This window comes from Apteryx mantelli, chromosome 12 (assembly GCF_036417845.1).
Source record: "Apteryx mantelli isolate bAptMan1 chromosome 12, bAptMan1.hap1, whole genome shotgun sequence".
NCBI classification, from domain to species: domain Eukaryota; kingdom Metazoa; phylum Chordata; class Aves; order Apterygiformes; family Apterygidae; genus Apteryx; species Apteryx mantelli.
In genome coordinates, this window is record NC_089989.1 from 9,246,848 (window position 1) to 9,318,936 (window position 72,089).

Below are 72,089 nucleotides of genomic sequence, written 5' to 3' on the forward strand. Positions count from 1 at the left end.
CAACAGTTTTGAACCTTTAAGTGAAAAAAAAAATCTTTTAGTAGAAATTAATATTCAACAGTTTCTCTTTTTCCTTTATTCAATATGAGTGCACTGAAGTTTAAGATACTATGTTATACAAACTTCTTCAAAGAACTACAAGAGAGAACAAAAGAAAAACATTCATCATACTCATTACAAAACATTCTAGTTTATAACTGCTGCTCTGCAAAGTAGTTCAGATCCTCGGAGATTCTTTAAAATAAGGGAAACAAAGCCTTACAGAATTAAATGCTCAATAAGAAAGCAAATATAACCACTACTCAGGTGAACTGCAAACATGCACTGCAAGCATTTCAGACAAATCTACTTGGGCACCTAATGGAGCACCATTTAGAAGATACAATAAAAGAAAATGAAAACATTAACCATGTAGGATACTTAACTATACTGAGTTGACATATAAAAATGCCCATTTAAATACTCTGCATTTCCACTGCAAATATCCAAAGTCCACGTGAAATGCAGATAAGCATGGTCATTTCTAAATTAGCATACAAAATATATCCAAAGATACATGTTTTCTCAGTTGTCATGAACATGATCTATTAGGAGTTTATAATGTCACGGCAATATTAATTATAGTCAATATTAAAAGCTCCAATTTTCACAGAATATGAATTAAACTGATTATATTTCCCACTGTAACAATTTGAAATAAATCAGCTTATCACATTACTTGATGGAATAAAAGTTGGGGTTTCACTGATAACAACAATATGACATAAGTGAGTATTTTCATAAATAACTATAATGACAATTTTCCCTTTCATATAGGGAATAAGCCTATTTATAGCAATCAACTGTCCCATTCTGTCTAGAGGAAGGAAAAAACAGGGAGCATAAATTAAGACTGTATGAGGGACAAAAAACATCCTCCTGACTAAGACCAACTATTTTATGAAAAATGAAACAAGTTGCCTAAAATGACATTTTGAAGATGCAGTAATCAACTGGTCATTGGTCATTTTCTAGGTCTCCACCTTCACTCATCTCTACCCCAGTTTGCACTAGTCACCTTCCTCTTCTCTCCCTTGCTTCAGGACATCAGGGGCTTTGACCAGCCTAGCCAGGTAAAGGAAAACAGCAGTACAACCTACTTGTTTAATAGCTGAGTTACAGAAAGATTGTAGGAGAAAAACTCTTTGTGCTTTCACACAGCCCACACATGCATTAGCTTGAAATATCAAACTGTAGTGTATTTTTCAGTGTCACTTGCTGTTTATTCTGCTTAATGATTCTTTTTATTCTTTTTCTTTTTTCTGTGTAAAGAATTTCAGTACTGCTTTAGTAATACACAATGATGAAAATATGCAAATTAGAGTGCCTAATATTATTAGGGTAATAAATGATCAGCGTACTGTACTGGAGCATGAGAACTGCCTTGCTTGTGAACAGATTCAAACATATTAGTATATTAATAAGGTAGTCTAATAAACTGTTCAATTGCAGGCAAAAATATGTCATGCATACTTTTGAATTCAAGCTGTTATACAACCAAATTCCACCAACACACACAGTGTACAATTACACTACAAAAATCTTGCTCTTTCATGGACCAAATTAAAGCTGCAGAGCTGCCTATCTCAGGAATATCTCTAGATACAATTATTTCTTAGTAGTTGCTTTAAATGAAAATCAATATTATGGAATGTAGTGGCTGTTCTCAATACTTAATCAGCTAAAATATGTAGAAATATCAAGAAACCATTGTAGAATGCACAGTAGGCATTCAGAACCTCAAACCATCACACCCTTAGCCTAATACACTTCGTATGGCTTGCTGCCATTAGAACAGGAGTCTATACATATCACAGGAAAAACAAGCCCTTAATAAGCATTATAGGTAATCATGCAACATGCTCTAGAAGTATCCACAAGTTAGAATAAAGAAAAGGATGATAAGGAAATACGCTATTACGGACAATGCCCCTGGAAGCACTGCTACCATTGTAATTACTTGTTAATGAAGTTGCCTTCAGGAGGTGTTTCATCAGTTACCTCAGTACTTCTGATGAATACAGCCACAGGCCAGTCAACATCTGCTGTTGTTGTAGGTTAAGGTCACTGCAAGTACAGCTAGAGTTCTGTCACCTTTCTAGAGACAGTGTTGTTAAAAATTCAAGAGTGCTAAGCTAAACTAGGACCCATGACTCCATTTGTTCTGTTTAAAAATGACATGAGGGAGTATCATAGCTTGTTGCTGTTTGATGTCTCCACAAAGGAGGAAAAAAATAGGAAAAAAAAATCAGCAGATATATTCCACTATTATTCTTATTCAAACACACACAAAATAAGGTGCAACTTCCCTAAAAGCTTTTGAGCAGGGTACCAGTATAAGGCATTCAACAAGGAAAGTGTCAAGACTACTGCTCATTTTTGCTCCCAGCTCCAACAGAATCTCAGCTGGCAATATGTTGCAGTCCGTTTCTTACAGAGGGCAGTTCCCCACAGCTCAGAAGTTCCTGGGAACAAAAAGTCTACTTGGCCTTGCGTGAAACAGCCTATAGTATGCCACCAGCGGGAACTCAGCACGATTCTTGTCTCACTTGATGTTTCACTGCATCCCACAAAATGATTAGCGTTGCTATAAAAATTGTATTTTTCACACATTGCCAGTCTGCCACTGAAAGCCCTTCCTGACTAGAACTAGCAAGCAGCCAGAACCACAGCCAGAGGGAGAGCCATAGATTTCAGAATTTAACTAATTTTTATACTTATTTTTATTATCTTGACTATTATTGTTGCCTGATAATAATCAGCCACAGCAAGAGAAGGGAAAGTCTTTTTGGTGGCAATGAATGAACTGGTTTCAGCAACAGGTTTGGAGGAGAAAACTAGAAGTATCCAGGTATTTATCTGTCTTTGTTGGAGAATAATCCCTTGGATACTGATGCGTCACAGGGTCACAAATAAACTCTTGGGAAAAAATAAAGCTTTACTAACAAAATGGAACAAATAGCACACATTTCCTAAAAACTTCCAAGTATCATCACACCTTGAACTCTTCAAAACTAAACAAAAAGGTTTATGAGTCATCGTTCCCCCTTTTGCTTGTTTTTAAACAAAACAAAACAGTATTTTCAGTTAGAATCCACAGCAGTATCTCAAGGAGGTAATCCAGACTTGATACAGCAACAAAGGACACCTAGTGGTGTTTGGTGTTAACTGTATACAGACAGCAAGCCAATTCATCAGTGTGCAGCTGCACCAGCAAGAATTTACATAATCCATGCTTTTTCTCTAAAAAACTTACTTTTTAAGCGATGGAGAATTTAAAATACTGTAAGCACAGGCACACAGGCAAATTTAAACCGAACAATATGATAGAGGTTTGGGTTCCAGACGCTGCCACTACCTTATGAAAAATTACTCTGAATATAGTTACAATGGTTACCAACATCACAGGTATTAACTGTTCTTACTAGGAGGCTACCACCCTCCAACACACACATGCTATGGAAAAGTAGGACAGGTTCTCCACTACTGAAGAATGAAAGGACACAAAGTTGGCAGTTTTGCTGGAGGCAGCACCACCACAAGCAAGGTACTTCACCACCATGCAACAAACAGTAGTTCTAACACTGTGGAGAAGATCCACTGGCCCATACAGAAGTGCACAGGAAATCTGAGCCCAATTCCAAATTGTCAGATCTACTCATGGATTTATTGGCCGTAAGTACTCCGAGTTCTGTATTAAGTTAGTGAAAACTTATTTTTAGCTGGAAATGAGGATGTTGGTATTAAGACAGCTCTGTAAACAGCTAACACTGAAACCATCTATGATATTATACTTTGTTGTTTTGAGCAGCACATACCATTTGAAACACAGACCCTGAACAAAGTCAACATCCGTTGGACTCCTTGACTCCAAAGGACTAGAGAACATGCCACCATGGTAGAAACAAAAGCTACACTAATGCTTACAGATAACCTTTCTAGTTATGTGGGAGATATTTATTGCATTTCATTGCCAGTGGCAAAAAGTGAAATAAAGACTCAAGTTTTGACTTTTGTCATGCTCTTCAAAGAGAAATATATTGCAGTAAATATTAGAATTAAACTGAAAAAGAAAAAAGGGAAGAAAAAGAGGATTGCACAACATACACAATTCTTTATCCTTCTTTACACAACTCCAATGCACGGAATCAATCACAGCCAAGATTCTAAGCGAGAAGATTTTATAAAAAGTAAGTACTTGTATCTTTTGAACCAGCACTGTCAACAGAAGAGGAAATCTTAATCTCTATCCTGCTTGTAGCAGCACAAACATATGTGGTAAAACACATTGGTGACCTGATTAAAACTAGCCTGGTTTAAAAAAAAAAAAGTTTGTTTTAACCCACATCAATTCTCCAATCTGTTCTCATATGTAGCCACGCAAACACCTACACTGGTACAAGCAGATAGAAAAAAACTGCTCCCTTCAACAGCAGTGCTGGCTGAAAGTGTAAATGAAACTAAGACCTTCTGGTGTTTGCAGATTTTCTTACCAAAGTTAGCAAAGCAGAAGTTAGACTGAAAAACAGATTAGAGTCTAAGTTAAAAACTGGTAAGAGACATAAGACAACTTTAGATAAACTTTAGATACGCTTTCAGATAAACTCTTTATAAACTCTCATAATTTTGTCCCAAGTCACAAGCTATTAGCCTCAAAATTAACTGTTCTATTAGAAACAGGACCAATTTAAGAGCCATTAACAGATGCAAGAAACACATCTTAGATTTAACTTAAAACACATAAAAGCCAGTTAAGGAAACACATTGAAGGACACAGTTGTAAGAACGGCAAAAACTATGGCCTTCAAGTTATATGAACAAAATCCACCTGCAGGCCTCAAGTAAATGGTTTGGGGCTATTAGGGTAAGGATTTGGATGGACACCTCTGCACTACTCTGATGACCTTATTCCCCAAATTTTCTCAAATACACAAATATATAAGCAAAAATGCTCCAGAGAGCTTATCTCCCCACAGATTTTGCTTTTACCTTTTTAAATATTAGTTAATGGCATAAAAACTGTCTTCTGAAAGGTTACCAATCTGTTCCTTTTCAAAACAAGTTTTCCCCTTTTCACTTATTTATTAGAGTAAGCTTGTTCTGGGTCAATAGCATCCATTCACTCCTCAAGTAAAAATCATTTTGTGATCTTTTGCTATTTCTGATTTCCTGAAATTAGGCTTAGTCTGGGAAGATGGAATTTGAATTGCTTACCTTTCAGAGCTATTTTCAGAGCTCTAACTTCCAAACAAATAGGCACGATAAATTTGGCATAGCGAATTCATAGAAGCATGATGTCCTTCTCCTTAATTCTGAATTACTTCCAATTTAGATGTTTTGCTTTGTTTTAAGTTCACAGAAATTAAGCAAACCACCAGCCTTGGACTTCAGTTTAATAACAAATTAGTTCCTTGAATCTGCTAAACAAACTTAATACTGAAGGAAAGGGAATGTTTTTCCTTTCAGCTACAATCCAGACCATGCAATATAAAACCAGGCTGCTATAGTGATCTTTCATGTTATCAAATAATTTCCATATATAATACCTTATCTCATTTAAACATTTCCATACCTTCTCTTTACTTAGGTTTTCCTCCAGACAATTGTAGCAGTGAGCCACTATTGTCCTACCCTCTTTTGTTCATTTTTAAACTGAAATTAATCATGGAGAATTATGGAATTTCTTCTTTCTTAAGTTGACAGGTAGCTATAAAGAAGAAGAAAAGAGTTTAGGAAAGAAAGCTGACCAACAAATGACTGTAGATGCTTGAAAGCTTCCTTGTAAAGCTTTGTAAGTGGTGACAAGAAGAAGCAGTTGAGCAATACCAGCTATTTATACCGCTTTTGTCAGCTAATTTAAATTAAGTCATCAGATTAGATTGTTTAGTAATCAGACAGGTGATACCACTTATAACTGCATGCAACAAACACTCCCATGATTTAAAAGTCTTCTAGTATATACTGAGAAATCACAGAATGGTTGAGGTTGGAAGGGACCTCAGGAGACTATCTAGTCCAACAAATGGAATGTTCAATCAATTTATTCATACTGGTGCTAAAGAATTTGCCACATTAGTAAAACTAGTTAAAAACCTACATAAAGCCAACCCTTAAATAGTCAAATTTTCATCTAATATATATTTTTACCCCAACATTTTAGTCAGGATGACAAGTATTAAAAATAAAAAAAAATGTTTCTTTGGATACTACACTATGTTGTGCTTTTTACAGTTAGATCCTCCTCTCAAAAACTATGCAAAATATTTTGCTCACCTATGCAGTAGGAAAGGCTTTTGAATGTGAGCTCAGCAAAAGCTACTGCTCTTTATATTATGCGTGCCGTGAAGTATATGAATCATGAATAAAGAACAAGATAAGGTCCATGATCTGACGTGGCTAGTTAAATAAGTGCAAAGACTCTAATGAGTACTGAATCAGGATCTTAGATTAAAAAAAAAAAAAAACTCCAAACCTCAATCACTGTGGGACCATGCTAATGCAAACCTTTGGGACCTTACTATTCAGAATAGTAAAAATTCACTTTGTTGAAATGTGATTATTTCTAACGTAAGAACACCTTCCCTGAGTATACTGTTTTTCTTCTCTGAAAGTAGCTATTTATAATGGAGACTTCAAAAGGTATGTTCTATTTGTCTCATTTGAAGTAGAAAATTTCAGAAGAATGAAGGTAGTTTTATGGTGGCACTTGCCTTATGTATGAAAAGTTTTATATTATTTGCCATCAGTGATAAGGATTGCTCTCTTGTTGTGATAGGTGCTAGTTTGTTACATCAAATCGGGAAGTGATTTTACGATGAAACTAGGCGCTAATTACGGGCTAAAACCACAACATCCTGTAATGAGGGCATGTACCCCACCTGAGATAATTAAGTGGAGCCAGCGAGGCGGCGATGTTAGTTTAGATAGCCTAATATGGCCATGGCGAGGTCACACAGTTGTAAAATATATGCATGACCTGAGGGTCACCACACACAACGCAGAGGAAGACTCCAGCCTTCATCCCCACGACCACCAGAGGGCTGAAGAAGACCCCCTAGCAACAGCTGGCGCAACCACAGAAGTTACAGGAAGTGCCATGTATACCCGGAACTGGAATCGCATATAAGGAGACTGTGGGGGGGGGGGGGGGGGGGGATCGTACACGCCGTTGGTGGAGCAGGAGACTCCCTGGCCACCCAGCGCTGTTTTGCTTACTTGTGACTTGCTCAATTATTTTATAAATTGGAATTTATGCAACCCGGCCCGAGTGGTTGTCAGTTTGTGGCGTTTACCTATAACATTGTCTCAGGTGTTCCCTTGCAATATTCCTGTATGGTCAAATGCTAATTTATCATAAGCTATTTTATCACCACAGACACAGTTGTATTGACACTGACTTAAATGCATCAATAGAGTATGAAACTCTATTTTCTGCAGTAAAGAGTATCAGAGCCTCTGATATTTAACGTGTTTTAAGCTCATGTATAATTCCACTGAAGTCAGAAGACCTAATCACTTGTTTGAAGTTCAGCACACATTTAACATTTTGGAACATGTCATCGTTTTCCTCAAAGCATTATACAGCGTAAAAGGGATATTCTGAAAGCCGTAAAATCAAGTAAGATAAAATGAGAACTTTGAGAAAATAAATGGAGAAAAGCAGAAAATCATGAAAAAACAAAATGTGTTTCAAACTCATAAGCAATTTTTATACATTTAATATTCTGAGTTTGAATAAGCATTTATTATATAGGACTTGAAATTAAAACTAAGGCTCAGCAGAAGACTTCATAAACACAGCGAGACAATCGAGCACACAACAGCGATGACTAAACGTTGTGGGCTTTGTTTGCGGAACACGGGAGAGGTGTGAAACAGCATAAAGCCCACAAAAATCCTGATGGAAGCCTAACATCAGGAGAAGATACACACACACACAAAAAAAAGGGGGGGAGGAAAAAAAATCACCGAAGGGGCGCACAACCGCAATTACCTAAGAAATTAAACTAAAAGGGCAGGAAACGCAGAAGCCGAACGCAGAGCCGTGAGAGGCCGAACCGTACCCTGAAGGGCACCTCCGCGCCGCAGGGAAAGGCGGCGCCGGCTGCGCCATGGCGGGGCTTCACCTGCGCGCACCGCACCGGCCGGGCCCAGCGGCGGGAAACGCAGAGCAGCCTCAGCAGAGCCGCGGGCCCCCGCCCGGGCAGGCGCCGCCGCGGGGCTCAGGGCCGCCGCGCCCGCCCTGAGGAGAGGCGACGAGCGGCGCCAAGGCGCGGCGGCGGGAGGGGCCGCGCCCTCAGACCGGTTGCGGCCGGCTACAGCCGGACACGGGGCGGCCGCGGGGAGCCGCCGCCCTCGGCGGACCGGGCGGTAGGGGGCGCTGTGCGCCCGGCGCCGCCGCCTCCTCGCGGCCGCCGCCTCTCTACCCCGCGCCGCCGACTCGCCGGGCAGGAGGGGCGGGGCGGGGCGGGGCCGCCCGGCGGGCGCCATGGCGGTGCCGGTGGTGCCGGGCTCGGGGGTGGCGTTGCGGCGGGTGCTGGCGCACTTCCCGCAGGAGCTCAGCCTGGCCTTCGCCTACGGCTCCGGCGTCTTCCGGCAGGCGGGGGCCTCGGCCGGGCACAGCGAGGTGGGCGCGGGGCGCGGCTGCCGGGGCGGCCGGGGGCTGCCGGGGGCTGCCGCCGCCGCCACGGGGGGAGGGGGGGGCGGTGTCCCCTTGGCCCGAAGGCGGGAGAACTGAACCTGCCTCTAACGCTAAGCTGCTGCTGCTTATACCCCTCCTCTTTTTTTGTATTTTTATTTTTTTTTCCCCCAAAGCTCCGTGGGGAGCTGTGGAAAGGAGGCTCCCGTGAGGCCTGCGGGGTGGTGCCTGACGGTCACCTGTGGCGCAGGTGCCGCCTTAGGCCTTATATCCGCGGGCCGCGGTTCGGAGCGCAGTTTGCCGTTGTAGTTTAAGCAACGGTTATGGCTTGCCCAAGTTATGCTCGCAGCATGCGGGTAGCTTCAGCAAAACGTGTTGTCGCCGGTAGAGCTGCACTTGGGTTCTCGGCGCTTCCTCGTCGTTTGGGGGTCACGCCACTTGAAAATGGTGATTTGTGCGCGTTTGATCATCTTAAAATTTTCAAACGACAGTATTACTCACTTAGGGCTTGCTTGTTAATTGTTCCCTTCCCCACAAAAGTCAGTTTAAATGTGTTTCACTTTCTTTTCTGCAAAGAAAAGGTTAAGAACATCACAGTTCTAACAACCTTTCATTCTCGCACAAAAAGATGGGAAGAAGAGGTAGTTAACAGACTGTCTCATTGCCTAGAATTAGTGATCTATGAAGAGAATTAGGCCTGAAAAATTTTAAGCAACATTCTCCCAAATGTTAGGTTATTGTGGGTATGGGTTATAAACTTCCAACCTGTACATGTGGATTGATTTTTTTTTTTTAATTTTTTTTTTCAGAATAACATTACATTTTACATTACAAGCCTCTAGAGTTTGTATTGCAGTTTGTATTGCTGACAAAAGCAAGCGAATACAATAGAAATGTAGTTTTTTGCTGCCAGCTCTCAGTGACTTTATGGATAATTTTTCAAATATAACTGATTTTTCCAAACAAAAAAGTGCACAGGAGACAACTGCTTTGTATGTTTATGGATTCTGATGGATTCACAAAAGATACCAGTTCTCCCAGTTGTTCACTGAACCCCAGCTCTTGGCGTATGTGCCAGCCCTCTTTTCAGGTAGAACTTGCCAAACAAAATCTGCCCACATCTCCTGCCAATTCATGGCCTTGTGTATTAGCAAAAGTCCTCTTTGTTGACAGTTTATGCTGTTGTGTGGAGCTGTGAACTAGGACAACCGAGATGTTGTCACATGTCCCCTTTTGTTTCAGAGGATGGAAGGTTGGTCATGTAACCAGGACAGGAAAATTCTGGACTAGCTTAGCTAGACAGAGCAGAAAACATCTCTGTCAGAACCTTTGAATTACATCCGACATTAATACTTGTGCTTTTCCTTTAATCATATATAAACAGTGATTGGCCTGTAGTTGGGTATTACATGAACGTTAGAATAATATGATGATCATTGGTTGCTTCCTGACTTGTAAGTAACTATCTTTCTTTGTATCCACAGAACAATATGTTGGACTTTGTATTTGCTGTTGATGATTCTGTTACATGGCATATGATGAATTTGTTAAAAAACAGGAGTCATTATTCCTTCCTAAAAGTTTTTGGGCCAAAGCAGATAAGTAATATACAGAGCTATGGAGCAGGGATTTACTACAATACTTTAGTGCCATGTAATGGTAGGGTAAGTACAAATTTGAGTAAATTAAGTTAAATGCGTGTGTGGGGTATTGAAATGATTAGTTTAAAGTGGACTTCTGTGCAAGAAGCATGTCTTGCTTATTGTAGCTTGTCCTTAACTAGTGGTATCTTCAATATTCACATCTCAAACTTCCACAAGCAGCATGCTAATTATTAAGCAAATGGAGCAGCTGCACTGGCATTTAAAAAATGATGGTGTTTGGAATTTACAACCAAAGCACCTCAGAAGCTGAATTTATTTTCCTTATCAATTGTTGTCTGCCAATTTTGATCGTTCTAAAGTGTTTCACTATTTCCGTCTGTGGAGAAACACAGATTTAAATTCAGTAGTTGACCACATTGTAATGGTAAAGTGCATTCTAAATATGTTTGACATAACATACAAATATTTAACGTAGCAAATTGTAATTGGCATCTGTGGTGTTTAATGGCTGACACCTTGGCCTGTGGAGTTTTGGGTATAAATAATAATTCCAGGCAAGTCATACTTGTCTAGTAAGTCCTACTTCTATGTCCATACCTAGACAGTATTTGGTAGGAGGAATGGAGGTAGGGGTCAGGAGAGGGAAGGCTGTATCTGTGTTTCTTGGTGCTGATTTGAGTAATTTTTGACATGTGGTAATAACTGTACATAAAAGCAAGATCCTTTAAGAAAAATAGGAAATTAAATGAAGTACAGTCAGGAAAAAGGCCATTTGAATAATATATGCCTAACTAAAGTTTCTCAGGGCACATATGATTTCAATAACATTGGATATGTATCAGAATTCTTGATATGAGATTGGAGAGCTAGATACAGGAGCCAGTTGTGTGCTTGCTGTTTTGTTTAAAAGGCAGCTGAATGAGGTGAGAATTTGGGGTTTAAACCTTGTTCTCTTTATGTAAAAAGGGATTTTGAATTTGGCTTTGAGGATCAATATAATGATCTTTGTTATGAAATCTGTTATTTTTTGGCTCTTGTTATGCCTTTATTTCATGTTATAATGATCCAGTCATATCACAGTTGGTAGTCCTGTGTTGTCCAGTTGGCCAGCTCGATCTGGTGATAATCTTTGGAAATCTGGGATCTGCAGACTGCTAACAAACTGTTAAGAATTAATCTTTTTTTTTTTTTTTCAGTTGTGTAAACTTAATTGCAGAATCACAAGTTATTTTCTAATGCCAAAGGGCAAAAGTAGAAAGCTCCCTGAACCCTCTTCCCCAAATATAATATCTGTAAATATGCAGGGATTGTTTTGTTTACTTTACATATCCCAGATAAATAATTTCTTGTGCTTTTTTGATTTCATAACAATACTGTGGATTATTCCACCTATTGCAATATTTTGCTGTTACAGATCTGGTCATAACCTTTCAAAAATCTTTTGCATGAAGAGTTGTATTTTAATGTTCAGATTTCTTCAGGGTCTAGATTTCTTTGGGATTTAAAGTCCTTTCCTTTAGTAATTGATCCTGGTGTGACTTTGTTGCAAGTTGGTTTTTTTTTTTTTTTTTTTCTCACCTAGAAAGGATCTTGGAGGATTTTGTACATCTTCTCATTCCACTTTTTTGAAAATAATTGCAAGGAAATAGTATTTTGTTACCTCCTGCATTCCATGAGATGTCCATATGCTGATTTTCTTTAGAATTCTAGTTTACTTTTGGAACGCTAATTAAGTTTCTCTGTTTTAAGCTGCTGTTGAATATAATGTTTCTCTAGTAAATAGTTGTCCCTTCTTATTTTTATGTTATATCCTTGCTTTTTCCAGTTACCTTTACTTTGTACAAGACAAAACAAAAAAACCCAAACTTGTTGTGCAGATTTTTTACTTATGTAGCTCTTCTCATTGTTTATACGATGCTCAGGCAGTTCTTTGAGTGTTATCAAAGAGACTTTTTGTGGCTGAGGTATATTGGAAGAAAAGCTTCAAACACCTAGAAGGAAAAGTTGTTAGAGAAACTAAATGTAAACATCATTAAAATGTTTCATTTTTTGCTCCAATTTTTAATTGGAGAGGTATGTTCTTTAACATTAATGACAGTTATAGTAAGTTCCAGAAGATGAAAGTAGTACAACTATATGGTTGTTCTAAACTCTTTATTTTGCCTTTTCAGATGATAAAATATGGTGTAATTAGCACTGATGCCCTGATTGATGACTTATTTCACTGGAAAACCCTCTATGTGGCTGGACGCCTACAAAAACCGGTAACTGTTAGTCTGTTCAGTTATCTGTCTTTAAAATAGAGGAAATTGCGAAGATGGAAAATTATCAGTAGTAGTTTAGCTGTTATTGATCTCTGAGTCAGCACTGAACAAATCTCCTGCCCTGATTTAGGGCTGTAGTTCTGCTAGTCGCATAATCTCTCAGAAGAGAAGTGAAATGTAGACCTTAAGTGTATTCTGTGTTATGTCAAAAACCTAAAGTTAGGTATATTAACCATAGTTTTCTGGCCGTATTACATCTTGAATATCTGGACTGTACTAACTTAAAGTCCCTTTAATGTTAAAAAAAAAAAAAAAAGATAGTCACCTTTTATAACACATTACAGGAGTTGCTAAAATTTAGTACAGTTAGAAAGTGGAAGTCTTTAATATCTTTAAAGATGAAAGTTGCTTTGCTATGCAGTTGCTATCTAGTTCATTGTCTTGTTAACGTATACATAACCGATCACATCATGTGCTAAGAATGTTGGATGTTTTTTTTCCATGTTTGTGTTGTACAAAATGTGAAGTCTGTGCTCCCTGCTAAATGTGTGATTCAGTGTGCTTTCAGCAGATGGCAGCAGCACTAAGTTAAATTTTCTTGGGAGTATTCAGTTCAAGCCTTAAAACAAAATATAAGTTAATTATGCTTTTGATTAAAAATTTGAGGTGTAAGTTTAAATAGATTGTCTCAGCATTACTGTTTTTTTCCCTATCTTCAGTGACTTATTATGGCATGAAATAGGCTAGAACAGCCATTATCTTTATGGAGAATGTAACTTAATACATTGAAGAAAAATAACTGAAAGAAGAATTTTGAATTTCACATTAACTACAAAGACTGTTTTTTTTTTTTTCAGTGTAACTATACTTGCTGCTGCTTTGATTTATTGTAGAATTTTTCATCTTTTTGGTATTTATAAATTGCTCTTCCTGCCTTCTGATTAAATTCAGGGAGTGTGTACTTGCACAACAAGGCAGAATTTGGTATTTTGTTTGGACACTAACAAGACGGCCAGAGGTATCCTCATGCATATGTGCTTACTAGATAAAAGAAGTAATCAGTCCAAGTTATTTTCATAAAGCTCACAGGAATTTGGATTGAATAAAGAGTGCAGGACTTGAGCTAGAATTTGACCAAAAGATTACTGGGTGAATCTTTTAACTGTCTCTTTCTCTAGAATAATCTGCAAAATCACTACCTGGGATTTTTAAAAGTTATACTCTTTTTGCAGTTATGACCAAATAATTTGTTTGGGTCTGTTCTATAGGTTTCAAATTGCTGCTGGTTCTGGCTTCACATCTGATTTGATGTTTTGATATATACTTTGTAAGAGGTGGTAATGGAAAGCTTTTTTTTCTCCTTCTAAAAATGTAAAAAAACCTCTCCTCCAAAAAAGGCTTATTGTGTTGATTTTTTTTTAATACACTATAATCTCTTGCATACCATTTGCCATTTGTGCTAGTTCTGGACACAGTTGACTGGAGCCAGATTAATATTGTTTAACAGTTTGTCTGGGAATTTCCTCCTTGCTCTTGTGTGGAGGAGGAAGAGCTGAGCGCCTTGCTGGTGTTCCATTACAAAGCTGTCACTCTAGGAGTGAAAGCTATCCAAGCTATTCTAGCACATGAGCTGAAACATTTGCTCTGGCTTGGAAATATTGGCATAATTTTCACAGAAGGCTTTGTTTCTGTTATAAACTGATTGCCTTGACCAAGTAACCTTTCCAGAATGCTTGGCAGAATATATGGAGTTTGGAATTGATATTTAGAAATGCTGAATTTTCTTCCCAGGCTTCTTTGTTTGTGTGTTAGAAGTTTACTGGCTTTTCATCCTAAATGAAATTTGTAATATCAATTAGCTAAATGCCCATCTAACTATACTGAAAAACTGAATAAAATTGGTTGCCAGTTCTCCAAAACTGACAAGATTCCTGAGGGGGAAGCAAGCACAAATGACAGCTATATTTTCAGAGAGGAAGATGATTTTTAAAAGCATCTGAAGTGTTACTAAATCTTTGTTAAACATTGCGTGCAAGTATTGGTTCAGTATAAGCAGTTGTATTTACTGTTGTCCTGGAGAAACTGTTAAAAGAAGGGAGTGTTTAATGATTTGAAGTGAGCTGAGAGAGAGGGAGGGGTGTGAACAGTATTTAAAAATATCTTGAACTTTTTAGAGTGATTTTGGGAGGGTTAGATTTTTTTTTTTTACATTATAAAAATTCCCATGAAAGAATGGCAGAACGCTTGATTTGTTTACAAAATTTCTCCATTGTCCAAATACATAAAAAAAAAAAAATTTTTTTTTTTTGGAAAGAGGATGGAAAAAGTCCATTTACTTGTGTGATATTTAGCAGAGTGTCGATGTGGCTTAATGGCAAGCTGGAATAGTTCTTTTGAAACCTTTTAATTCTATAATGAGATTTTCTTCTTGTATTTTGTTTGTCTGTAAGTATCTTTCTGTACACAAGTACGCTTGTAGTTTCTTGTGTACAAATTTTCTAGCAGTGAAAGTGCATGTCCTACTTTGAACTGTTGTGCTGGCTAAGTGGGAGTCATGCTTATTTATAAAATTGGATATATCCTTCATTTAAAATATTTAATTTTAAAATCTCAGATGTAGCGTTAGCTGGATGAATTCTGTGTATACTGTAAAACCAGAATAAGCTGTGCTCTTCTTTCCCCCTCATATAATGTGGTACAGTAAATAGTTCTGGTCTTAAGTTCTCTGTCCTGTGAAAAAGCCTTCATTTATTTTGGGGTTATTTCAGACTTACCACAACAGGAATCAGTACTCATTCTTGTCGTACCTGTGTGCTTAATGTTGTACTTTGTTTTCCTGGGAGCTGTCTGAATTGTTTGAAATTTCCTCATAAATGGCATCACTATTGCAGTGTTCCATGCATTTAAATTCTGAAGCCTAGGATATTGTTTCCCTTTGAAATTGTGTTGGAGTTCCTCATGTTAGGGAGTATTTTCAGCAAAGGAGATTATTCCTTTCACTTCACAAAAGCAAGTTTTTAAGTCCTCCATGAGGAGGAATAGCATCTCTGAGTTTCATATTTTAAAAAGTTTTTACTCTGGTGTTTTAGAACATATCCAGAACTTGCTCCTATTTCCAGGGCTAGCCTAAGGTATAAGCAATTTGAGCTATTGCTTGGGGTGCCGCAGACTTTTCCCATCTAGTCTTTCGTTATGGTTTCCTTGTAGCAGCAAGCTATGAAAATGCATACAGCGGAATTAGTTGATGAGATTTTAAGTATTAGTTTATCCTCATGATCCGCCTACATTTTTTTATTGGATCTTATTTAAACAAGTCTGTATGCATTCAATAAACTTTTCTGTGGTTTTCAAGGGAGTCAGATTTACTCTAGGCTCTGTGGTAGATGCATTTATTGTAGCTTAATGTGTTTTATAATTGCCTTTCATTTTAATGCTAGAAAATACAAAGCAGAATGCAGAAGAGTTAGGAGGAATTTTTGAATGTTCACTTGTGAAATGAAGTCATATTTTTAAAATGAAAACCAAAAAAGGGAAACATTTTTCAGAAATGCATTCAGGACCCATTCCAGACAATTGCATAGATTTGATGGTAGGCAAAACCATGCTTTAGGGCAGGAGTGAAAAGAGCAGCCTGTATCCTGTTGCATTTACCAGTAAATCAAATTGGGATACTGTTCTAGTTTTATCACTCTTAAATATTTAATTCTAATTAAACATTAAGCTCTGAATATATTATCAGTCAACCATGACATTGCTTTGTTGATGTTCTTTCTGCAAGAATTTTATGTAGCACCTATATCTGATTCCCTTATGTTCCTTATTAAATCTGGGTTCAGTTTTTTCTTCTTCATTAATAAGTATTTACATTCCTAATGGAAAACAGTTACTTGATGAGATGCCTTAGCTGTTTCAGTTACATATGGCACCAGAGTTGCATAGGAGTGCAATTCATCTGCACACACCTGGGTTTCTTTGGTGAGAACAAGAGTTGGATACATTAGTTGGTGACTGCCAGTGGAACTTGAACTTTGAGATAATCCAGAGTAAACAAGTATTAAGAACCTGCTTTTTATAAGTGAAACAAGACAGTATTGCCTAACTAGAACACTGAAAAAGGATAGAAACTCACAATAGGAAAGTGTTCTTTGGAGAATCGTTTCCGAAAGAGCATAGTTAGCCATCTTGTAAACCAGACTGGCTTTATCAGTCTAATGTTCTGTAATAATAGCTTTCTGCCTGAAGTTCTTAAGATCTGCGTTTTACTCCAGTCCATTTCTATGCCCTAGATTACTATATCCTATTAAAAGGAAAAAAAAGGTAGAATGAAGATAAATAGGAAAAGTTTCCTCTTTTGCTGTTTTTCCATTCCCTTGCAGTGTGGTAGTGGATTGCTTTTTTTCTTATTGCGTAAACACATATGAAATATTTCTGTTGAAGCATTCACAGTTCTTATTTTGATTAATCCTAAATTTATGAGTATGGAAAGGTGAATAACTCTTCAGAGATTAGATAATGCTGTTGCTTATAACAGTTCTGTATGTGTTTGTAAAAAAATAGCCTTTTGTAAAAGTCTGTTAATTCTTAAAAAGATGTTCCTCTCTTCCACTGTGTTTAAAAAAAAAAAAAAAGTGGATGGTCTAATCTTTATCGTAACATAATGATAGGAAATAATCTTAAATAAATTTCTTATTTTTTGTGTTGGAATGAGTAACATTTCTAGCTCCATCTGCAGTAGTACTTTCCTGAAGTCTTGCTTCCAACCACTCTGATTTTTTCAGGTGAAAATACTGACACAGAATGAGAATGGCAGGCTGCAAGCTGCTCTTGTTAGCAATCTGAAGAGTGCAGTCACAGCAGCCTTTCTCATGTTACCAGAAAGTTTCTCTGAAGAAGACCTCTATATGCAGATTGCAGGACTCTCCTATTCTGGTTAGTATATGGTATTTAAAGTCTCTGAGGAGTAAAGCTGTAGTTGGAGCTGTTGTACCACATGTACAAAACTGAAATGGTAAGAAGTTTAATGTATAGGAAAGTATAGTAACACTGCCTGTCAGTACACCCTAATGTGGTAAGGAAGGGTGCAGTAGCTCATGGTTCTGCACTTCAGTTTGAGTTTTGTTCCTGAATTTCAGCTAAGACAAGCTTCTGCTGTCTTGTTCTGGACCTACAGTGTTGCATGCTACAATGACTATATTTACTGTGGTGTTACAATACCTTGAAAAGAGTAATTGTACTTATTTATAGAAAATAAGAAAAACTTCTTATACCTGCTTGATTTGCAAACAACTAAGTGTGGATGATTAATTGAACACAAGTCATGACTTTTTGTTTATATTTTTATGGATTGTATTTTGGTTTTTATGGATTGTATTTTGTTCAGAAACTTTAAAAAATTCTTTTCATTTTTGTTGTGTAATATTAATTCATCTGAAAGTCAAACCAATGCTTCGTTACTTTTTATACGTGCTGTGCTTAAGGTTCTTATTTAGTTAATTGAAAGGTCCAGATTATGATTCTTTGACATATGTTTACCACTTACCTACTGGTTGTTGTTTGGCTCCTTTTTCTGGCAAAAGAATTTCCTCCTTTCTTTAGGTATGAAAGTGGCAAAAAACCCAAAACAAACAAACAAAAAAAAGAAGAAATTACTCCAAATGACTCTACACCTTTCTTAAAATAAAATTCGTTATTACCATGTAACTAAATATTATTCTTTTAATGCTGATATCCTTAATGAGGTCACTATAAATGAGTGTGGTCTGAGTCACACTTTACACAGGACTTTCTTTGCTTATATAGAAATGCAAGAATTAACAACTAGAAAGGACCGAACCCCCAAACTTCTGCCTTTTTGTTTTTTTTCTTATCTTGAAAATGTGTGCCTTTGTCTTAAAAGAGAAACACAAGTAGGGTTTTACAAGTTGCAGCTTGATTCCACTAATGAGTCTTACTGTTCATTACGTTGTACTCTTTCTGTGGTGAGATGTTCTTGCAGTTTGCTCTGCTTTTCTGTCATAGTTTTTTCTCTACGCAATCATCTGTCTTGATTATGGAAATGTTATCATTTTGGAAAGAAGTTTGTTTTTACATAACTTTGTACGCATAGATGTCATACACTCATGCAGAATACTAGCGAAATATGTTTGGGATGCTCCAAAGGTTGTATGAAGTGAAATGTTCCCCACCTTCAAATTTCACCACTTCTTACCTGCATCATTAGCTGTTTGAGAGTGGCAGTAGAGAGGGCACTGACAGTGTGACGGCTATGAGTTGCTTGCCAAGCGTGCCTGCTACAGGGCTATGGACTTGCCTACCTGCAACCTGCCCAGGAATGTCATGATGTTCTCAATGATCACAAGTGACCAAGATATTTTGTATGTATCCTTTGAAACAATGCTACTAACTAAAAAAGTGGGAGATCAGTTACCATGCTGTAAGAGGTTGAAATTGGCTCTGCTGCATGAGTAAAGCTTAAGCAGTAAGACTCCCCGTTGGGAATGTTCAAGAAAAGGGCTGTCAATGATGTATTTATGGATATTTTATTTTGCATCCATTTTACTAAGACTTAAACTTTTCAGGGGGAATGCCAGTAGATAAAACTGATTTTACGTATTTCTTTAATCAGGCCCCTTGGAACACATAACTGCTGAAAGGATTTTTCCATGATTTTATTTTGCAAATATTTGTTTTTTATTTTTTTTTTAATATAAATTTTTAGAGCAGTGCAACAGTGCTGCTTGTGCAGGAAATGTTTGTTAGTTTTGCTGGTTAGCTTATTTTGAAATAAACTAAATTGATACCAGTAAGTTGCCACCTTGCAACAACTTTTATCTCCTGAATGTAGGAAGTAGTGAAGTGAATCGTTTCAGGATATTGTTTGTTGATCTGTGCTGCCCTGAGCCTCTAAGTGCTGCTTGGTAATTCTGGAAGCAGGGTAGCGTTGTCTGACGCAGTTATGTGAATGCTGTGTTGCAGACTGTCATTTCCCTGACGCTTTGTGAAACTTTTCAGTCAGGTATCTCAAAAGAAAGTGTGAGGGTAACTAAAGCAATACTGGTGTTGAAAGAAGTTGGTTTTTGAAACTACTAACAAAATACTCAACTAAGAGGAAAATGTGACTTTGTGATCTCACCATGAGAGCTGTGAGCTGTGCTTCAGGTATTGTCCTTGAAATGCAGAGACAATGCAAGTTATTTTCTTTCAGCATAGGAAATTAAAGGTTATTTGCTTCTGGATAAAAATTATTGTGGCTGGTCAACCTAATACTGTTCGGTAACCTATTAAAACTGGTGTATGATCGTTTTCCTGCTTTCAAGGCTGGATGTGGCAGCTGAAATTTTTTTTGTTGTCCAAGTGAAAATGTGGATACGTTTGTGGATATATGTGAGCTGATGACGTTACAGCATAGCAGAGGCTACATCACAGTTCTGAACCTTATTTTCTGTGCTCAAAGGTATTTGAATGGTATTTTTTATTAGGTGAACCTTACTGTGGAGTACATAGGCATAGGTATGACCAGAGAATAGAGTTTTAAATGGCAGTTTTGTACCATCTAGGTTTCTGTTATATTCTCCTGTTTTGTTTTCAGTTTTTACCTAGTGAATTAACTGGTTTTCTTTCTTTGTCCAGGTGATTTCAGAATGATAATAGGAGAAGACAAATCAAAGGTGCAGAACATAGTGAAACCTAGTGTTCCCCATTTTCAGAAGCTGTACAGTAACATATTACAGGACTGCCCTCAAGTGGTATATAAGCACCATCTGGGAAGGTTAGAGGTAAGTGATCTTCTTCAATACATTTCTAAAACAAACAAGTGGAAGTGCTTTATGACGTGGACAGAAGGCAAGAATTATGCCATATGCCAATGCGAGCAGTTGTAGTTATTATTCCTGCTATTTGTTATGTTTATGTTGCTTAGTTAATTCTGCAATCAGAAAACTTGCCTTAAATATCAGTTTCTGCCTGTGTAATAACTAGCGTTCATTTTCTTTGAGAATGGCCCTAGCAAGGGAACAGGGGAAGATCATTTTAATATGTGCAACTTACTGTTGTTTCCATATGGTATTTATTATAGGAGGTGAAGCGCAAACATTCAGTTTGTGTTAAAAAGGTTAGGCTATAACTTAGAGGTGCAACTTTCTGCAGCCAAAAACTGCATCTCCAACAAACCCTAGTGTGCTGGTTATAAAGTTCAGTTGACTAAGCTCAAATGAAATTCCGACGTTATATTTAAATACGCATACTCAATAAATACGTTCCTAACATTCAGGAAATGGATGTCCAAAATGAGCAGTGCCTTGAATTCCGTCTTTGTGGCATAAGATATAAGTGAAAAATAGTAATTAGGGGTGCTGCGTCACACTCAGAGGTCCAGTAGCAATTTTTCTTTTTTTATTGTAGTATGCATGTCCTTGTGCAAATACTAAACTGTGGTATACATTTTAAGTTACAAAGAACATGCATTGTCTCATGGACATGAGTTATCTCTTTATTCTCAGGTCACCTTGGTAATTATCTCATTAAGTTGTTTTAGATGTAAGCAAGCTTGAGTATGGTAAACAATTTTACCACAGCACTTTGGAGTACAATTTGGACAAATCTACATTACAGTGCAGCTGTCTGCATATTTTCTTATCAGTGGGCTTGTGAAGTCTTTAACAGTAGAAATATTTTAAATGAATTTTGAACATAACTGATGATACTTTCTCCAAGAAGATGACTAGTTAAAATAACACTCCCTGTTACTTTACATGTACATGTAAAACCTAGTAGCATAATACAAATATGTTGTGGGATAATAAATCTGTTTGGAATTCCATGTTAATCACTGAGGTTGTTGACTAAATGCTATTGTTTTACTGTTAATTTTGAACAAAGTGATTTAATACTCTATTCCTTATACCTTGCTCCAGATATTTGCTTTTATTCTTTGTATTGAAGAGGATAACTGCTATCTAGAGTACTGTTTAACACAGAATAGCAACCCCCCACCCAAAGTGTATGTCTTCATAATTACAGAGAAAAATCTTCCTTAATAGATTCCTCAAAAACAATTGAAGGCAGACACTAATTCTTTATAGTTCTGGTTTAGGCATGGATTCCTCCCACATAATGTTAGGAGTCTGCTCGTTGTCAGCTCCCCGTGTAGTCAGTGGATGATTCGTCTGGATATCATTTTCTCCCCATTGACTAGGGGGAGTATAGGGCAACTAGACTCCTGTCTGATGTTTCCATGAAATGTCTAAAGAGTTGTGTGGGAGGAATCAGGCTCTTAATATTTTCCTCCGATTTGGAGAGATCTGCTCCATTATGCATTTTTTTTCAGTATTTGTTGCTCACATTTTGTATAAATGTATACAGACCCTCATGTTGGTATCATTGTATTCAGAAAAGGGTCATTGAATTTCTGATTTAGACTGGAAAATGTGGAATAAATGTTTCTTTCAAATTATTCAAACCAGATGTGTTTTTACAGCAGAGAAGATGTTTTTCAAACTAAACTTTAAATGCATATGTGTATGGATATATAGTTTGATTATATTCAGCAGAAGAAACACTGAGATAAGTGGTCTTTTGGGACCATTTTTTTTTCATTGTAGTGTTCTTACATTTTCAAAGGAAACTGAATAGAGCAGAAATGGTACAATTTCCATCATAACTTGCTTGCAGAGGCAGCAAGATCATATGTATACCTAAGTCTTCCCTTGGATAAAAATCAGCATCTTTCCATTGGGTTATTCTTCAGATTCAGAACTGAGATACAGCCTTTTCCAGTGCACGAGGAGCTTTCATTACTGTTGTCAGTGACTTTTGTGTTTGAAATAAGTGGGTTTTGAGATACGCAGCTCCAAAGCTTTACCATAGACCAAAGGTAGCCAAAAGACTTTTGACACTTCTTTGAGAAGAGAAATTGTTTTTGTTAACACTGTATGCTGTTACTCTCTTTTTATAAAATTCAGATTGATAAAAGTCCAGAAGGTCAATTCACACAACTAATGGCTTTGCCAAGGACTCTACAACAAAAGATAACTTCTCTGGTAGACCCTCCTGGAAAAAACAGAGATGTGGAAGAAATTTTAATGCAAGTTGCTCATGACCCTGACTGTGGATTTGTGGTACATCAAGGTAGGCCTAGATCAGTGTCTGCAATCTCCTTTAAAACGTGATAGATGTAAAGATTTATTATATATGTTCTTCCAGTTCAGGAGGATGGTTGAGAGAGAAGGAAGAAGATAGGAAGTTAATCTTATGATACATTCCAAAAGGCATGTTTTTGGGTTGGTTTGATTGCAAACAAGTTCTCTGAAATACTATCAAATAGCATGCATACTGATATAGAAAGGTATGAATTTTGTTTCTGATCCTGAAAAGAATAGTCCTTAGGATGTAACATAAACTACTTAGACCATCTAACTCTATCTTTGTTATTTGTATGTTCAGTATTTCATTGCCTGACATGACTTCACTTCAGTATTAAGCTATATATCCTACTTGTGGTACCTTGCATTACTAAGTTAATTTTCGAGCTTGTTGGCATTACCCTTTCAAGTTATCATAGTTAGTTCAGATATGTGATACTCTGGCAGAGACCTCAAGCTTTGAGGAAAAAGATTGAGGCACCGCTTATCACAAATAGCTTCTCTTAGGCAAGACTACTTTGTGCGAGCAAGTTGAAGGATGAAAGCTTATGCTGCAGATACCAATCTGCAGCTTTGATATTCTACAGATAAATGTTTAGTATTTTTACAGTCCTTTACATCTTTAAAGAACTTGACACATCTTAATTACAGGCGGCCGATTTTGCAGGCTCCATGAGCACAACCAAACCTCTTCACATGCTTGAGAACAACAAGATGCAAGCCAAGTGAGGAGGGAGCTCCTGGGCTGATTTCTGTTTGGGGAAGTGACAGCTCATGAGAGTCCCAGTTCTCCGTAGACAGCCTGGGATGAATTGCATTTGGACATCTGGGGTGTCCAGCTTCTGTCAGGTCAATCAGTGTTAGCCTCTGTGCCAGCAGGGCTGGAATATAACAGTAATGTGATAATAGCTCAGTCTCGGGAGCAGGAGTTGTAGCACTTGTGAGCTACATACTCGGATTTGCCCACCCTGCGCTAACTGTCCCAATGGTTGTGTTTTTGCAGGTTATCACACATGTGCATGACAGTGCAATTCAGTATCAAAACACTGGGTAGATCTAGTCTTCTCAAGCCAAGAAGCTTGTACACTTAGAAGAACAAATAAAAATCCCTGTTCCACTGTTGTTGTCATCAAAGGAACTTTCTTGTTCAAAAATCGGGCTAAAGAACAGCTATTTTGTAACCCTGCAAGATTGAAATGATTACTCAAGTTGAAGAATTGTGTGTGTGTGTGTGTGTGTGTGTGTGTGTGTGTGTGTTTGTGGGTTTTTTTTTTTTTCAGATGATTGATTAGCTCAACGTGATTTGTTGAATAAAAACAATTTATTTTTTCAGATGAAATATTTCTTACTTGTGCATGGATTTCCCTACGTTTTGTTCTTGATTATAGAAGTAGCGTTAAAAGAAGGTTTTGAAAATAATATTAGAAATTATATTCTACATTCTGGTTAATGCAGAAAAATAACTTGTAGTTTGGAAGATTAACTTTGGGACTACTGCTTTTCTGCATTTTTAAAGTATTTAATAATATCCCATAGGTTTGTTTTGCACAAGTCCATATGCCTTTAAATATGCATTAGAGCAGATAAAACTTACTAAAGCATTTTTTAAAAATTATTATTTTATATACTCTCCCGTTAATAGTTCCATAGAAACTGAATGTGCCACAATAGAAAGTGGTAAATGAGCATTACCCCTGAAGGCTGATGATTTAATTAAGCCAGACAAATACTGAACAGTATAGGTATCTCTACTTGACTAAAGAAGTGCAAAATCCCAATTTCATATTAAAGTAAACAATGAGTATAAGTTGTTTTGGTGTAGAAGGTTAAAATACCAATGCCTAGATGAAACAACTTCTGAACCGCTTGTGCCTAATCAGCTTAGTAGAGAAATAGTGGGAAGACTGGACAAACTAACTGGATCAATTCCTACTAGGTTTTTACCTGTTTTAATATTAATTTTTTTGCATGTTATATATAAAATAAGTTAAAATAACAAGTAAATATAAAACAGTATTTTCAATTAGTATGACAAAGCAGACTAGAAATACCATTTCTCAGCCTAAGTTTAAGTTTTACTTTCAGGCTGACTTGATTGTACACCTGGAAAAATATTTCTCTTTTTTTGTATGTTAGAGGATAAAACCGCACAAAACTACTAAGATGGATAACATCTGTGTGTGTTTCTGTCTGCAGGCATTTCAGGAATTGTGAGATCTTCCAGTCTAGTGCAGAGTGCTAAAACCATACTAACAGCTGGTAAGAATGTGTGCAATTTCTATCTGCATAGGCCTTCTGATTTTACAAAGTAAAATTACAGGGCCTCAAGACTGTCTTTTTACAGGAGTTTAGAGAATAAACTTTTTGGAGTCAAATGAAAATGTTGAAAGTAGATATCTCTGCTTTCTGTAACTACTGAAAAATTGTAAAATGTCAAAAGGAATTGGGGGTGACATGACTTTAAAAAAGTTTGTGGGCCAGATTTGGCTGATGTGCACTGGTTCCGCTCTTTTTGCGTTAATAAAGTTACTTCATAATTGCTTCTGGCTTTCTACATATGAGTGGATCCCAAAATGATCAGTATATAGTATTGATATCTTCTGTGGATCACAATGTTATATCATCATAAAATAAGAGATAAGTTTTGAGGGAGAGAAAAGGTTCTGATTGTTTCTGTCCAGGATGAGAAGACAGGTGTGTATTCAAATACATCCTGTATTCCAAACTGAGGCTATACGTGGTGAGTGCTGTATATTACTGTAACTCTCATATACAAAAATGAGCTACTTCAGAACAAGACTTAATACTACAAAGTCATGTGAGAGAACGTGTAGAAAGGGAAAAATGATTTGCTTGTGTAGAAACATGGGAAAACTAGGAATGTGTTTCAGCTACCAGAGTCTTCCTAACTGAACAAAAGTTACTGCCGGTTCCAGAGTTGGAGCTCATTCTGCCTTTCTGAGTCCTGGAATAGATTCAATTTTAAGATGCCCTGATTTTTATACTAAAACAGCTGAAAACCTGGCAGCTAAGTTTAAATGAAAGACTGAAGACCTGAGTTTCATTAACCAAAACAAAACTTTGATCAGGAGGTTATCTTAATTCCTGCAAAATCAAAAATTCATGCTGCTTACATGAAGTTGCTCAAATCATTATCTGGATTCTTTCATACCTATTCCATAAAAGCAATTATATAGAAATGATGCCATTATTGGTTTAAAAAGCAAGTGTATACATTCCTACTTCTTATCCAGATTTCTACAGCTTCTCTTTGCTTCCCATTTAGTATTAAAATTGGTGATTATTCCATGTTATACTTCCTTCCCCCTTTAAAAATAAACACAAGTTGCAGTGTTCAGTACCATTAGTGGTCTGCTGAGTAAAGTACGTGGGAACATTTGTACTTTATATGTTGACTTGCTTCTTTTTATATGTTTCTTTTAACAGTCTGGTTTTATTAACTGCAAGAAGTATAACAGAACTATTGCCTAATTTTGTTTAGTAGTTGGAGGAGATTAAGGATGTAACTTCATCTGAGAAAAGGAAATTATTTTTTTTTATGTCAGGCATATTGCTTTTGTATGACTTTCTAAAGTAAGGTCTCCAACAAAATAAGTGAAGTTTTTGTTCTTTTAGGATTTGTTTTCAAAATTGCCTGCTAATGGTCTAGACTTCTGGTACTGCTGAATATCTGTTCTAGAAATACCAGCTTGTAACCTATTTCTTTTTAAATCCACAGATGGTGGATTTTGTAGAGCAAAAGAATTTGGGAAGGGGAAGAGGAGAAAGACTGTTTTCATGTCTGAATTCAGAGCTTGTGAAAGTTAACAGCCTAACTGATCTGGGGAGTGAAGCTGTTCATGTGTAACTGCAATACTATGAATAAAAGCAGTTAAGCTTCATCATATTATGCTCTCCATCTGTCTAAATTTTGATAGACAGAAAACAACCTTTGGGAGTCATTAACTGCTCTTGTGTGTCATTCTGCAAATCACTTAAAGCCTATATTGTTACTAGGACTTTTGGGAGGTTCTGATGTGTGTTGTAATAGGACTTGTAATTTTTACAGCACTTTTCACTTTGTGCATCTGAAACTGGGTACTCTTGAAATGTCTTTTCTTCCTTTCGTCTTTAATGCTGCTTTTTAGTTTATATATAGTGGCATTGTTTTTTGCTTTAGCATAAACTTTAGTTATCTTCAGCCAGTTACGTAGAGTAACACGTTTAAACAATATATTTTCCACCAGTGCTGTTGTTGTTAGAAATGGATCTTTGGAGTTTGATTCAAGGTGAAACAAACCTATTGTGAACCTTTGCCTCAAACATGAGCTCAATTTTACAGAGCCTTGGGAAAAGTTTAGTTTTATTATTTTTTAGCATGGTTTTGTTTGTTTTTCTTTTTAAGCGTATTTATGCACTTCTACCAGAATCTGGCCAAAACCATGAGCAACAGAATTCAGGATTGATCTTTTGGGGTTACTCAAAGATTATGTGCTCAGGGCAATGAGTTCTATTTGGAAAAGGACCATTTCTGGCACTTCCTTGACTTTAAAGGTTTGTATGATCTTCAGTAATCTTCAGTGGAATTTAGGAGGGATGATGATGGGTTTCCATTGACTTAGAAGTGAGTTAATAGAAGCATTTTGCTTATATTTGTTTTATATTTCTCTCCAGATAGAGAAAAATGTATGATTGAATCTATCTGAAATCTTGCTGTACCTTCTAATAAAGGTCTCCTGATTGCTTAATTTAGAATATTTGTCGCTAGAGGGCAGTCATTAATGCTGTTCAGCTGCATTGCCATTTATTTAGGCTCTTCTCAGATAATATACATACTGTGTCCAGACAGAAAAGTTGTGACTCATCCATGGAAATTATTTGCTTAAACCATACAGTAAATGTCTATTACAAGAAAGCATTCAGCTATTAAATTTAATCTCTAAGGATGCTTTATTTCTTTTCTTTTTTTATTCTTGTCTAATATTCTGTCCCCCTAAGCAGTATTTTATACTTTCTAGTAGAGACTTTAAGAAGTATTATGGTTCTTTTTTATTCTTCTGTTCTGTGCTTCTGCAGTGCTCTTTTTAAGAAAATTAACAAAGAAAATTATGAAAATCATGAAATTAGTGACTCCACTGAATAAGCTCTGCCTGTTTTTTCTTTCTATTCCTGGTAACTGAAACAGTACTTTTTTCCTAAGTCTGTTTGTGAAAGAATTAGTTTTCATTATCTGGCCATTATTCTTTTTGAACTGCTATGGGGAACACAAAATGATTTCTTTAGCTGACTGCTAGATCTTTTTTTTTTTTTTTTTTTTTTTTAAGCCTACTGTCTGGTCTGTAACATTGCAGTCCAATGTACAGCATGGTGCTAAACTGAAAGTTAAATCAGGAATACTTGTTACTGAGCTGGCATGTTCTGTACTAACATTGGAAAGAAGCACAGTCAAAATAAAGAATTTCAACCCACTTAAGAGAACTTTTTCATCTTTCTCTGCCAATGTGGTTTTAAAGTTGAGCTCAAGCTTTGTATTTTTGTTTGTTGTTAAATGCCCTATTTAGTTTTTGATGTGCCTATATATATTTTTTTCCAAGTCTGTGGTGAGATTGCCTCTCTGTTTCCCATTAGAGATGGCACCATCGTTTGATTTATTTTCCCACATAATCAGAGTCTGCATGGTATTTGGGAACTAACTTTGAAGTTCTTATATTTAGCTCCTCTGAAGGAGATGTTGGTACTTTTTTAGCTTAGATTTATTTCTTATATCATACCAAAGGAACACTTCAAGCCTTGCAAATGTCTTGTAAATAAAATATTACAAATTAAATCATCAGTTGAAGCAATTGTTTGAGATCCTTTTAAGTTAACACAAATACTTGTAGCTGCTCTGAATAACTTTTTTTAAGAATTGGGATCTTTGTATACAGTTTTCTTCATGGAAGTATTTTCTTTTAACTATAAGAACAGCCTTATATATAAAATATTCAGTAGATGCTGCAGTAACTGCTGTCTTTATCAGCTGGCTGAGCAAATATTGCATACCACTGCACTTCACTGTAAATATGTGCAAAAAGTTTGCATGTATCTGTGCATGATAAACTAATAGTATATAAATATTTGTCTCCACTGTATTGCAGCAGTATATGCATTAGTCCTTCTTTTCAAAAGGAAATAGTGCTACATCCAGGTATAGATCCCCCAGAGTTTCCCTTATAGATATAAGATAGTAATTTGGCTATAATATAACACAGTTCCAAAAAAGGAACATGGGATCCTTAACTAAAACCAGATACAACTTATGTTTACACTGAAATTTTGTGGTCTTAATTCCATGTGCATTAGGTCTTTGTTCTGTATCATATAGTGGAAAAATCTAAAGGGGACGTGGAACCACCAAGTCATAGATTCATAGCTAAAGTAGAAAGACATTTTATGTGGTCCAACTGCTTCAGATTCTGAGACTGAGCCATAATTACAACCATTAACTTTTACTACACATGTGACTCATCACCCTGAGGGCTGCTACAAGAAACCAGCTGTATGTATAAACCTGTATTTTGCTTTGTAGCGTGATGGGCTAGGGCAGAAATTTAAGCATCTTATTACATAAGATGCTAAGTTCAAGGCTCTAGTGGGTGGAGTTCAGTAGAGAGCTCCCTGCAGGGGGGAAATATTAAGATGAAAAATCTCTTAATGTTGAGCTGCTGCAAGAGGCAGAATGGGTTAGCAAATTGTTAGAACAAGCTGACTTGCAGGCTGCAGTGCCAGCACAGTTAATTACTGTCCTGCAGGGCTCTATCAGCTGTGTTACTGTTTGTTTGCCACATGCTATACCTCTGTTCCAGAAAAATGCTGACTTCATTTGAATGGCAGAACAACATTGATCCTTGCAAAGCAATTTTAGTACTGAGAGGGGTGTATCCTGGAAGTATAGTACCTAGGAGATTGGGCAGTAGTTATCAAAGTCATACAGGTAATTTTTAACCTTGAGGATCAGAACCACTTCTTCCATGCATGTGCTAAGCACAGTTCAGCCTTATTCTGTGACTGGAATTCTTATACTGCATGTAATCGTAATGTAGATAACTGAGACACTCCAAAATTTACATGATTATTTACTGGTTATTTGAGATACTGCAGAAAAAGTAACATAATGACTTCATTTGTGTGCTTGCCATTAGTAAAAACCTATTAAATACGTAAAGTTTGAGCATACATATGGGAGGCACATGCTTCTATAAGTTTAAAATATCTCTATGTATGATTCCTTACAAAACACAAAGTTCAATTTGTTTAAATTGCAATTAGAGGCACCAGAAGTGCAAAGCTGATTGTGTCCAGCATGTTTATTGTCATAGGCTTTTTGTTCTCCATCACATTCTTTCAGAAGTACAGCATGCACTTTTTCCTGTTATCTCATGCTTGTTTGACTTCATGGGACTCTAGGCTACTAATAACAAAAGTATCCTTCACTTAAAATATTATTTGTCTTTTTATCTTCATTTGAGTACTTTCTAAGGTCTTTTAAAATCAAGTATTACTATATCCTTTTTTCCAAAAGTGCAGTGTAGTAGGTGGTTAACTCTGAGTCTGACTTCCTCATTTATTTCAGAAGACCTTTCCCTGGATTCTGGTGTGTCACAGTGTGTGTGATTTTTGGTTTAATTACTTCTGTGGACTTTTAGTCAGTCTTGTCAGGTAAACACTGTTCTATTAAATAAATGCAAGAAAGACCGTAATAAGTATAATGCATCAGGACCATACTTCTTACCTGTGCATGTAAGAGACAAAATTAAAGCTGCTTGTGCAGCATGAAAACCTATATTTTCATCCCTGGATTTGTAAGGTTCATTACACTTTGTTGTAATCTGAAAAGTTGCACTGTGTATGTTTTATCAAAAAACTGGAAGGGAGGAAAAAATAAAAAAGTAGCTTCACTGGCTGGAATCTCAGAACCCTGCTGGAATGCCACGACTAACAATAACAATATTTGTTTTTAAGTTTCTAAATACTATATGACTGAACCCAGCAAAAGGCTGTGTCTTTCTTAGTTTAGGTCTGTAAGAGAAGGCTCATCTCTGGTAGAACTTTATGGACTGTTTGTCTAAAGGTGCGCTTCACAAATTGCATGGGAGTTATCCTCAATCCCTTTGTCTCCAAAACTTGTACAAATTTTGAAGCAGTGACTGCAGCAGAATCCTTGTGCTTCATTAGGAAAATTGAGAAATGTCTTCCTTCATTGTAGGCCTAGTGAAATGATACGGTATTTACCAAAGTTCGCTGCTGGTGGAATTTTTCGTGAACTGTTGGAGGCTAATGCTAGACTATTACAGCTACTCCAATTTAATAGGAGGTTTGTTGTAAACAAGTGGCAGGCAGGCTACTATGATGCAAAGTTGGCCGGGCTGCCATCCCTGTGATGGGGGTTCACACTGGTGTCCGTGGTGTATGTCCGAGACTGGTGGTGTTGCCAAATTATAGCTATTTGTCATCATCTCATGGTTATTTTTCCTTCTCTCATTTTACCAGGAGACTTTAGTTCACCTGGGTATATGCCTTATTTATCTGTTTTTTTCATACTTACAATCATTTCAGTATTGTCACTTTTTACCTAAGGATGCAGATGTCATTTCATTATACAAGTCTCCTAGAGTTAATCTCTTGCAGTTGTGCTATTCTCTCAGTTATGAAATGGTAGCTGCCATTACTTAGGATGAGGCAATAACAAAATATTCAAGGAGGTTATGATGTACTTATGACTTGGTGAAACCAGAACAGATATCCACCCCACCAGTCGGCAGCCCATTTCCTGGGTGGGGGGAACCGCTATATTCCATTTCCACTTCTAATTCGCAAGCCTTTGAATAACAAAGCTCTGGGTTTGTTTTTCTTCAAAGGCTGAAACTAAGTTTGGAAAGCTTTTGGTGGTGTGCTGTGTTTGATTACATTTAATCAAGATGAGACTCAAGGAGATGCGTGTACAATTCTAACTGTATAATTGTAAAGTGGGTCTCTTACACTTGGTGTATAGCATCAAGCAAGCCTAACTAAAATCTGGTTAATGGAAGAAATTGGTAACGTAGGGTTTGGAAGCATAAAGCTTGTTGCGTGCCGGTTGTGTAGACTGTGCTTGTCTTGCCTGAGGAAATTGTTCTTTTATCCTGGCTGTGTTCTGTTTCACCTCTGTCTCTCTCTTCTTCCCTGTTGTCCCTTCTGTCAAATTGTGGCCATGCGGCTTGGGCACAGCTATAGTTCCTGAAGATTAGGCCTAATCTGATCTGAAAAAATCAGGTGGCAGGCTCCTGTCTCAAGAGTTGAAATGTTTCAGTGACTTGATTCCTCTCACAGATGTGGCCTGCTAATTAACCTGCGTGCTTAACAGCCTAGATCTCTCTAAATGGTCCTGCTCAGGTGTCTTGCTGCATAATATAGTCCATTAGGTTGTTGGCATCTATTGCCATGCCAGATTCAGTCCTACTCAGCTGGATGTGCTACGTGGCAGTAGAGCAGAAACTGCTTGAAAAGCATAATATATTAGTTTGAGGATCTGCAGTACATATGGATGGTTTAAAAGTCTTTGCATCTTTAGCATTTAGGAACAGTAATGTAAATGACTTGACAGAAGTCTGTACTAGTTGAGCATTTTATCTTGAGTCACTATACCTTTGTGCTCATTTGCAACGTTATCATCAGAGCTTCAGAATGGACCAAGCCTATCCCATTTTGCATGCTTTGATACTATTAAAAGCATCGTTATTGACTGTAGTACATATGTGAGAAGAAAGTTGTTTGCATGTCTGCAATGATGGGTTAGGCTATTGTCATTTTTCCAGGGAAATACTTTACCTAAAGTAGTAACAGAGAAAGTAAAGTAAAAGAAGTAGTAAAAACATAGTATTTGAGTTAGTCTTTCTAAATGTTGGTATTTTCTGTTTTTTTGTTTTGTTTTTTTTTTAGGGGCAAAGAAATCTGTAACTTACAGTATGAAGAAATTATATAAAATGACAAAGGGATGGTTAAAGAAGAAATCCTGAGTCTTGACATACTGTATATGGATAAATATATGGTACTTTCTCCAAATATTTTGCAGGTATTACTTCACCTACTTGAGAAGATTAAAGTGCATTTTATAAAGTCTGTTTTAATAATTAACATACCCATTTGTATATGGAAATAGAAATTTCTGTTAGCGGGGAAGACTTGATGGTAACAGGGTGAGAGAATTACTGTGTAAGTGCTGAAATTATTTTTCCTGTACAGTATAGCTTAGATTTTTCAGAGAATTTTCAGAAATGCTGAGTCAGAAGGATTGTTTGTACCTATGAATTAAAAACTCATTTGCTATATTTTGGTACCTTTGCTTTCCAGAGTACTCCAGGTACTTTCAAAATAATTGCTGTCTCAATTTTAGTTCTCTCAGGGACTTGCAGAACTGGCGAGTCCATTGAGTTTTAACTAGATTGTACTAGAACATACCTTAAAATCATTATGTACTTTAAAATATATTATTTCTGCACTTAAGAGTGCATTTTATCCTTAGTTGTTGTTTTTTTTTTTTCCTGAAGGTATTTACTGGGTGCTTCTGCAGGACAGACTTCATGATGAGTAAATTTTTCTTGAACCTGTAAAATTCTGAGACCAAAAATTTTGAGAATTTCCAGTTTAGGAAAGAGTATTGGAAATAAGGAGCTTGTCAGGTATCGGATCCTTTCATGAAATTTGCACGTTTCTTTCATGAGACTTGGATGACAACTACCAAACTCATAGCCAAGTAGTGTCAGAAGTGTCATATTTGGAAGCAAAGTCAAACACTCATTGGCCTTTGCAGTCTACTGTGTATAAATTTAATAAATGTGGGTGGTTTGGCTGAAGAGAAGCTTTATATAAGTGCTTTAAAGCCAGGGATATTATGAGCAAAAATATCTACTGTTTGACTAATTGTTTGTGTTTGTTTATTTTTTCCTGAAAATACTGTCCACAAAGATAAAACTTGTTCATCCCTGCTTAATTAAATGAACTAAAATAAAGAAATTGGACTGTCACATGACATGTTGCATTCATGATACCACTAAAGAATGGAAGCTTCTGACAGTATTCATGACGCAGTAAATCTAGAGCTTTTGTTTTGTACAGAATGTTTTTCTCCCTGAGTCAAGTGGGTTTGCTGATTTTTGGATGTTTTTCTCAATAGAAAGGACTTGACACGAACATTTCATCTGATTTGTGACAATGGCAATACAAAAGAAAAATAATTTAAAGGTTAAAAATGAAAATAAAGTATACCTTTCCTGAAAAGCATGTCTTTTTTTTCTTGTATATCATGTGATCAGTAAGGCCATCTCTCAAACTCCATTTGATTTAGAAATCTTATTCTGAAAAATTACCAGAATGAAATTATGGGCTGCTGCCTGTTTCCAGGGAGCAGTTCAAAGTGTAAGATTAAGTGAGAAACTGGAAAAAATATCTTATTGTTTGTAATATGACTCATTAAGGCTTCCTTTAATCACAGGTAAAGAAATGGAGCTAGGAAATTTAAGCCACTGCTTAAATTAACCTTGTTTTTTGGGTGGATTTATTTGTTTGTACGAAGAGCAGAGGTGCCCTTCTGGTAATCTAGAAGTCTTGTATATAAAATATACCTTATCCAAAGACTCCTTTAAAATTCATATGTAGTGAAAACTTGAAATAGTCATACAAATGAGAATTTTAGCATAAATTCCAGTAAAAAGAGATCTGAAATCAGATATTATTGGCTTACTCAGGTGTGTTCATTGGAAAATTCCTAAGAACAGAGAACACTGATCCAAATGGTAGAAACAGACCCAGGCAGATACAAGGCTTTTGGACTAATGAACAGCATGAGAAACAATTCAGGGTGGAGGCCTGATCTTCTGAATGCAATAGTTATCAGTGCTGTCAGAACTTCCTCTTATAGTAATCTAATGACATAACTTTTATTTTCTTTTGTCCCAAATGAAGTACACTGGAGGGAAGGTTGTGTATGGGCAGGAGCATGACTAAAGACTGGTTTTACGATAGAAATGTGATGTTAGCAGACCTTTAGTAGGTGCCACAGTATTATCAGGAAAAAAAAAATGTGCAAGATCATCCACTGAAACTTTTAGGATACAAAAAAATTAAAAAATTGAAATTGACAGTGTTTAATGCATTAACTCCTTTTGGAACCAGGGCAACTTCAAAAAATAATCATCTATGAATTGCGAGCAGATAAAAAAAAAAATTAAAATAAGTTTTTAATGTTATGACTGAATTTTGTATGTTTTGGGCTTCCTTTTGTTAGCTGCATTTATTTTTCTTACCTTTAAGGCTGTCTGGGAAAGGACCTAATCCAGCCTTAACTCCTGTTAAAGGGGAGTGTATTCACTGCTGGGGGAGGATTTATCCTTGACAAGTTCAATGAGATCACTCTTAATGAAACTGTATTTTTCTCTCTGTGTGTGAATTCAGTTCTTCTAATCAGCTTCTGCAAAATAAATACTGTGAGCAGGAAAATATGGTTAACTTTATGCTTTTAAAAATTCCAGTTGCTGCAACTGGAATTTTTGTTAGAAAATTATCTACAGTATTCCATGTACTGAACACATGACCAGATAATTAAGGCTAAAAACTATGAACTATTCTAAAATTTTCCTCGCTTACCTCATTTTTGTGTATCTGTCTGTAACTGAACATGTTAGTAATTGGATTTTTGTTGTTCCCAGAGTTCCATCAGGGAGCCAAGCTTGTCAGGATATTGTACAGAAATGTAGGAGCTCCTGGGGGCATGGGGAGCATGTGTAGTGCACAGATGAAGCAAAAACTGACCCCCAGAACGAATAAGCAATTTGACCAAATTCAAAAAAGCAGTCAGTGGCGAAACTAGATGCTCCTGCCTTTCAAGGAGCTCATTCTTTCCTCCTGCAGTATTGCAGTTTTGTGAGGTTTTACATCATGAGCCATCCTGGGAATTAATATGACTGAACAGATCCCTCCTGAATAACCTGTACTTTTTTTTTTTATGGAAAGGTGAGGACAGGGGCTTTTAAAACCTGGTTAAATAACAGCACCACAGGATGTGAAACCACTAGCTCATAAACTGCAACTGCTTCAAGCACTGGTTGAGAGAGATCATGTGTTGCAAGATTGCCCAACATCTGGCTGAGAATTCTTACTAGCAAAGCATTTAATCACGTGCTTGACTTAAAATGCATACATACCTGCCACTGTGGAATAGGTATTTAATTCCCTTTTGAGACTAACAAATGTATAGATTGGACTTGAATCTACAGAAGTGAAGTAACTAAAAAATCTATGATGTATCAATACAGTTGGACACTCTCGAACCCCCTGTGGCTGCAGTGTAAGTGAAGATTAGATTCTAACAACCCATTCCCTTTGGTGGTTTTTATTTGCTACTTTGAGGTTGTGGCTGTTTTCCCCTTTATTGAAATAGGGTACCTTAGATGTGTGTGTGCCAGACCTTAAATAAAAAATCCCATGAGGACATTTTGCATCCTAAGAGGCTCACTATTTCTCCTTCTGTTAAATTTGTCACTACTGCTAAGTTGGAGGATGAGCAGCAATTAAATCTATATATTTTTTTTAAATGATGAAATGCAATTGTAATTCTAGGGAAGCTTTTAAAGAACAACTTTCTTTTAAAAGCCATTGGCAATATAATTAAATATATTGTTTTGAATTTTAAAGTAAGATATATTTAAAAGTGTGTTTGGTGTTTCAGAAGGTGAAATGAACACTGAGATGGTATTTCAAAACATTAGAAGTCAATTACTAGTCAGTCTGATATGTGAGAGTATGTTGACTTCAGATCCTATAGTGAAACAACTATCTTCATTCTGAACCTTGCCAGCTAAGCAACGGCACTTATTAAATAATGTCCTGTTGGAAAAAAAAATAGGAATGTACTGCTTGCTGCTTAACAGCTAATTAAACATTTTATGTGCAGCAGATGCTGTATAGAGTCAAACCCTCCCAAACTTTAAACTGCTTGTCATATTGCCAGTGAATTAGTCTTTCACTTTACAGGTGTTACTTTACTGCAGAGTTTGCCTGTAATCTGAACTGGCCTTGTTTGTCTTACGTGGCTAAAGTATCCATTGCATATCTTGATTTGGCTTTGTGCACTTTCTTTGTGTATAGCATTAGAATAGGTCATTTCTTGTTCTTCTGAGGGAGTTTTGCAAATCCCAGTTTAATAGCTCCTAGTTTACTCCATCTTACATTGCCAATGTTCAAGTCTGTGCAGTAAATCTTTGTGAGACTTGAGAAAGTTCTTCCTCATCATTTGTATAGGCTGAAATTTTAAACTGTATTCTGTTCTGTAAATCATTTATCTCTGTGCTTTTTAAAAAGTGACCTACCTTTCCCCTTGAGGCCATTGGTCTTGAATGTATTTATTTTTTTGGCAGAGAGCCATGAATGAATCATAGCCTCCAGCAGCTTACAGTCTGAACTCCTCTCCATTGTTAATATAAAATACTTTATGCAGTTGTTACAACATTTTGCTATGTAAAACTTTTAAGAGAAGAGAGATTGATTTCAGACATGTTAGTTGCTTTTGAAGTTCCCCAACAGTATGTGGAAATGATTTCTTCTGGTCATACAGCTGTAATCCACTAAAATAACTGGTGATTGCTGCACAGGAAGTTAGTACATGAGAATGTTACTAACTCTTTGTTGCGATGAGATGTGCTGCTGCTTTCACAAAACCAGCCACATTAGCTTTTAATTCCATTTGTAACTTTCTTGCTTATACCCTCCTGCTCTGTTTCTATATTCATTTATTGCTTTGATTGTTCCTGTTCTTGACTTAATTTTCAGGTCTTTCATACCAGTTGTCTTCAGACACCACTCTCTTCTGGTTTGGCCGTTTCAGCGTGGATATTGTTTCCTGCTCCATCAGCTTCCCCCCCCCCCCCCGCCCCCCCCGGTGTAATAATGCTTTCATTAAGGGCAACTAGGCAGATGATTTATTTCTTGATGTTTTAAAAATCATCTTTGTAATGAAGAATCTGGACACATTCAAAATACTAAAGATTTCCATAGGATAGTCAGCAGCGTGGACCTAGCTGGCTTTGAGATCACCAAAGCCACTGAAGTATAACTCTGTTAGCTCATGCTTCAGAAAGTAAACTAGCCAACACAGGATGAATGCAAAATCAAAATTTGACTAGATATATAATCCATAGATTTTGGTTTCCACTGCTCTTTACAGTCTTTAATCCCTGTATTGAGTCCCTTTATTAACATGCATATATGCGTGAGCCACTCATTTGATTAGTATCATAATGTGCGACTGCTTCTAAAATTAAGGTTTAGGGAGTGTATAAAACTGATCGTGATGCCACACAGGATGCTGACTTCCTCCATCAGCCTGGGTAAGGTGTGTTCTCTACCACTTGCTCATTTCCCCTTTTTTTCCAAGTATTTGAGCAGCGAGTTCCTCCAGGTGATTGGCTATATGACCCCTCAAATACCTGCTATGCTGAGTGACTTCGATTCAACTGCAGAGTCTGTATTAACCTGTGCTTCAGTGAGATTTCTCTCTAGATTTGGTTGCCCTTGCATGTCAGTGAATTGGACTAACAGATGGAGTGTAACAGCTGCAACGTTACCATAAACAAGGGGCCTGTAGGTAGCATACAGCTGAACTCTCCATGGACTCTCTAGAATCCCATAGCTTCCTGATGTTTGAAACAAGTACTTTTGCCAAACTGGGGAAATAAAGATGGATATGGAGGCCACTATTCTTGGGTACCTTAGGGAACTGAACTGTGAGGCCCAATACTTTAAACTGATTGAAGAGATAATATTAGAGCCTGTTCCAACTTGGGAAACCTTAGAACAAACATAGCACTTGGTGAGTATCCAGTAAGGGGGGGGGGTGTCCAACCGCGGTTGTGACTCATGCCTTTCCCCGGCAATTAATTTAAGAATCGGATTGAAATTGAAATAGAAATATGCTTTGAAGGTTAGAATGTCAGATCATTGTGTGTGTGTGTCTTAGTAGTTTTTAATGGGTAAGGTGTTTATAGAGGACAAAGCATTCTTCATTTTCAGGGTCACTTCTACTGGACATGTTTTCTAAATATGTAGAAGATGAATTTTCTTTTTATTATCTACTGCTGGAATAAGGGACATTACCTTAATACACTTTTATTTCTGATATAGTTTTAATTTCGGTGAACAGCCACTCTGTCACTCTCGATACTACAGTTTCATAAAATTTTGCAGTGACCTGATTTACCAATCTTCCTCTGCTCTAGAACAAAGCAAGTAAAATGTACCTGTGGTTAAATGTTCTGAAACAACAGAGTTAGTGGTGTTCATATTTCTGTTTGACTCTGAAGGTACCTCATTGTTTGCTTGAAGATTATACTGCTGGTATGACTCTGATCCAACTGAAATTATTCTGTCTCTTTTAATCTTCTGTTGCGTGATGGGGCAGACAATTATGAAGAGGGCAAGCTTTGTCTTGAAGCAGGTAATAAATTAACCAACTCCATCAACTTACAGTTCAGATCAACTTGTCTGTCTGGAATTACTGCACTTTAACATATTATGGTCTAATGAAATAAACTATCGTAAAAAAAAAACTTAGTGTCTTTTTAAATCTTGTGAACTACAGTGTTGTGAGTTTGGGTGTGTTTCTATGTAAGATAGCTTTGAGATGCAGTGCAAATGAATCTAGATTCTTCCAGTGAAGACAGTTTAGATTCAGAGTTTAGCAGTGTTAACACTGAGGAAAAAATATTTGCTTGTGAGGCTATGTAACTTGTTTTAGATAAAATGTATTTTGAGATATGATTTAAAAAACTGATGTCATTTATAAAAATGTAGCGTATTACTTTACAGAAAGATGTGGGTAGAGAGATGTGTTGTAACTATACTGACATATTGTGAAGTAATGACATACGTTAATAAGTATGCTTGTGATACATAATGGTGTTTTGTGATAGCTTTGGAAAATGTTTGCTTTGTACAAAATAATCATCTTTGTGCAGAGTTTTTATTAGTATATCTTGCACTTCTGTTCAGACTTAAGGTAACCTCATGCATTTGTGTGTTGTTACAGAAAAATCTATACTGCTGCTGTTTGGAAAAACAAAAGTGAAAATGCAATAAGAAATTGCAGGAACTTGGATAAATTCCTCTTTTATATGCAGTGAATGCCAGCTGGCTAATTGCTTCTTTATATAGACATTTAAAGAAAAAAACCCTCTTTGTAGCTTTACAGTTGTATTGTTGACTGAAGCAACACACAGCACATGCCCCCTGCTGCTAGTCTTATGAGCTGAAATCACTTGGAAATAGTTTGACAAAACAGGTTTGAGCCCCTTTCCATGTTCTCTGAGTATCCATGTCTAGTTAACACTAATGTCTTTTACAATAGTAAGGCATATCACTACTGTGGTCCACAGATAGGCAGATAGTTGCCCAAGGCATTTTTTGCCAACTGTTATCATAGTGGAATGTAATGTTTTCTTAGCTGGTCATGGAACAGATGTCAGGCTTCATTTCAATAATAATTCCAAGATTAATGATTGAGTAGGGCCTGTAAAAACTATGCCATCAGATTTTCTTACAGACTAGGACTGCACTTGATATAATACCTTTTTTCTCCTGTTTCAACAGGCTGTTCCCCCCACTCTGTCTTAAAAAATTCTTAAAACAAGTTGTGAAACAGTGTTAACTGTTCAAAGAAATTTCTTAAAGCGTGTCCAGAAATGAATTAGCATCTTGTTGCTCATGAAATACTGGTGTCTCTCCATGCAACTGTGCTAACATATTGTTCCACAACGTATTCAGTGGGCTCAGTGAATATGGGCTGCTTACACAAGTTCGGAGGGACATCTTTTGTTGACAAGCACCGTCCACAGCAGAAAAGGTAGATGTTGTTGATATTGCTAAACTGAAATACCCAGTAGTAACTTTGGACTTGGCAGGATTCAAATTCTGTATTGCTAACTGTTTGCTTGCCCTTTCAGTCTGCAGGCAGCTTGCCTTGACTGTTTGTTGTACATTCCTCATCACAGTCCTTTATCCCTCAGGCCCTGGTTAAGTCGTCCTCTGTGGCATTGGCTATGGAGCGCAGAAATATTGCAAGGGGTCATCTCGCTAGAATTTCACTGACTTTCCAATGATAATATACACGGAGAACAGGAGTGGCAGCTGCATCCTGTTCCAGGATTTGAATCGCATCTTGGACTCCCTGTCTGCCTAAGCTTGGGTGAAGTGCTGGTGTGCTTCACTCTGACAAACTGTTAACTATCTTGGTCTGTTCTAGTCCTGCAACAGAAGTACACTTCTGCTGGTATCTGAGTCAGCAAAGAACCTTTGATAGCATTCAGTTGTAAGGTATATGCAAAATGAAAAACAAATTATAGCACCCAAGCAAGCCAAAATATGGTTAATCAAATAAGAGATTGGTTTTGATGTATTGATTTGTGAATTTGCCTTTTAAACAGCTTGGCTGAACATTAGCATATGTTCAGTTCAGCAACTTCAACAAGGTTTTCTTATGGTTTTTTAGCTGGTAAGTTTTGTTTATCAGAGACTTCCAACATATGACAGTTAATTTGCACTTCTATTTTTTTGTTTTCACAAACGTTGACTCCTAACTTCAGTGTCTGTACTAGTAATGTTTGCCCAGGAATGCATAGTATTTTCTTTCCCAGAAAGCTTCCCTCAGACTCCTCTTAAGATGCTTGATTAAATATCCTGTTCTAAAACTTTTGCTGGGAGCTGTAATAGCATATCCAAAGAATCAAAAGGTGTTTTGACCTCTACTTTTTAAAGCTCCTTCTCACTCCAGAAGCTCTGCCTCCTTAAGCAAAGAAACCGTTCCTACCTCTTCCCCTCCAGCAGTTATAAACAGAAGTGGCATACTTTTTTTCTGGAAGATACATATTAAAAAAATTTGTGACTAGTCTGGAGCAATTCATCCTTGTGATAGGTATCAATGTCTGTGTCAGATCTTTTCTCAGTGTCTGTGGTTTTACTTTCCATATTTCATAGTATTTTTTTTTTTCAGGTAAGTTTTATAATAATAATTTGACTTCCATTTTTTCCAAATATTAGATCATCAAACTCCTATTCTGCTTACTGATAATGAAAATATTTTCCAGTAGCCTATTAGTACAATATCATCTTTTTAAAAAACTGTGCATATTACCATATATTGTTGTAAATATCATAGATTAAGATTTTATTTAAAAAAAATAGTTATATTATTAGGCTATTTGCCCTTCGGCTTTTCATCAGCTGAAATCAGTCTATTACATATACTAAGTGTGCTGAGTCTGAATCTGGATTTCATTTAGAGTTTGGAATGCATTTTTTGGCTAGCTTTTGATGGCCTCAGATCTCATGACCTGTCCTTAGAGGGATGTGAAAACACTTCCATATCGGTTATTCTTGCATGATTTTGGTTGTTTTTAAATTAGAATTGGGAAGCAGAGATTCTTCATGGCATCTGTATCTTTCAAGGAATCAAAGTACAAGGGTTCATGAATTCATCTCTGACCATTACGTTCCCTGCAGTCTCCAAACTCTGGCCATGGTTCCTGCTGTGGTCGCATCTTTGTGTAAATGCAGGAGCTGTGCTCCTGCCACTGCCTCATGCATAAATCCCAGTTTTAAGATCTAAAATAAACCTGCTGTGTCTTAATTTTTTTTTCCTTCAGTAAAGAAAGATATATGCTTTTGTCACATTGAGACAAGGGAGGGAGGAGGTGACAAGAAAAATAGCATGAACAGAGCTGTACTGAGACATTTTGCATCCTGTGCTGTTTTGGGGTTCTGCTGTGAATCTGCAACCCTAGCTCTAAGGCTAAAGTGTTAGGCAGTGGGGCTCAGGTCTATTTGCTGTCCTTTTTTTTTCCCCCTTGCAATGACTCCAAGAGCTATCTGAAGGAACTCCAGTTCCTTACAGCATTTGTAAATGTAAAATCTAGCATTATTGAACCTAACTCTCCAGTGTTCACTGATGTTCACAATGGACAACAGAACGTGTACAGTGCTTTTCCATACCTCTCCCTGCTCTGTAATTAATTCATACAAGCTAAATTTCCCACTGTACTAAGCAGCATAATCAGGTTCTTTAGAGTATTTTGGTAGTGTATAATACTGCAATATTTTATGTCTTGCCACACAAAAATAATGTAGTTCAGGAGATGAGTGGTCTAGATTCCATCTCTGGATGGCTCCCATAGAAAAACTTTCTGGTGGTTTTCTTCTTATCTCTCAGTTGCTGCTTTATCATGCAGGATCTTTAATTAGTATGGAAAGCTGATGCTCACTTTTCATCTTCTGTAGAAATTATTTAGTCTTAGGCCAGCTTCTGAGAAACAGTTCTTTCAGTATGAAAGTATGGCCTGTATGTTTTAAGTTTAATTTCACAAAAAGACTGTCAAAATAGGCTAAATAATTTAGCAAGAGGCGCCCCTAAATTGTTTGAATCTTGGAAAAGAAGATTTCAAACTCAGAGTTTACACTTCAGGAAGCCAATTGAAAGGACAGAGTTAAGCGCTGGTATTGGAGAGGCAGGGAAGCGCTGGGATTTTCAAAGGTTCTACTTGCCGCTTTTCACAGCAATCCAATTCTGAAGGGCTCGATCATCCTGGTTACTGGCTAACTTTCAGACTTTTTGTCACTGCAAATGAGAGGCCGTATTCCAGCAGCCTGGAATGGAAACGTAGAAGAGCTCTTTGCTGACCAAGATGACAGCTCAACTTCAGTTTCAGACAGCTGTCGGATTTTTGGTTATTTCCTCAGCTGCAAGAGGGGGCGCTGTAAAAAATGAACTTCAGGAGCAATAGAAGTAAACGGCAAATAAAATGCTAGACCTGTGCAGACCTAAAATCTTCAAGTTCCATTAAATATGGGGATGTAACCTCCTTCCTCCCCAAACCTCGTTGTAGTATGTTGGCCTAGAATCTGAAAAAAAACCCCTTGCTTTTCCTTGTTTATACACTGCGTTTATATAATTATGTGTGTGCCTAGTAAGGCAGTTTCTCACATGCTGATGATGCTGCAATTGCATTGTAAATAGAGGTGGTATATTGGCGGTATATTCTTTTTTTTTAAAAAAAGCTGTGCTTTGTTCTTAAACTTCTTTGTTTTCCCTTAGCTTTTGTAGAAAAGCTGCTTCAAGTATGGTTAATCAGGTTTAAAGAAGAGCGAAGAGGCAATGAACAACAGCTGTTGCTTGCAGTAGTGTTTTTAGCTGATCCCGGTTTGCATGCCTTTCTTTCCCCCCTTGGTTTATTTTCCGTGCAGCCTACAAGCCAGTCCCGGCTTTCCGCGCCCTCCGCGGACGGTGCCGGTGCCCCCGGTGCCCGCCCGGCGCAGCGCCGCCGTGGGAACGCGCCCCGGGCGGCCCCGCCCCCTGCCCGGCCGCCCCGCCCCCTGCCCGGCCGCCCCGCCCCCTGCCCGGCCGCCCCGCCCCCGCCCGGCCGCCCCGCCCCCGCCCGGCCGCGGGCGGCGCCTCGCTCCGGCCCGGCTCCCTCTTCCTGCCCGCGGCTCGCGCTCGCTACCTGCGAGCGAGGATATGATGTCAGCGGCTCATTACCCTAATTATGCTGACCTCATAGCCGGGCCCAGCCAATGGGGCCGCCGCGCTCTCCCCACCTGCTAGGAGGAGAATTCCATCATTCCTGGGATTCCTCCTCGGGCCCGTGCAGCGAGCGGCGCCGGGGCCAGCGGCGCCGGGGCTCGCGCGCCCGCTGCGCCGCGCCGCGCCGCGCCGCCGGGCTCGTCGCGCGGGCTCCCGGCCCGGCACTGAGCGAGCCGCCCGCTCCCCGCCGCCCGCTCCCCCGGCGCCCGAGCCCGGCCGCTGCCGCCCGCCTGGGAGCGCCCTGGTGAGTGACCAGCGAGCGGCGGCGCGGCCGCGGCGGCGCGGGGGAAGCTCCGAGGCGGGAGGAAGGGGGCAGGTGCCGCCGCGGGTGCGGTAGGCCGCCGGCGGGAGCGCTCCGCTCCCCTCGGCTCCCCCGGCGGGCCCGGGGCAGCGCCGCCCGCCGCGGCGGGGAAGCCCCGTCTCGCCCTGCGCCGCGCGGGACTTCCCCCAGGCCGCGCCGGAGGGGCCGGGCTGGCCCGGGGGCGGGGGGGCCACGCCGGGGCGGCCGGCGGGAGCGGTGGCGGGCCGGGGGGAGGGGCCGCGCGGCCGTTGGCGGCGGCCGTTGGCGGCGGCGGGGGGCGCTAACGGCCGCTCCGCGGGGCTCGCTAGGGCGGGCCGTGCTGCGGCGGCGGTTGCCGCGGGGGTCGCCGAGGCTCCTGCGGCCGCTGCTCGCCCGGTCCCGGTCCCGGTCCCGGTCCGGGCGGGCGGCGGGGAGCTGCCTCCGGCTGCTGCGGCTGCCCGAGCCCCCGGGCAGCAGCGGGCTGCGGGGCAACGCGCCGCCCTGCGCTCCTGCGTCCGTCAGAGGAGCAGGGCAAGCGGGGCGTCAGGAGTGCCGTCCTCAGCTCTCACCCTGCCCTCGGCCGGGAGAAAAGCCCTGGAGCTTGGTCGGGAGCTGAGGGTCCTGAGGGGGAATCTTCTCGAATGAGCTCTGAGGACGTTATTCCTGTCCAACTCCACATCTAGTGTATCCCATTTGTAGACATCTTTTTTTTTTTTTTTTTAATCTTTGCTGCTGTAAGTTCAGTGTTCAGTCAAGCTGGGTTTATGTTTCTTAGGTGTAATCAGGTTGTGGTTACTTTTCTGAGTCGAGCTGATTGCAGTGACACTGATACGCTGCTTTTTTTGAAAATATAACGAATAGGAATTTAACAGCCGTTTCTACTGATATCTGAGGAAACCATGAAGCCAGCTCACTTTCCTGTCACTCTCTGGGGGCTTCAGGATTATCGGGAATAAGAAATAATGGGCATTTTTTTTCAGTAAGCCACATGGAAGTAACAGATCAAGAGTTCTAGAATTTCCCCAACAAAATTTTTCCTCGTTAGATTTTCTCTGGCTTTAGAGGAATGGTTTGTTAAAGAGCATTCCTCATAGAGGAGCAAACTGTGGGTGGTGAAATCTCAATGAAATTCTCTTTGCAGACTCGATATTAAGAACTGTTAGATACAGAACTGTATAAAATCTGGCAGTAATCTTTCCCTCCAGCCTTAGTAATGCATAAACTTTTTTTTTTTTTTTAAGACTCTTCTTCAGACTTCTTGGTCTTTATTTGTATTATCTATCTATCTACTTCTGAGGATATTTCTAATTTAGTTAGATTTGTGTCAGTCCCTTGCATCTATTTTTCTTCTGGTTGATACATCAGTTATCATCGTGTTGGGATCAGGCTCTGTTTATGAGAGCTGCTTTAAGAGATAAATAAAACTCCGATCTGGTCTGTTAGACTCTTGGTAGAATTTGAGCGTGGCTATAATGTGCATCTCCATTGCTGGTTGGTTGTTTATTTGGTTGGGGTTTTTTTGAAGCTGTGCTGAAATAGTTGTTGCTGAATTGCTTGTGCCTCCGGTGTGTATCGTGAGGAATGGGACAGGGTGTTTGGGTGCAGCGTGTCGTCTGTTGCTAATTGTCCTTACCTCAGCTTTCACGGTACTGAGCGTACCCGAGCAATCTCCCAGCCTTTACACCCACCTTGCAGCAGAAATTAGTCCAGTTCTATAAGCAGGGAGCATCCAGAAGTGGTGCTGAAAGTGGTATAACTGACAGTCTAGCCTATTTAAAATTGTAGCTACTAGCTAAAAGATGATAGAAAATAGTAGATACAGACCTTCGGGGCAGGTTACTGAAGAAGTACTTTGTAAGGCTTTTAGGAGGTTCTTGTTTAAATATGTGTAGCTTTGATGACTAACACAATTTGGAGACACTGAGAAGGTTGGTGTGTTTGTTTTCAGCTACATCTGAAAGCTTCCTATTGTAAAAAGTAGTTTCTGTTCAGTTCCATTTATTATGGTTGGATGTTGTATAGTATGTTTGCAAGAGAATATATAATATATATGATGAACCGAACCATCTTGCAGATACAAGACATGGTCAAATTAGATTTTTTTCACCTTTAGTTTCTTATGTTTGTTACTTTGAATTCAAGTGAAGTTGTTAATAGCTTTTGGAGGGGAGTTATCTTGTTAAAGGGGATTTGTGCATCAAGAAAACAAAAAGCACAAGGTACAATTTCAAACTTTTGTTTTACATTTGTAATTTTATAAGATCATTAAACCATTTCTGTTTGGATATTTGCCTGTTCAAACACACTTCCCAGATACAAAGCAAGCAAGGTAAAAAAAACAAGATACTGAATAAATACCTACAGAAGTGGTATTCTGATGATTCCTTTGGCCTGATAGCCTTAGCTCACTATGACAATTTTACTGTCGTAAGTGCAAAAAGATGATTTCTGGTAGATGGTAATCACAATCTAAACTGAGCATTTACAGTTAGCATTTGGTGTGGGCACCTCAGCTTGGGATTTATGTGTCCGTAAATAGAAGCTCTGATCTAGGTGCGGTTGAAGGAATTTAAACATGCTGTGGCTTTTGAGGAGGCATTTTGGATACAATGTGAATATGTTTCTCCTTCACAGCACAAATATGCTTTACTTTATCCCAACTTAAAAAATAAAAGATCTTGACCTGGTTTGCATCAAACTGTTGCTTTATCTTGCAGTAAGTCCACAGGAAACTCTGTGGACTCACTGACTGTTCTGATGAGTTATGTCTGGTTTTCCTCTGCAGTTTAGTTTTCTCCCATTGAAATCAACTGAGATACCTCTTTCTCCAGTGGCTTCTGATTGTGGCATTTGATTAGAAAGTACTTTACTTATCTTCCTAGATGTCAGCTGCTTTTGACTTATTTGAACATGCTCTTCAATTAATTTTGTTTTCCCTATACTTTTGTTTATCTACCCTTACTTCACTCGCCTCCTCCCCCTTGTTCCTTGAGTGTGTCTTACTGTTCTTGCCTCCCTGTCTGTTGTTGTTGTAGAGGGCTTTATTATTGATCCGCTTCTCTCCTTCTTCCAACTTCTCTCTGTAATTTTGCCACAGATATGAATTGAAGTACTAGACTTTTCTCTACATCTTCTAAAATTTCAGCCTTTCTCTCTCTCTGGCATTGCATGAATGAACCTCTAGTCCGTATTCAGCAGGTTTAAAAGAGACCTCTTATTAGTGTCTACTCTCGGACCTTTCTTACTAACTTGTTTACAATGGCAGTTGACAGTGCTGCTATCCTGTATGCCAGTCAGACCTTTAGTCCAAGTATCCTCATGACTATGACCTCTTCTTAAGTCCTCATGTCCTGGCTATGTCTAAATCCTTGATATTTTTTTCTGCATAACATCTATTTTGTACAGGCCTTTTGTTCTCATTACACCTGGTTCTGTCATCTCTTAACTTTTGGTTATTGGTTAAGATCCCGTCTAGACAAAAGCTGTCATAGCTCCACCCAGAATGTTGCTGCAAACATCATCTCTCATTTTTTTTGCTTTCTATTCCTTCACAATTTCCTTTTTGTTCATTCAAATATAATGTTCTTGTCTGTATTTCAGATCTTTTCTGGCATACCCCCACTGTGAGTAATAACTTCTGTGGGTTTGAATGAATGTCTTATTGTCCAGTCTGCAGTTAGTCTCTGGTTCCAGTGCCTCTACTGCCTATTTACTTAAGTTTCAAACAAGCAACTTTAGGGTTGTTCCCTGCATGCTTTCCTTGATGCTTGGAAGGTACTTCTGTAAAAATCTATGAAACCACTTCATTGTTAATTTTCAAAAGCTTTAATTTCTCTATTGCTGTTGTCTTCAAAAATGTTAATGGTTAGGTGTTGCTAAGCTGAGAGTACTCCATATGTGCGTGGCATTTGTAAAAGCCTACAAAGGAGAGGGAAAATAAGGTGCTGTTTCATTAAACTAATGGGTGTTAAGTTCTTCAAATGCAGATGCTGTGTAAAGAACTTGCTAGTGGATCAGTGTCATTGCACTGTAGTTTAGTAACTACATTTGTCTTTCAGATGCTCTCTTAAATGTGATTTTACATTCTACATCTTAATACTTTCACTATCTTTCAGAATGTTTCCCTGCTACTGTGCAGGTGACGGGACAGAATAGGGGAATGCTGAGTGGAAACTAGCTCTGATAAATAAACACACCAGGGAAGATATTAAACTAATATTAGAAATGATGGTAGATAAAAATATTAAATACTTTAAAATTTTTAAATATTGCAAAGGTGCTTTGGCTTGTGTCTCTATATCTGACAGTGAAGATTCTGTAATAAGTAAGAGACTGTTTCCATAGTGTTTAAGTCAGATCTATCCAGAGGAAGTTAAGTTTGTGTACTTCATATTTTGCTAGCCATTTGTTTTCCCTTTTGAGGTCTGGGTATAGAGTAATTCTTGCACATAGGCTAAAGTATTGTATTTTTAACAGGGATGCCTTCTTTCCTGATGAAAGTCCAGTTTTGGGTCAGGTCAGTTCCTGCAGTGCAGACAGGTTTCTGTGACACATGGAGGCTTAACTGGCTTTTATCAGAAATCTGTTTGATAGACCAAGAACCAAATAAAGCCCTGGAAATTGAACTATTCTTTCATTTCTGAGACAAGATTCCTTTTGAGAATGATCAGGCTGTTCTTTGGAGGGTGTTGTGGAGTAGCTGTAGTGGTTGCTGTCCTTGCAGAGAGGCAACTGGGCTTTTAAACTTTGAAGTATCTAAGCGGAGATTCCTCTGCTCTCATTTTCATAGGTGATTTTTATTTCTTTTCTGAACTGTTATCCCTAGCTTGTTAGTTTAGCTTTGGGATGGAAGGATATTTCATATCATTTGCAAAACACCCTGCAAGTTTATAGCTTCTTGAAGGTAATTTTCATAACTGCAAATGCATGCAGCATGTTTTGAAAAAGTCCCAGCACATGTGGAATTGCACCCTGGAGTCCGCAGATCCCTGCGTTAACAGCATTCCCTTCAAAGGCGCTCTCGGCTGGGCACAGCGTTTTTCACAAGACATTGACTCCAAGAGAAACACTTCTGTAGCTCTTGCTTGGTGTAAACTTTAAGAATATGCAAAGCCACAAAATTATATATAGGCCGGTTTTACTGAAGTTGTTTTTAAAGTGTCTAATTTCCTGAATAGAATTAAGACTTAGTTCCTGTTTCCTTCTCTTGATGTGGACTTCTGTCACCGGCTAATTCTCTTACTAGGAGCATGTTCTGGAAAGGGACTGAGCATCTGCTGCTCGCATTATTTGAAAACTACTGAAAAACTTAAAACAGCAATTTGTGTTCAATAAAAGACACGTCATAATATCTTTTGTATTATTCTGTAACAAGAGAGCTTTTATAAAGAGTTGATCAAAAAGCTCTGTATTACTTTCTTGGAAATGTAGCACAAGGCTGGTTAGTGCTAAACCTGATGCTTAAAAGTATCCGTTTGGTGTAGCTGCATCATCTGATCAGACATAGCCTAATCTTTTTTCCATGTGAATTTTGACTTTGTTAGAGGAATATGTATGAGAAAGTCAATAATGAACAGTCTGGAGAGAAATAAGTGGTGCTATTTTAAACTCCAGAAAAATAAAAAAAAAGCAGGAAAGAATCGAGCATCAAGGCCTGAGGGATCAAAGCGGAAGGATGAAGGCTTCTCTAGTGAACGACATTTGCTTTGGTTCGGAAGAGAGAGTGGCTGAGTGTGATATAAAGATGTATTTATTGAAGACTTACTAGAGTAAGAATCTAAGATCTTGTTTTCTAAAACCTCTGCCCTGTCTACTCCATCTTTAAATAAAAAAGTTAGCTGATTTTTATTAGCTTTTTAAAAATACTGTTGTTTAGCAAAGGCTGATTTTGGCAGGGAGGGAGAATGCATTTCTTTATCCTGAAACCACTGCAGTTAGGTATTTTAAGTATATCTCTTCTTGTGTAGTCCTATGAAAACAAGATTGGATTTAATTCTTTATTGAAAATATATTTGGAGGCTTAAAAATATATTTTTAAAAACCTTCCTCCTGTTTTAAATTCTTTGGTTAGTTTTAAAGTCTTTGACTTTATTTAGGAAGAGGCAGGGAGGATAGTAAGGTTTATTATTTATAGTGCAAAGTCAAGGAAATTGCTTCCCAAACATATGTTTTTTGTTAAGTCTTTATACATGTGTTTGAGATTTCTGTAGTTGCCACTACCTTTTTTTTTTTTTTTTTTTTTTTTTTTTTTAAGTCACGCTGGAAAGCAAGTTTAAAAAAATGGTTCTTAAGTTCTTATGACAGAATAGCATACTAGTTTTGGGGGGAAAAAAAGCCCAAATTGTTAGCAGTCTTGGATTTTTCTTTCTTTCTCTGTTTGTTTACTTAGCAGTTCTGCTTATATTGTTGCCTTCTTACTTAAAAACAAACAGGCAAAAGTTGTTGGCCTTTTAACAAAGTGTCTTGATAAACTGTTATTCTCCTCTTCCTTACTTTCACTTTCCTATCTTTTTATATTGGAACTTCTTTTTATTTTTGAAGCCACTTATGTGCAACTTTGACAGGTTTATATAAGCTGTAATATATATATTTTTTTTTGTGGGAATGACTGTTGCTTAGTATATTCCTAAAATGTACATTGTTATGTGAGGGAGTTAATTTTTCTTGTATGGGAATACAGGGGGGAAAAAAAAGGGAAAAGCAGCTACTAAGGTGTAATTATACAAGTTGCAGTTTTCTTAGTGTTGTTATATAGATGCACTCCCAGTGTTCATCTATACATTCGTGAGCAAGAATGTGTCTTAATAGTTTATAAGCTTTGGATGGTTCCACTTAGGGCATAGGAGAGTACAGAGTATAAGTTTATTGAATATTATGGATCTGAAGCAATCTTATGCTGATGTAGGTAATCAGGCCATCTGTCTTTCCCACTTCAGATAAGTTGCATCCTTGAATATTGTGTGAAATATCTATTGATTGGGATGGAAGGAAGGCATGTGGGAGAAAGAAGGCTTACAAGGTATAGCAGATAAGCTGTTGCAAAGTACAGGAGCAGGGGTCTTCAGCTTCAGTCAAGTACTTGTGAACTGGTCTTCTGGTTTAGTTTAAATGAAGACTGAGTAGCAAGGCTAATACTGATGTTTCTTTGTTTTCGGTAATGACTTGTTTTTAACAAATTCTCTGTTGATATAACATGAAAGGAGCAGCAGAAGTCTGGATTTTTTTATTCTTTCCCCTATCATTCTGTTGTTTATTACTTCTTTCTCCTCTAAAACCTGATGTGTGTATGCTGGAACAAGTAGCATACCATGCTACTTGCTAGTGTGTTGTGGTAATGATTCAGTGAGTTTACTCTTTGAAAAGAGCAGAGGGAGAGATCACCAAAGAATCTGGGGGAATCAGAAATCATTTTCTCTAACACTGAAATATTTCAGTGCAAAAGAAGATAACCTGTGTAAAGAAAGATGAGTTTGTAGTAGTTGTAGGTAAGATGATAGCATATTTAGGATTTGTAATTTAACAACCAAATAACTGTGTACTGTTGTAACTTTGTACGATTCAAGACTCTGGCTCTAAATTTTCTAGGATCCAGTGAGGAATGGAGACTCCATTGGATGTTTTGTCAAGAGCAGCATCTCTAGTACATGCTGATGACGAGAAACGTAAGTCTGAAACTTACTTCTCTGCTTTGTTGGCTCCAGATGCTTTGTTTGCACGGTATATCAGACTGGACACTGGCTTTATTGACCTTTGCAGCTTACTGAATCTAAGACATGTAGCAAATGTTTTCAGAGTCCTTAAAAGAGCTTCTTCCTGAGGTGCAAAAACTATATGTTGCATTTAAATTGTTTGGTATGCAAGAGAGAATCATTCCTGCTATTTTTAAAATGTACTTAGCAATCCAGATAAAGGTGTCTCTCTCTTCCTAATTGCGTTTATATTGTTAATAGACAAAAAAATTGTGTTGGAGCTCCTGTCAAACTGAGGAATATTTGAGAACTTGCGCTCCCTAATAATATCAGTTAGACTTGTTCCCTCCTAAGAACACAGAAATGGACCTGTATAGAAGGATTGTAAAGATTCCTTTTCAGTGTATAAAAACTAAGTGGTAGATTATGTCATTAGTAATGAGCACTTCATTTTGCCTTCACTATTACTAAAAGATGCATATGGGGTGTTAACATTGTAAAGGATATCAGTTGCAACTGTAGAGTATCATGTTGCCAATCATTTGGGTAATATTTCTGCTTTTAGGATTCCTGACAAATATCTAAGATGAGATAACCGATTTCCAAAGATTTTTCAGTTCTGCCAGACTGCTGTGCTGCTTTGTAGAACATATTGTTACCTGCCTGCTTAGTAATAACTTCCCCCCCCACCCAGTTTTTTTCTGAGTAGTGTATGCACTCAGGGAATGTATGCATCTCGGCTCTCAGCCTGAACAGATGCTAACTAGAAAAAATGGTATTCCGAACTTTAAACTGCTTTTGTGTATAGCTTCTGTGCATAAAATCGCCTTTTAAGATGGATGAAACTTTTCTTTTTTTAGTCTTTAATTGTTCTTCTTGTAGGTATTTTTTTTTGAAATGTCAAGGCTTTGTGTTTTGAATGAAAGAACTGATTTACTGCTGCTGCTAATCAACTTTTTAAAATAATTGAAATAGCAGGCAAACACTTTATTTGGAGATCAAGTCCCAGAATTTTTGTGCGTGTTCAAATGGTGAAGATAACTGTAGCTCACTCTCTCAGAAGTTTGAAAAATGAAGGTTCCATATTCTGATGAGTTCTTCTATATAAATGACTTTTCGCTTTATAAAGAATGTTGGTTTTGCTGTTTTTTCATGTTCACCTTGCTTCTGGATAAGAACTAACTTTTTACTGATCCCACTATAGTGGGATGATGTAGTTGATTACTACAGTTATTGACTATTACTGGCAGAATGAACAGCACTGAAAGTCATAAATATTTTAACCATGATTTTGGCAAGGGGGTTTTCTCTTCTAAACTGTCTTGCACATTTGTAGAAGGGGCAAATTCTTAGACTATTTTCTGTTTATATATATATGTGTGTGTATGTATATGTATTTTAGTATTCTCAATTTTCTTCAGTTTTAAATGCATCTCTTGTGGTTGACTACTGCCCAAGACTCTGGTTTGACTTTGATTTTGAGATCCCTGGCGTAGGAACATTGGGCTGGATTCAGAGGATCCAGAGGAAGTCCAATTCAGTGCAACTTGCATGCAAGGAAGTTGATGTGTATCTGGTTCTCATTTACATTCCTTTAGTCTTACCAATTAGACTTAATTAGATTTATGCCACTCTGCAGCTTCTAACTTATGCTTCCTCTGAATTTGTCCTGTTGTTGTGCATCTTGTGCACCAAAAGAGCTAAAGTATAGTACAAAAAACTGCTAAAAGGAAGTTACAAGTAGTCCTGAGTAGTCCCTGAACTTTCTTGTGTCACTACTTAGCTTTCGTGGAAATGGCTCCAGTCAGACTTCATTCAGTGTTGTTGAATGGGTACGAGCAGGTTGAAGTTGGTCTTAATCCTGAATTTAGCAGTTATCCTCATTTGCAGTAAAGTGCCTGGTGTGCTGCTGTTAGAGTTTTCATAGTGGTGCTTCTCTGTATTTTTGTATCCCCTATTGTACTTCTCTGCTGAGGAGAATTCTGCGTAGTGTTTCTAATACAGGGTATGACCTGGAGTGCAACCATTTCTTTCTTTTCTTTCTTTCTTTTTTTTTTCTCTTCAGTAAGATTATTTTTAGGTATTTGGTATCTGAACAAGCCACTGAATTTATTTCAGTGATGTTTCTTTTATTTAGATAAAATATCCAGATAATTTTATTGTTGATTCATTGGCAAAAACATTCCAACAAGTTCTTTCTGTCATTGATAATGATATCATGTGAAGTTTCCCACTTCCTTAGTTTTGAATAGAGATTTCTGTTTCATTAAGTTTCTGAAATATTTCTGCTTTAGCTGGAGTCTTTATTTTTCTGCTGGAATAGAAATTTATGTAACAGATAAATCCTGATGCCCTTCGTGCCTTTTATGCTTGAAATTTTATCTTGCTTTTGAATGGGGAGCAAAGGAAATGCAGCCATATGCTGTACTGACAGGATAATACTGTCAAGTAACTAGTGGTTAGATTCCAGCGAGGCAATAAATCTGCTTCTAAAAATAATTCAGCTTACCTCATATATTCTCATCTCAGCTATATGCCACGTAAGAGTGGAATACAGCTGATTTGTCACTTTTTTAATATCATCTTAACCATTAAGATATCACCCATTTTAACTATAACCACTCAAAATTGTTCCTCTTCAAAGTTCTTTACAATTACTTTTTTTTTTATATGAGAGGTGAAGGTAGTTTTAACATTTTTTCCTCTGTTAATCTAGTTTATTTTGAGGAAAGAAGTATATGTATAATATTTATGTAGTATTTTTGAAGTTAGACCATGTGTGCTCCTACATAAGATAAAAAACTAGTTGAAATTGTTGGTGGTCTCTTATTCATACATATCAATAATTTTTGTTACTTCTTTCTTAAAAGTATTAGTAGCATTTGTGCCCTTGATCCTCTGACAGACATATTAAATTACAAACTTTTGCAACTGGCTATGCTTTAATCCCATCCCAATCTCAAATTCAAATTCATTCTATGAATTAGCAGCCTTCAAGTGCACTTACTGTATCCAAGCAGTGTAATACAGGTTACTGATAAGCATGGGGTTTATTTCCTGAAGCTTATAGGGATTTCATTTTATTCTTGTTTGTCTAAATGTATTTTGAGGAGGAACATTGCCATTATTTCTAAACCTGATTCTTTCTGACATCAAGGGTCGTTTTCTGTTTCTGTGGGGCTGTGTAATGTAGAAGAGTGTTAATGTATATGCAAATTACACTCTGTTTAAAACATATCTTTTAAACTTACCAATATTTAAACAAATTATGATGTACGACTATTTAGATTTCCCAGAATTGTTACTGGTTTGTTGGTTTCTTTAAACAAACTTGAATCTGACCATTTTCTTCTTTTTTCTGTTGCACCTATGTCAATAAGGTGATATGTTCCCCTTCAGTGATGTTTGCGCTATACGTTATTTTCAATGACACCTCTTTTTATTTCATGAACTGTGCTGGCAGGTATTTCAACAACTGCCAGTTTAAAGCATTCTGCACTTGTTATCGCGGAATACTTATGAAACTCATTTGGTTAACTGCTGTGTTAAGGAAATGATTGATTATGGAAAACAAGTGATTACAGTAATTTTGTATTTATAACTATTACCACTTTGATATCAACATTAATTATTTAGGTCTTGGTGTAATGACTATACCTTTAAAAAAAAAAAAAAAAAAAAGATAAGTAGACGCTCCTTTAGAGGTGGTAACAGTTAAAACAGAGGACAAGGACATTTCCTAGTGGAGTTCACTGTTTACTTTGTGTCCAGACTGGGTCTTTCATTCAGTAGAGACAAAACACCCGGTCGTGCAGTCACCAGCCAGGCCTCCTGCAGGCTTGTCACTAGTGGGCTCCTTGCCTGCTGGGAGCGGAGAGGAGGTGGCAGGTCTGTGCTGCTATGAGCAGCTGTTCTGTGCAAGCATGGGTAATGTGCAATTACAGTATCATCTCTAAGTTGCCTCTGTAAAGTTTTACTGTTTGTTTTCTGCATTTCAGAATTGTGCTTTATATGAAGTGAGCATTCGTGAGGCAAGTGGTATACACGCTGCCTTTTTAATGGTGTTGTAGCTGGATGTGGGTTATTGTAAACTCAATTTTTGTAAATTAGATACTGTACAATGAGATGCTTCATCCTAGTCATTATTCTTATGTTCCTCCTCTTTCTCTACACTATTCTTTCTGGGGCTGTTCTCATTTCTCATATGTTCAAGATTTAAGTTAGCTATTTTTAAAAGATCATAGTCTAAGCTGGTAATATTTCAGTAAAGACCAAGAACTACTGAAGGTACAGTTTTTCCTCCCGTAATTGTGATGTGCAGCAAGTGTTCAAATATTAGGGAATATTTTCATTCTGTGCTTATCTCGCATAAAAATAATTTTTTGTGGAAGTTGTCTTTCAGTTATTTATAATATTTTAAAGCGTGATCTTGCTACTGAGAAAAATAGTGAAGGAAAATGAGGGCTTGTGTTTGTAGAACGCGTTGAAAGCACTGTATACTCCTCCTGTGCTGATTTTATAGAGACATTTAACTTACATTCCTCTCCAATATTCAAGTCCAGTTGTTTCAGAATATGGGAATATTTAAGAATATGGGAATGAATGAGAAAAGCCACATTGTTTCTTACTTTCTCAGAATAATATAGTGAAAAGCCTGTCTGGCAACCAGAAGATAATATACTTCCAGAAGGAAATGAAAGGTTTGGAAACAGCTAATAAATGACACAACAGATAAAGTCTAGGTAATAGCTTTGCATTCTAATACATTGTACAAAATGCGTGCCTGTAGAGCTCGATTTATATTTTGAGAAACTATGATAGAGGACTGCATTAAAAAATGGTTATCTTAGATCAAACCATGCTCCTTGTGCATATACTGGAGCTGCCTGTGTCATCCTTGTGTACGTGGTAGCCTGGAATTGCTATTCCACACTTCTTGCCTGTGAAGACTGTTGTTCTTTGCCAATAGTTCCTTTTATGTGGCTTAGTTTAATCCACTTCTAATAATTGAGCTAGACCAAACAGTGGTATTTCTAGTACAGAAGAATTATTGTGCTTTAAAATCCCTGCCCTAATCCTTTTTGCAATAAATGCCTCATATAGACAAGCCCTACAAATCATTTCTTGCTGTTCTTCATTCATGTCAATTAGGAGAGTGAATTTTGTGCTGGCTACCATCTCTTATTTAGATAATTAATAAATATGCAGCATTTTGCAAATTGCTTGTTTTGGATAGTTTACCCTAAAAAGGGTATTACTCCCAGATTATAGGTTGAGTTGAGAAACATTTATTGATTTATTTTTTTAACACTGTTAAAGATGACTGTAAGCTTATTATCTTTAAATACAAAGCAAGGTATGTATGTAGTAGAATTAGACTTGAATATGGCTACTTGTGCTGAAGATATTAATGCTAGCTTATTTCTAGCATCACCAACCTTTCTCACCTACACCAGGGTGTGTTTTGTACGTTTCTAGCAAATTGGGGGCAGTGAGCCTCCAGGCAGGTTTCTGGAGCAATGTTTGCTGAAGTTGAAATAGTTTCTTCCCTCCTAATGTGGGAACATTTTTAAATCGGCACTGAAAACATTTAAGATCCTCGAAGTTTTGTGGCTGACTCAAAGTAGGAATTGCATGGAATCTGCTACAGAATGAAATTAGTACAAAGATAGCCTTAAGGATCAGTTTTGTTTGGGATTTTTGGTTTTTTTGTTGCTTAAGAGTTTCACCTGCTTTAGAAAAACAGTAATAGCATTTTTACAGAGCAGCAGAACAGCAGCATTATGTCACCATCCGTGTTTATTTTCTGTTTAAAAGTTCATCCCATTCCTGGTAGAATTGGTGGGAATAACACGTTTGCAGTAAGGATGATAAATATTATACAGCATTGTATTACTTAATACAAGGTAAAATAAAATTTTGATAGTACATGATCTTGTAATGCAACTTGTCTTTTAGATTTTAATTTGCAAATACAGGCCTAAAGTAGCAAATCTTGTAATAAAGAAATAAAGGGAAAAAGTCACAGCAGTATATTGTAGTTGAGAAGTATTTCAGTGTTATTTCTCATTGACAGTGCTTTTTTTTTTTTTTTTTTTTGCAGTGGGAGGTGGGAAACAAATTGGTTCAGTAAGGGCTTTCTAGAGGATTTTTAAAGCTCCTTAAACAAGCAGCTTTCTTATGTGTTTCTGTACTGAATCTGAAGTTCTCATGTAGACTTTTTTGATAATAAACTATTTTCTTCTTTCTTCTCATGCTAAAATTCTCCATTTTGTGCCCCCAGTGATGGGTGTAAGACTCTTCTAACAGTTTAACACATCACCACTTTTATGTTTTGTATTTATGGCTTCACCATTTTTTCTGCAGTTTGTACTGTAACAGTGTTCAGAATATTAATGTTATCTGTAATACTTAATGCTGTACAAATACATGGGGAAAGGTAGTCTCCGTTCTCAAGATGATAAGGGCCTGCTTTTGACGAAACAGAGAGTCCGAGGCAGAGATGGAAACTCATGTTTCCTGATACCTAGCTCTGGCGCCTCATTCACTAGTCTGCTGATGCTGTAACTTCTTTTGAACCCTGGGCTCTATTAATGAGCAAAGCAATCCGGCAAAAAAGTGCCGGAAGAGTGTGATGCCATGAACAGTGCTACAACGGCAATGGAATTTAGTGGGTAGGTAGTACTTCTTTTCTTCTTGTTGCTTTCAGAATATTCAGCAAATAAATTGGTTATTCTCTTTTACACTAGCTCATAGGCTTGACCACTGAATAAAATTGTTCTTGGGGAAACTGTTCTTAAGAAATTGCTTGCTTGAGAGTATCATGCTAGTTTCCCTTCCTTTACCTGTGCAAGCTCTCAGTCATTGCAGATAATGCTAAGATTCCATCATCTTTAGGTGCTGATTAAATCAATGTCTTTTTTTTTCCCAGTTTAGGGTGGCTGTGTCACCCCTTTCTTGAGAATGAGGGAGATAAAAATCTCCCTCATAATAAAAATGTTATACTTGAGGTTTCTACTAAAAAAAACTTGCTTCATGTGACTCCCAGGACCAGCAAATGAAGCAGTCTTTTTTTTGATCTTATGTCCTAGTACTTGCTTTGTGAGACAATACTTGCCGAAATCCTATGTGACTAGGTTGAGGGCAAAGCAACCATGTTAACAAAGATATATTTTTTTTGCATTCCGTAAATAAATTTCACAGTACTTCCTATTTGTTCTTCAGTGCTTTTTTAATCAAGATTTGTCAATGCTTGTTAGATTTCTCCTAATAACCAACCCAGCATAGTCTTTCATTTTGAACTTGATTTCTGCTCCAAAGAGTTTTTCTCTTAGTGGGGGAAGAGAGGAGGGAAAATGAAAAGCTTCATGATCATTTCTCTTATGAAAATAAGTGAACTTTCCTGACCTTCTGCCCTTTGTTTTTCAAAGACCTTTATCTGTTTGTAGGTTTGTATTACCTGTAATACAATAATTGTACAAATAATATATAGAATGCATTATATTATTTTCACAGGGTAGCTTTCTGTAAATGGTATCAGGGCCATTTAATCATTTTTAGGATTTTCTTGAAAATAGGAGTGTTGTATGGGATAATTGATTCTTTATAAAATGTATTCCTTCTTCCAGAAAGTTTCACCCCTCTTTACTCAAAGTTTATTGTAACAAGGATATAAAGAACAAGTAGAGTTATGTTTTGAACTTGTTAAATAGGGTGGAAAATGGGGCAATTGTCTGCTTGGCGCCTACGTGTATTTTAATAGCAGTAGAACACCATTAGCATAGTCAGTGGAGTGATGGTAATGCCTTCGGGAACAAAAGTGTCTAAACATTTTTCAAATTAATTTAAAAAAACATTTGCAAGAGGTTCAACTGCCTCCAGTTTGTAAGCATGCTGCAGCATCCTTCAGCACACCAGATGTTTCCACCCAAGCTGCACTAGCTCAGAAAACGGGCTGCTGAGGGTTCTCGACCAGTGTCAGCCAGACAATACGCCTTTTCTTTTTGAATCCCTTTTAGCTAATTGGTGATAAAATATTTGCCATGGTTGGTGATATTACCTTCAAGTAAATTATGTTTGCTGAAACACTATCTCTTTAAATGTTGTTTGGCACAGGGAGGGGAAGGAATCTTCTTACTAGAATGGAATTTGTCATCAGATACCAACCATTGCTCTGAAAATTGCAGCTGACTGAATACCATATTGTTAAGCGTGATAGCACATACACAAACATATGGAACTTGTCAATGCACGTGCTTCTAAATGGTTGCAGTTTCTGAAACACTGTACTTGGAACTTGGCGCTCAATGTTGTCCGTTTTACAGTAATATATTTTTTTATGCCCTGCATTTTGAAACAAATACATGGAAATTATTCAGTCTTTACTTGGGTTTGCCTGTTTCTGGAAGGAGATGGAAATTACACAAACTGACTTTTTTTACAGCTAGGCAAAATGTACTAGGATGAAATAATCTGTCCATTCTTAAGGTAGTGAATATTATTAGGCTTATTTCACTAAAAGCAAGAAAATGTCCTTCCTTAATTAGAAACACTTCAGGCTGACTTGTGAAATGCAGGGTGCTTTCCCAGGATGTTTCTTCCCCATCTTTAAGAGCACAGAGAATCGGGACAAGCTCAGAAATCTCAGCATCACACATGAAAAGCTAGTGTTCTCATTTTGGGCAGAATTAGCAAGAGGAAAGGGAAAATGAGATAAAATATGTCAAAAATATGTCAGATGTGGTATATTTTCTATTGTTTATAATTTTCCTTGTTTAATTGTTTTTATAATTACTTATTGCAACATTTTATCAGTGTGTCTGGAAATGTTAGGAACTGAGTGCTTTACAACTTCCCTGTTGCCTCTTGCCAGCAGGCACGCCAGCCCTCCCGTTGCCCAGGTTCTGTCCGCCTGATGCCATACGTTCTGGAGTGACTGTAACTCATTTTCCAGGTGGCAAAGCAAGGCTTTTGGGGAAAGAGAATATCTTTGGTGCAATATAGCAATTCTATGTTTTGTTTATGCTGGCAGGCAAATCTGGAGGTACCTCTTCCTGCAAGCAAATTGAAAGATTATATTTAAGAAAGGATGTCTGAGAAAACTTTGCATTCAGTTATGGTTTAAAGACCATATACTGAAATAAAAAGGTGATTTCTTTTGCATACATAGTGTTTATACGCACACAATATGCTTGAGCTCTATTAAAGTTATAAAGTCAATTCTCTTAGAAGCACTGCAGTGTTAAAATTGAGGTGGTCCAATACAATCTTGACTCCTTTTTTTGTTATACAATCTTCAGTGAAATGGTTACAGAATATTTACATTTCTGTTGGAAAAAGAAATATGTAAGTTTTTTGATAATGGCCATCTGTTTAGTATTTCCTTTCTTCTTGTTAGGAACCCAGACTTTATTTATGGTATGCCATTCAAATTCTGACCTGAAGGAGGAGGGACCTGAACATAGGTTTTCCAGTACAAGATAAGTGTCCTAATGAATGGCTAATGTCCTATTTAAATAAAAGAAGGATACTGTCAACTCTCTCTCTCTGTTTTACTAACTCACCCCTTTCGCTCTGCTGTAAAAATGCAATGCTTTGTTTCATGCTGAAGAGAACAAATTTCTCCCCCCAGTAAACAAACACCAAATTTCTTTGCTTTTGTCCAAGCTTTTACATTTTTTCCCTCCTTTGCTGTTGAATCAAAAATCAGCTACCTGTATGAGCATAATCTTGGCTGCAAATCTGCTATGGAACAATGAACAATGTCACTACAGAAACATCTGACATTCATAAGCCAAAAAGGAGAATTGCTTCTGATTTTGCAAATTGTGAATGTGATTTACTATACTTCTTTGCTGGCTTGTTTTTTTTTTTTTTTTTTCACTTCTGTTCAGATTTTAAACTTAATGACACATTTATAAAAAGGCCTTAAAAAAACCTAAACTGTATTGCACAGTTAATTTTTGTCCACCTGCTACAACAATATTGTATTAGGTGATAATGCTTCAATAACACTGGAATTAAATTTGGTTTAATGTTAGAATTTAATTTGGTTTAGATATGTTTATTATTTTGTCAGTGATAGAAATTGTGAACAGCAGTTGGACAGAAATACTCTTTTGTGTGTTCTTGTGCTCTTGTTTTAAGTGGTTACGTTTTATCACGCACACTAGGTTTTATTTTCCTGAAACTGTGGCAATAGCAAGTAACTGCTTTTATTTTCTGGGTCATGCCCAGGTTGCCCGTTTGGTTTATGTGAGAACAGCCGTGTCTTACAGATGTAACTTTACTACTGTAAATCTCTGGCCTTTAGTTGCTTGCCTTAGAGACAGAATATTTGGCTTATAATAGCAGAAGAGCTACAATTAGTCTATGGCTCTGTTTCCTCTTCCAGTAATTGTATACTGGCACTTTCCACCAGGACTCCCAGGTCCTTCTCCGCAGAGCTGCTTCCCAGCAGGTCAGCCCCCAGCCTGTCCTGGGGCATGGGGTTAGTCCTCCCTAGGTGCAGGACTCTCCACTTCCCTGTATTGAACTTCATGAGGCTCCTCTCCGCCCGTCTCTCCAGCCTATCGAGGTCCCTCTGAACGGCAGCGCAGCCCTCTGGGGTATCAGCCTCTCCTCCCAGCTTTGTACCACCAGCAAACCTGCTGAGGGTGCACTCTGTCCCATCATCAGGTCACTGATGAGAAAGTTGAACAGGATTGGAGCCAGTATTGATGCCTGGGGGACACTGCTAGCTCCAGGCCTCCAACTAGGCTTTGTGCCACTGATCACAACCCTCTGAGCTCTGCCTCAGAACACCAAAGAAAAGAATGAGCTATAAGCAAATGTCAATTTTAAACTCTCAGCAGGAAACGGTTAACTTCCAAAAAATAGAAACATTTGTATCATAGTGTATTTTCAGGGAGGTCATGATTTGCTTCTCTGTTGGAATAGATCTGTCTCATCAGACCAGCACAGTTATTCATCTTGTGACGAGCAGAAGTCTCCTCGGTATTTCAAAGAAGGGTTTTTTTGTTTTGTTTTGTTTTGTTTTTTTCTGAACCATGGAGAGTTACTTGTTGGCTTACACCTGAAGCATGTCAATTTAGCCTGTCTAAAATAACTGTAATGGAATGTAATATGGATGTTAAATCTTCATTGGGATTTCTGCAAGTATTTTGTGTCTTTGTTTCATAAATCGATCCTGGATTATGTGAAAGAACATGTAGTAGACTTGCGTGTGTGAATTATTACTCTGCTTGTTGTGGCTCTCGGTCACGTGGGTGCCCCTTGACTCCATGCTGAAACTTGCAACACTGTTTGACATATGTATGCATATTTTGTGAATCCTCTGTGTGGAAATTTCAGTAAATGATAAAACAATTCCCATTAATATAATGCACATGCACAATATTGGATCCTTGTCAGCAGCTTTGCTGAAAGGTTCAAGATTCACCTGCACTCAGGAGAAAGGAAAATTCCCTGAAAGCTCTGTTTCTTCCTTGAATTCTCTCCTGAAAATTTAATATTGCCATTTTTATAGCTAGAGAAACCAAAATTACTCAGAGATGAAATCCGTGCAGTAAATTATCCGTTCTCCATAGTAAAAGATCCTAGCAAGATGGTGCATCCACATGACAAGTACAGTGCTATGCTGAAATAATAATTTCATTCTTACTTGGCTGCCTTTACTCTTTTGTGTTTCCAGTATAGATTTTTCCTAGCTAGACTTTTTGGCTACTGTTCTTTTTTACAGTGAACATTGTGAAGTATCAAATTTTATTTTAGATTGGGAAAACAAATAGCCTATCTTTTGATTAAGATCAGTTTTCCCCAGCCCTCTCCCCGAATTATCCATATGACTTTTAACAAGTCCAGCTAATACTAATGATTTCCTACTATCTAGCAACTAGTGTTAGCTTGGAGCATTGGGAACTGTGTATGGGGCTGGTGGGGCTAACTCGGCGGCTGAGCTGCTCCCCGGCTGCTTTGGTTCCACGACAGTTCGCTCGCCTGTCAGTTCTCTTTTCATCCCTTCCTGTTCTAGAAGAGATTTAACCTCTTTGTAATAATTTTACATGTAGGAATAGCATCTTATGTGAGGTCGTATTTTCCAAAGGTACTGATAAGATTTCAAAAAAGTTTACCATTTTTTCTGCAGACCTTTTCTTACAATTTTCCTAACCATTATTTTATGAAAGGAGGTGGCAATTGTAGACGTTTCAGAAGGGTGTATGTTTATCTCCATTTTATGATGATTTCTTTGGGTTTTTCTTTTTTTTGTCTCTTGGTTTAGTTGTGTCTAAAGTTTGTTCTTGCCAGATAGTTTGGAATTTAATTAGTTTTGATATATGTATTCTGGATTTATGCTAATGTTACTGAAAGTAGAATTTTGGAATGCAAAATGCTTAAAAACAAACACGTAGTGGGAAACAGTTACACACCTGTATTTATTTAAAAAAAAAAAAGATGAAACAGAACAAAAGGGCTTGTTATTTATAATGACCCAATAACAGCTTCTAGATGGTTCATATTTGTCTGTGTAAAAGTGTGATACTCAAATATGCATGAACATTCAGACTGAGGCTGTGAAGAAAACGATGGTCGAGTCCCCTTATGTAGGGGCCACTGCCAGCTATTTTTAAATTAGAATTAGTGCGAATACTGAAAAATGAGTGAACATTGATTAAATGGCTTATAGCAGCCTTAATCGTGAGGGGGACTGGGGACACGTGTAGTAGCATATGTATATAATCACCAAAATGATATCTTCGGATCCCAAGCTGGACAGCAGCTAAGCCGCCGATAGCCCTACGTCCTGGCAGCTGCAGAAGGCAGCCCCATGTTAAAGGTTGCACGCATTTTGGTAATTTTTGCATAATACTTCACATGAGGTGTACATGTGTGAGAGAACTGCATTCATTCTTAATCCCTGCAGCAACTGTTTTATGCCCTGCAGAACATGAATATAAATTCTGGTATCTGTGATAAGCATATAAGGTCCTTTTTCAGAATTAGTCCTCTGCATTCACTGTGCTCTTCTAATTTGCTTTTTATCTGCTATTGTGGAGGCAGTGTTTTGCGGTTATACTTTTGTTCTTTGTTCTGTGCGTAAGGGTAGTAGACTGCAGGTTGAAAATGAGTGTACAAGTTATTGTTGGCATTAAGTTTCATGGTGCTAGGGTAAACTATTTGATAAAATGTTCGGTGTGAATTGGAGTCCTTGTGTTTTTTGTATTTGTATGGCTGGGAGGAAATCCACTTAATTGTTAAGTAACTGAAATTATTTTAATTTCAAGAAAATATACTGAAATTAGTTGGATTAATGTATTGATACATTTAAAATACTAGATGTTGTAGCCAATAATTAATAATGTTGCAGTCTGTCTTTTTTGTTTTATTTCAGTTTCTTTTGGCTCTTTTAAAATAGAAACAATTTAAAGATGCTATCTTTCAGTTCAACACTATTGCTAAAACAGTGGAAGTGAAAGGTTTGTACCATCAGCTTTAACGAAAGATACCTCACCACAATTGATGTTTGCTCTTTTAAAGGTATATTGCTAGCAGGGAGTGAAAGACGTGGTGAGAAATGTAAAATGGGGCTGAAGGAATAATATGATGGGCTGCCCTGTGTTAGCACACTCTTAGCACAGCTAGCACAGTCTCTCCATAGTGGTGAAAATTTTGGAGGGGCTGCTGCAGCCTGGAGTTCATAAGAGTTTAGGCATATAAATATTTTTATAAGCCAAAATACCCAGGTCATTCTGAAGTAAATGTTGAAGAAGAAAACTGGAAAAGCATAGGGAGTTCTTGCTGGGAGTTTAGCTGGAGGTTGTGACAAAAACCTAAAAGTAATTGACAACCACTGCCCAACTCTTCAAGGATCTCTTATTTGTTAAAGCCTGTAACAGTCAGCTTAGCTGATAAGGATATTTTTTCAGGCTGTGGGTTTTGGTTTTGTCACTATATTGCAAAGTAGGCTCTGAATCTGTTCCCATTTAAATCAATGGCGAAAGTCTCTAACTTTACTGGTGCAACGTTAGACAGACGTGAGGAAGGAAATTAGCACGATGCAAAGTGGTAACTGTTGTAACTGTTCTGGTTTCCTCTGGATTTCTGAGATTCATAGACTGTGGTTTCCTTGCTTTATAGATTGTCAGTCCACAGATAGTTTTGATCTGATGGATCATTGTATTTAATAATCATCACAGTTTTCTTGAAGACATCTTATACTGTGCATGTAATGCACAAATAAGTAGCATGTTGAGTCTCATTCCTAACTTAGTTCCTGACCATGTAGAAAAAATTAACTAAAGTATAATCACGCTTTTAACAAGAATTGTCTGAGTGGCCAAGGGATAGAGGCTAAACTTCAAATGAGTGTTAGTCACTGTTTGCTTGGTAGATCAGTGTGTTTCTTCATTAAAAAGTATTTCAGCATTTAAAAAAAAACCTCCTTTGCTAAAGAGGTTATGGATGATACTGTGTGCTGTGTATGTGCTGTGCATTTCTGACGTAAGCAGTGCTGAGCAGGGTGCTTCCCCGTTGGGGCTCCGGTTCCTGCTCGGCGCTGGGGGTGTCTGCAGGGGAGGGCCGGCTGATTTGCTGGATCCCACCTCAGTGGAATAGCGGCTCGTGCCTCCCGACGCCCCTGATTTTCAGCTGGCACAAGAATCACTTGCACAGGGGTGGGTTAGACTCTTTCCCCCATGTGGGTCAGAGATGCTTGCCTCCTGCTAACTTCCAGAGATGTTACTGGGTAGCTGGATGCAACTTGGTCTCTGAGACCAAAATGGCACTTTTGCTGAGCTTGTTACTTTTCCCGATTCCTTTCCACCATGCGCTTTGAGTCCTGCAAGGCAGGATTCTCCACAATGGCCAAGGAATCAGAGTTTGTTTATTTAAACAGTCAGGTGTTGGTGTCATACCCCCTCTGCTTGTTCTCAGTTTTAGGTTATATTCAGAAGTTATATCAACTTTATTTGAAAACTAAGGTGAAGAAACAACTTAGTGGAACTGATGCAGACCCTTCTAAGGACAAAATAGTATCAGATCACCATTCACTTGTATAACACAAGCTACATCAATATATAACCATTTTTTATTGGTTCATGTCCTCCTAGAGTTTGCACCAGTGCAACTAAATCAGATTAAAAATAAACATTTTAATTGGAATAGTAGGGGGGTGTACATGTGAGTGTGTGAAGACAAGAACTTAATGTTTGTATTACATTTTGTATGTGCTTATTTCTGTTGGGAAGCCTCACTGTCATCTACTGCCATTCTGCAATTAGAGCTGTTTATCAGGCATCACTGTCTTGCTGAGTTTATGGTAAACAATATTGCACAAGTTTGTGCACTGACATCCAAAGATTCAGAACTTATTTTGAATGTATGTTATGAAACACATTTCACTGAATTGTGTCACGTTGGTTTTTGTTGATAGCCTTTTTGTTTTCCTCAAAACATCACAATTATCTGGTATATCATAACTCCAGATTAAATATCAAGAACGCTATCTGGGGACTGTCAGATGTTAACTGCTGTGCTGCTGGTGGGGCTAATTGGTTTCTTTGGGATTGTCTTCATGGCACCGACACTCCCGACAACAATTCCATCTCCAAGCAAGCAAGGAAAACCTTGATCAAGTAGGTTTTAATTTGAGTTGGTTGATGTGTTGGAGTATAGAATGAGCCTGAATTAGGACAACTCATCTGCTAATACAGGCATTCTGTGTAGTTCAAATATTATTTTGTAACGTGATAGTTATCTCTTGTTAGTCTACCTGAAGAGAGGGGTTTTTTTCATTAGTGTAGACAGTTCACAAACTCTTCTGAAGCTGTAAGAGCTTTGAGTTTTCAGTATTTGTTGAGTATGTGGCAAACTGTGGAAAAAAGTCGTGTATAAAAAGAAAGCTATTATTGCCTGTCAATAAATAAGAATGGTCTGAGGATAATGACTGCAGTACAAGTAGAGTATAATTACTAGTTTATGAAAATTGTACTAAACTTTGAAAATTCATGCTCCAGAGATACGTGTTTCCTTTCAAAGAAAAATGGAGGGTTGTAAAGAAGGTAGACAGCTCCTATGAAATGGATTTTCTTGGTGGCATAGAGTTTAAAAGAAATACAAATTTAGACATCAGTTTTGACAGGGAAAAATGTGTTAGTCTCTTATTTTATACAGACCAGCTCAGTTGGTCTATTATTTTATACTATTAATGACACTTATTAAGTTACTTTTGGCATATCTGCTGCAGTCTGAAAAAATACAAAGCATCTATGGGCTTTTGAGTTGGGAAGGATTATTCATTTAAGAAAATTTACAGGCATAGTTTCAGCACCCTGTTTATAGAGTTGTGGCCCCCCATGCAGGCCCCCTCCCCAGGGCGGCAGTGTTTGCGTGGATCGCTGTTCGGGGGTGACTGCGTGATGGAACGCTGCCGCTGTGCTTCCCTGCCTAGCTGCACCAGGCTTATGGCAAGCCTGCAGTGTGAACTTTGATCTCGGGATCATCTCTACTGCAGACTTTTTATGACGACCACAGTCTTGCAAATGCTTATTCTCATGAACAGTATTATGAAATTCTGATTAATATATGTGGATATGGAGTCCTCATTAACTAGCTTGCTTGTATTTGATCTTGATGGAGTCAAACATATCCCAATTTATACTTACAGAAACTGTGAAAAGAAGTCCTTCTGTGACTGAAGTCCCACTATGATTTTTCTAGTTAAAGTTAAGGACCGGATTTTGCCCACCCAGATGTGTAAAGATCCACAAGAGGAGTCCAAGAGTGTCAAAAGTTGTGCAATTTTCCACCTACCCAAGGGTCGTCCACAGCAACATTTACTTGATGCAATGCTAGGCTTGGAAATCTGGACTTGCTGGCAAGAGTTAGCTGCCTTCACTCGCTTCTGTGAAACTAGTTGATTTTGCAGAGAGGGTAAATGAAGGCTGCACTTACTGTGAGACAATCAAATCTTTTCACTCATGGTCCTTGGAAGAAATCTAACTCCACCAGTAGTCTTTCTGGGAAGTCTTACTGTTTTGCAGTTTCTTTTTAGACATTTCATTCTGCCTTGACCTGAAAAAGGGAAATACAGTCCATATTTGTTTGTTTCCTGATGATTGAATTTGTTTCTTTGTCTTCCTGTAATCGGTGTTTAGAGAAAGCATTCCCTGTCTAGAACAAGATTTATGTCACACAATTTATATCCCACATCAACCAAAACTAAACATTTTGCAGAGGTTAGTATGCAGAATGAATACAATTTGGAATAAGGAAAAAGAGGTAGGTATTCTGCAAAAAACCCGTAGTGCCAGGATTCTTGTAATAAAGGTTCTCCACCGGCTGGCAATCTTGTGACTTTTAAATTCATCGTCAGTAAATTAGCAGGTCGGACAGGTTCTGCCTGAAAAGAATGCACAAGCCCAGAATTCTTTGATTTTTAATTACTAGACTGGATGAAAGTAAGAAGGTGTGGTCTTTGGCCCAGTGCAAGAGTCAGGAGCTGACTAGCTTCGGTGCCTTCAGGTACGTCTCAGCTTCCTGCCTGGATTTCTCCAGCTGCCATATAGGTGTGAGACTTGCCTCAGGAAGAAACTGAGTATATTCATGTTTGCAAGGTTCCTTGGAAATAGAAGTTGCTATGAACATAGTATCTCTTATATGCTGTCAGTATTAGAAAATGTTAGAAAATTGATCTTTTTTAAATAGACTTATATTTAATAAAAATACAGTTCACAGGGCTTCAGTTTAGTAGCATTCTTTCTTCTCTTTGTTGAAAGCAACTGAAAAATGCCCTCTCAGGACCTCCAGTATAAATATTTCTTCAATTTTGTGTTATGAGGTGCCTAAATATCTGACTTAAGAGAAAGCTTAAGATAGTGAATCTGTCATGAGAGAGAGGATGATATCTACCTGATTGAATGCATTTGATGAGGTGGACACATAGGGAAAAAATGTATTTTAAGAGTATTATCCATCCAAAAGTTTTTTGCTCTGCCAAATCCAAACGTTTTAGCAAAGATTGGCCTTCAAAATGGCTCAACTAAAAAAAAAAAAAAGTTTTTACTACGTTTAGTTTTGAGCTTTAGGATTCACTTTGAGGCATAATTTACAAGATTCTTTGTTTATCCATTAGAATTAAAAGCCTAAAAAAAAAAAATTATGTGTAATTTCTTCAGATGGCCCTGGGAGAAATGGGGCTTTAAGAAAAAGTATTAAGTATTGCAAAACTTTGTAACATTTGTGTAGTTGCAACACAAAGAACATGGGGGGGAAAAAAAAAGGGTGCAAGGTCACTGCTAGGTTCTAGTTTTCCAGTAGTGGAGTTTCCTTATTTCATTTACTTTACACAGTCTCTTATCATGGTTAGAAATATGAAACTTAAATACTGTTCCAGGCACATCAGGAGTTTGTTCTATTGATTCAAGCACCATCATATCTTTGCTATACTTAATTTCACTTAAGAAATATATGAAATAGCTGGAAATCATTTGTGTTCTGGGCTCTATTCTACTTCAGTTCAAGTGCTATGGGTTTAAATTGTTAACTATTCATCCACATATCTCGTGATTTGCATTTCATGTGTCTGCAAGTGTGGACAAGAGTGTGTGATATCACTGTGGAGGAGAAGGGTTTGAGCTGCTCTCTCCAGCTGTAGAGGAGTCTCGCCCTGCCCTGGGGGCTGCTTGGTAAGTGCGCGCTGTCAGTGCCTCCTGGCAGAGCACCCGACGGCCGAGGGAAACGTGTTGGGAGTTGAAGCTGGGGCTGGTTGCGCAGCTGAGCAGAGAGGAAAACTGGAACAGAGTTTGTCTTTGTATAGAGATTGCTCTTTTTTTTTTTAGTTTGCTTTTTTCCCCTATAGATACAGCTTCACCATTTAGATGTTTAAATTCACAACCAAAATGACTAGAGCTGGAAGGATTCAAGGAGATAAAATGTTGGGGAATGGAGGCTGTGTTTGCTGGTTTTGTTGCATTTCTGTTTTAATTGCAAAAAGTTGTCATTGTACTTTGTAGGCTACAATACACATGCACAGATATCACAAGGTTTTATTACTTGGTGTGATATATACACTCTGACTTATAGGAGGTGCAGTGAATTGTTTCATTAATCCTTTTCCGCTATAGTCAGTATGATTAATTTGGGTGGCGATATTTGCTTTGCTTTCTTTGATACAGGAACTTAACATTGCATGACTGAAGATTTGATTTATGGAGATTTAGATATCTTAAAAAAGGAAAAAAGCAATAATTTGACTTTTTTCTTGTTTTAAACAGTTTTAACATAATTTGTTGTTCTTGCACCACAGAGTAGCATTGTCCAAAGTATATTTTAAAATATTTTTGAGAACTTGATATGATTAGGAATGATTTAATAGCATATCTACATGAACAAAATCTGAGATAGATAAAATAAAGCATTTAAAAAGAATAGATCATTAAGTTTCTTTAGCTAAGCTGTATGCTGATGTGTTTTGGATTTTGTTTAAATTAAGTCAATAGCTTACATGGGGAAATGTATTTCACATCAATTCTGTTTTAATAATTTATAGTGATAATGATATAAATAAAAATGAACCTGCTTTCTTTAGAAATAATTCTAGACACATATACATATATGTATATAGATACGTGTGTGTATATATACATAGAATAGATAGCACTGTTTTTTTTTTAAGTGACTAGATGCTTCATATAATCCTAATCTCAATTACTAGTATATTTAATGGACTTTAACTGACTAAGGTGTGGTTTTTCCATGCTAAAAGTCTGGCTAAGATTGGTTTTGTTTGTTTGTTGTTTTGTT

At 37.7% G+C, this 72,089-nt stretch overlaps 2 protein-coding genes across 7 annotated transcripts in view; both read left to right on the top strand.

Moving 5' to 3' along the window:
• Window positions 1-8,527: 8,527 nt before the first annotated feature.
• On the top strand, window positions 8,528-39,355 carry TAMM41 (TAM41 mitochondrial translocator assembly and maintenance homolog). 6 transcript variants are annotated; one of them, XR_010885469.1, is made up of 9 exons: window positions 8,528-8,665; window positions 10,162-10,341; window positions 12,453-12,545; window positions 17,324-17,474; window positions 20,175-20,320; window positions 22,505-22,670; window positions 24,881-24,943; window positions 32,642-32,774; window positions 39,055-39,355. XR_010885469.1 is itself a non-coding variant. In XM_067303857.1 (8 exons), the coding sequence occupies exons 1-8, from the start codon at window positions 8,528-8,530 to the stop codon at window positions 32,716-32,718; spliced, it is 1,014 nt and encodes a 337-aa protein (XP_067159958.1). In that variant the 3' UTR covers window positions 32,719-33,726. The 6 variants fall into 6 exon arrangements, 2 of the variants coding, with proteins under 2 accessions (XP_067159958.1, XP_067159957.1); XR_010885468.1 differs by lacking the exon at window positions 39,055-39,355 and adding an exon at window positions 33,250-33,726; XR_010885470.1 differs by lacking the exon at window positions 39,055-39,355 and adding an exon at window positions 27,090-27,238 and having other exon boundaries at window positions 32,642-32,723.
• Window positions 39,356-44,489: 5,134 nt separating this feature from the next.
• The window catches only part of VGLL4 (vestigial like family member 4), a 91,016-nt gene continuing 63,416 nt past the window's right edge, over window positions 44,490-72,089 (top strand). The window contains exons 1-2 of the mRNA XM_067303858.1: window positions 44,490-44,565; window positions 52,186-52,262. Of these exons, the coding sequence (XP_067159959.1) occupies window positions 52,199-52,262 (64 nt within the window). The 5' untranslated portion in view covers window positions 44,490-44,565; window positions 52,186-52,198. The remainder of the gene's footprint in view (window positions 44,566-52,185; window positions 52,263-72,089) is intronic.

Bases quoted from the DNA above. Each gene is read 5' to 3' on its own strand.
- TAMM41 (XM_067303856.1), top strand. From the start codon at position 8,528: ATGGCGGTGCCGGTGGTGCCGGGCTCGGGGGTGGCGTTGCGGCGGGTG. The intron at 10,342-12,452 runs GTAAGTACAAAT...TTGCCTTTTCAG, and splicing joins TAGTGCCATGTAATGGTAGG to ATGATAAAATATGGTGTAAT. The intron at 24,944-26,423 runs GTAAGAATGTGT...TTAAATCCACAG, and splicing joins TAAAACCATACTAACAGCTG to ATGGTGGATTTTGTAGAGCA.